This window comes from Brienomyrus brachyistius, unplaced genomic scaffold (assembly GCF_023856365.1).
Source record: "Brienomyrus brachyistius isolate T26 unplaced genomic scaffold, BBRACH_0.4 scaffold39, whole genome shotgun sequence".
NCBI classification, from domain to species: Eukaryota; Metazoa; Chordata; class Actinopteri; order Osteoglossiformes; family Mormyridae; genus Brienomyrus; species Brienomyrus brachyistius.
In genome coordinates, this window is record NW_026042314.1 from 2,253,383 (window position 1) to 2,324,177 (window position 70,795).

The 70,795-nt window shown below is 44.0% G+C and overlaps 1 protein-coding gene, 2 long non-coding RNA genes and 1 other non-coding gene across 4 annotated transcripts; 3 read left to right on the forward strand and 1 right to left on the reverse strand.

The window, feature by feature from the left end:
- The first annotated feature begins 3,208 nt into the window (after positions 1 to 3,208).
- Positions 3,209 to 4,102, forward strand: LOC125722532 (uncharacterized). The gene is made up of 3 exons (XR_007386442.1): positions 3,209 to 3,503; positions 3,698 to 3,741; positions 4,074 to 4,102. It is a non-coding gene; the product is annotated as an uncharacterized LOC125722532 (long non-coding RNA).
- A 413-nt stretch (positions 4,103 to 4,515) lies between these two features.
- On the forward strand, positions 4,516 to 6,598 carry LOC125722540 (uncharacterized). Its single transcript, XR_007386452.1, has 3 exons — positions 4,516 to 4,627; positions 5,673 to 5,825; positions 6,162 to 6,598. It is a non-coding gene; the product is annotated as an uncharacterized LOC125722540 (long non-coding RNA).
- A 13,030-nt stretch (positions 6,599 to 19,628) lies between these two features.
- Positions 19,629 to 23,052, forward strand: LOC125722502 (uncharacterized). The gene is made up of 2 exons (XM_048998691.1): positions 19,629 to 19,649; positions 21,183 to 23,052. The coding sequence occupies exons 1-2, from the start codon at positions 19,642 to 19,644 to the stop codon at positions 21,946 to 21,948; spliced, it is 774 nt and encodes a 257-aa protein (XP_048854648.1). The 5' UTR covers positions 19,629 to 19,641; the 3' UTR covers positions 21,949 to 23,052.
- A 23,324-nt stretch (positions 23,053 to 46,376) lies between these two features.
- On the reverse strand, positions 46,377 to 46,459 carry trnal-uaa (transfer RNA leucine (anticodon UAA)). The gene has a single exon. It is a non-coding gene; the product is annotated as a tRNA-Leu (tRNA).
- Positions 46,460 to 70,795: the final 24,336 nt, after the last annotated feature.

The window sequence follows — 70,795 nt, forward strand, 5'->3', positions numbered from 1 at the left end:
AAATCCTCAAGCATCTCCATCCTGCAGTTCCTGGGAAAACCCTCCTGCCACTCATCCTTGGAGCAGCGGCCCAATCTCAGGATCTCATACGTCAACATTCATTCTTATACGTCACAGCAGCTGTGGACATCTGGAGAAAAGGAGAGACCCTGATGTGCAGCCTACATTTTGTAAACTCGCACAATAAATTATCTTATTACCAGTTTATTGATTGAAGTTTCATTATTTGTAATTACATTTAGTATGGATTAGGGCAATTCCAGAATCAATAATGGTGTGTTGTTAGCTGCGATTCCATGTCTTTAAACTGTAAATTATGGGGGGGGGGGGGGGGGGGATATATCAAAACCGGCTAATACAACCCGCCCCAATAATAATTTTTCTCCTGTAATGGGTGGAGACCTCAACACCTCTAATGTTCCAGCCAAAGTTATGCCCTAATCCTACGTTATTTTATCTTTACAGTTTTGCTCGACTGGTTACACACAATTCTCGGAAAACTGCACAATTTAGCAGAACTATAAACAAAACCCAAAATCAAAAATTGACAATGAAAAAACTTACACACAGATATAAAAAATGTATATTCTCATCAAAATACACATGCATAGCAAGAATGTGGGCAGTAATTGTATACTGGTTTGCAAAAAAAAAGAACCTTTTGGTTAAACAAAAAAAAAATAGAGAAGAAATTCAGGATTTTCTCACCGTGCTTACAAGCGAGCCTTGGCAGGGACAGCTGCACCCCTTGGCTGGTCCAAACTGGGGTCACCAGCCATGCCCGCGTATCACCCCTTACGGCCCACAAAGAGGAAACCATGGTTAATATTAGCATGCATGGTCTGATTGCCCCCTGGTGGTTGATGGCGAGTTTGCAGCCAGCTATCGCATCACGCAATAGACAAAGTGGGAAGAAGTAGACACAGTTCAAACCGAAAGAGACAGAAGGAGCTGCCAGGAGGTTATGCTGCTTGTGAGGATGGACCTGCTTGCCAGAACTGCAGGTAACATCCAGGCCTCCCTCAGACAGCTAAGGGAGTAAAGGTGCTGATGGGCCTTATTCATAGCAGCTGCAGCATTCTGTGCCCACTTAACACTGACCTCAGTGATGAGCTGGAGAGTGTGCTGAAGGCAGACACTTATATACATGGCAAAGACCCAGACCGTATGAAGGCTCAGGTTAGGCTCAGCTGATGTGCGGCAGTGTGCAGTAGCTCTTTGTTTTATGATACTGCAGGCCCAAGTACACTTTTTACACAAAAAATTTGTACCTTTGCTTCTCACTGAGGCCAAACCCTCAAGGGTCTTCCAATTGTACTCCTAGTTGTAGTTAATTGGACTGGATTGATGGTATATTAATGCTGTTTGTCTCTTCGGGATGTTCCTCAAAGTCCATTTATGTACCTTCAAAGTACACTTACTATACTGATATCACTTCCCGAAGCTCTTGACTGGTAAAGAAACCTTTTTTTTCTCAAATTTTAACTTTTAATCTTATATATCTGTCATTTGTTGTATACATTCTTATTGTGGTGGACGTATGGTGTACGTTTTAGTAAAGAAATTCTGTAAAATCACTACAACAAACTTAAAATATAATACATAGTAATGTTTTGAAGTCAAACTAAGCTGCTCCTTTTGGATTTAATGGTTTTCCGTTTGAGGAATTTGCATAAAACTGTAGTGCATTATGGGTAGGATCTAAAGGCTCCCTAACGTCCTCATCCGTCTGACGACATACATCAAGACTAGGAAGGTGCATAATGTCACGAGTGTCTGGCTGCAGAAGGGGCCTGACAGCGCGTGTCCCCTGTCAAGCCCCTTCCTCTCTCAAGCCCCTACGTCATTTCCGTTAAAACGACAGATTATCCGGAAATTCCGAGGTGACGATCTCCCATTCAAACATGGCTGCCTCCATGAACACGCTGTTGTGTGTTGTTGCTTTATATTTCAGCAGATTTGGAGAGAGATTATTTTTTCCAAGAGACAAACAAACAATCCGTCCTGTGGACAAATCCGTCTTGACAAACCCCAATACGTAATTTCTGTTTAAACGAGGGAATCCGTCTCAAACCTGAACAATATAGTTGTACATATGTGTGTGTAAATAAATGTAGTGCTACTGTATGTGTTATTATTGTGAGACATCAGACTATAGCTAATATGTACTTTTAATCATTTTCTTGTGCCATATTTATGCCGTCAAATATTGTACTTTAATAATGTCAGCATTTAAATGTTTATACGGAAACTTTTAAGTCATAATCTAATAAACATGTTTTGTGCGTTATTGGTTATTGACAAAACGTATTTGTTTTACCCAAGATATGTGCGACGTAATAACATCATTTTAATAACGATGTCTAGAGTCCAGTGTTCCAACATAGATGTAGAGTCTAGTGTGCCTAAATAGCTAATTAGAACTTTCTTACCGTGTATTACACTATATATCACATATTAGAACATACCTTAATATTATGTAAACATATGACGAAGTCAGTCATTTTTTAATAAAAAAAAACAAATAAATTTTTTTTTAATTATATTGTGAAGACAATAATATAACGTGAAGTTGAAACAGTTGCATAATTGCCTAATTTAAATAAACGATTGCCAGTAAAAAGTTGTGCTTTGGTACTGGCCATAATACAATATTTTTACTATGTAAATTTTTTTCTAAGGAACCGATGAGAATTAAATTTCTACAAGAAAAACTACTATTCTAGTTATATACAAACTATGTTGTTTTTAATAATAATAAAAAAAATCCTCACAAAACAGCAAAAGGTTTATTTTTCAAACCAAACAGGATGTCAACAGAATACAGTATAAAACACTTAAATATACGAACTACTTTATAAAATGACAACAAATACTATATACAAATAACAGATCTTTGAAAATATACAATAATTTACAGTACTGCTGTCACGCGCGTGCGGTGCGGGTGAGGCGCAAGGACGGGGCGACGAGCAAAGAGGCAGGCGAGCCGGCAAGATCAGGGCAAACGGGAATTTATTAAACTGACGAGGACTAGGGAACATCGCACGAATACGCTCACAGGGTAATAACCACAATGACAGACAATGGACTCAGGCAAGACACGGACTGAAATACACAGGACTGAGCAAATTAACTAGACACAGCTGGGTACAATCGGGAGAAAACACGTGGGTAATCAGGGGGCGTGGCACACAGGAGGAGCGGACGAGCCGGGCATGACAACTGCAATCAGTGATTAAGGATTTTTCACTAAAAACAGATGCATATATATGACTAATATATAAAATAACTGACATCGGGTGCGGAGAAGCAGGCGAAGGGAGCCGTGAATGCGAATAAACGGGGTTTAATCAGGGTAAAAAGGGAATCACAGGGAACAAGGCACGTAGCAACAACAACGACAGATCTGGAGAATGAAATAGAACACACTGAAATACACAAGACAAACAAGATCAAACAGGAAAGCTGGTAACAAGCTGGATTCACACGAGATAAATGAGGTGGGCGTGGTCCACGAGGTCTGAACGATCGGTTGTGACAATAACAATGTAATGTACAGTGAACCTACTACGCTAAACCACAAAACACGATTAAGCTCTTGTCGGCTGTGTTTTCTAAAAACAAATGCATGTCTTTGAAACATTTGAAAACTGAAATAAAAAGGGATAGACAATGGTATCTTTCTCTTCTTCAGTGTAATATTCAGTTATGAAGTCCATCTTGCCACTCCTGATAACGGTAAGTCACGTCGGAGTCACGTCGTCTTGTCTCTCTATATATTTGTATATACAGTAGCTGAGATTACTATAAAGTTTACTTTGTCTTTGGCTGACTTTTTTATGTGACCGAGCACTACTCTTAGGACTTTTTTAAGGTAAACATGAGTTGCCTGTACTAAGGCGATGAGTTCAACACACGCGTATTTCGATGTGATAATTAATTTTTAAATAGTTAAGTCATACATTCCACGACTTCAGAATTATCCGCACGACAAGATGGATTGTCTTTCGAACGGAAATGACGTAGGGGCTTGAGAATGGAATGGGGCCTGACAGGACACGCGCTCTCAGGTCCCTTCTGCAGCCAGACCCTTCTCCATAATGTTCATGCCCGGTTGCGTTTGTTGGTCCAGAAAGTAATTAAATTTCGCCATGTAGGCTAGGTTTTTAAAAACTGCTTTTTTGTTGGATATACCCCGATTATATGTTTTTTGCAATTTCGCCAGGTAAGCTACTTTCTTTAAACGGCGTTTTGTTAGACTACATATTTCTCCTAGGTGAAGTTGGAGTTGCTCCTAACCGTGCGTAGTGGAGTTGAACAATCACAACTTCCCAGAATATTACAGTAACAGGAGGACAGTAAACAACTCTTATTCATTCTATGTTATGTGGGCGACGTATTAGTCCGCGAGTTCGTCTTCATACACAGGACATTCAAGCCATTACAGAATAGAAACCCACAAATGCAGCTCCCTCCACCAGCAACGCCGACCATCTTAAGCGCTTCTGTGCTCAGTTTGATATGGACAATAAAGAAACTGCCACAAAATCCATGCCCCCTGATGACCAGCCCCTTATAATTCCACCACCGTTGTGGGAACTGTACTAAAAAGAGTCAACGCAAGGTAAGCTGCAAAGTGCAACCCACCCTACATAGTGCACTACGTTTACTTTGTTTGTACTACGAGTTCTGTCTTTGCACCATATCTGTTTGGCACTATATGTCGGTCATTCCTGTTATTGCGTTTTTCTCAAACATGAGTCACATATCTACAGCAAATAGCTTATATATTTAGGTCTTTATCACGTAAACAGATATAATACGTATTGAAGTACCATTTTGTATATACACACCATTTTCTTGATATATGCATTAAGGCTTCCGTGACGTAGTCCATGACATGTCTTTCTTCAATATCACTATGTAATTACTGGAGTAGTTATTCTCTATAGCCCTGCAGTGACATACAGTTTGTTGTTGTCAAAATTAAACTTAAATTACATGCTCAATGTGATTTTCTGCAGGAAAATTAATTGCTTAGATTGATCGACCAATCATTAAAATAACTGATAGATTAATCAGTAGAAACATAAAGTGCTCTAGCTACTTATTTGTGCATGAATCTCCTTGCGTCAGAGGAAGCTGGAAGGGGGATGTGACCTTTATGGAGTAGAATGAGACAGAAGAGCTGTAAAATAAATGGTTATGCTAACTGCAGTGAGGCCTCTTTCACGCAGCCCTGCTCAGTCTGTCTAGTCATACCATGAGAGTCAGTTAATCAAGGAGGTTTGGATTGTCTGCTGGGAACCTGTACAGCCGGTGCTTTGTACTGCTGATGGCCTCTTCTTCACACGTGCTTTGCTTCCACCTGCTGGTCAAAGATTAAAATTGGTTTATTCATTAGTGAAAGTAAAAATCTTATTGCATTGCTTATTAATTCTTAAAAATTCTATATTTCTCATTATTTTGATTTATTGAAATATTCTGATCGAATTTATATTTTACAAATATTTCAAAATTAAATGTAAATGGTTGTGGTTTTCAGATCACAGCTCCCCCTCAAAGCCCACCAATCAGTGACCATCTTGATGAAAGACATGAAATCAGGACAGCCCACTTTTTTCTCAGCCTGTAACGTCTCTCCTTTATGCCCTGTTGCTGTACCACAGTTCCTCCTGTCATCGGAAGCAGCACCAGCACCTGCCTGCCATCACCTGCCCACTTTGAGACTCAAATCTTAAAATACAGACAGTGTGATTTGGGATCTTGCCGTTTTGCTCATATCACTTCCTGTTCCGGCACTTGGAGGATGGGCTTCCCCTGTGAGTCTGGTTCCTCCCAAGGTTTCTTCCTTCTAGGGAGTTTTTCCTTGCCACTGGCTTGCTCTCTCGGGGCTTTGGGCAGGGATGAGGTAAAGTGCTTTGAGACAATATAATGTGAAAATGCGCGACAGAAGTAATATTGAATTGAATTGAAATGAATCACACCAGCTTGTCTCAGCTGACAGCAGCTCTTACTTATCTGATAAGGGGTAAGGGGAGAAAGATATCACATACATTCTGGTCAACATCAAAAGAGATTTACATATAAAATAATGTACTGGAAACTGGTATAACACTCACTAAATGTGACCTATTATGCTTTTCCATTTCTATTAGTGTGTTATATGGCTTCAGGTGCATGTAAACAGTCTGCAAAGTCTTAAGACGCAAAGTACATAGCAAAGGGAGTAACTCTCACCACAGAAACCACTCTTCTCTCATCTGCCTAAAACACCTCATTGGAATTCCAGCCCTTACTTTCACAACATGATGAGGTCTCTTCATAACACAGTCCTTATTGGCTGTCTACCTGCAAGGATCCATCTGCCGACTGCAAGACGGGGATGAATGGTAAGCTGAACAATCAAACCACACTGGACTCATTGGGGGTGGGATTAGACAGAGGGTGAATAGAGATGTGCATTAATGAGAAATGATATGTGATTTTGGAACACTGAATCATGCAAACTCTATTCTAGTAGAGCCTAAAAATACAATTTTAAACTGAAAGTGAGCATAATAATGCACCTTTAAGCAACAGTAGGTTGCTGTCCATGGTTCTGAAAACCCAGATTGGCAAATTTTACACAAAATTCCTTTATCTAATTTAACTATAACCCTCTTATTTTGTTGGCAGTGATGCTGTGTGATGTCTACAGAGGTTGGTATTGAAAGGATTACAGTGGGTAATGGGTGATTTAGATGAACCTAGATGAAATTTGACATCCAAAAGGGTTTGGACACTCAGTTCAATTTTGGACAACAAATCTTCCCAGAAGTTTCTCTCTGTCTCTCTTGCCAGTTATTTTCTGTTTCACCTGAATCAAGGAGGAATCAAATGCGCAAGCACACTGTAGGATATATGAGATGCAAATCCATTAAAAAGCTTTTTGTTTAAACATTATAAAACAGATTTACATACATTAATTAAGTAGTTTGAAACTTCATTTAGAAAAAGGAGGCAATGACCAGCCCAACCAGTAGTTCTATCTCTGATTTTTCAGAATCTCTTGTCCCTTGGATAACTCTTGAAGTCATGATTTAACAAATTTTTAGCTCTGTCTTCAACTTCATCAGTTAGATGATCATTGTGGAGGGAAATGCAGTGAAGCCATGAAACATGCTGTCAGGGTTGGTCGCGATTGCTGGGTGAAGCGGGCGGCCGTTCGGGCAGGCGAGCAGGCAAGAAGCAGGCAGGCAAGCGGAAGACGGGGAAACGGGGATTTATTGGATGAACTAGGTGCGGGAAACATCAGACGCCAACTAACATCAATGACAGACAATGAACTCGGGCCAGACATGGACTGAAATAGACAGGACTGATCAAAATAACTAAAAAACAGAAAAACCATCAGCTTCCAACGAGTTCACTGCTTAGGAGGGAAGAGACCCGACGGACGCAGACCCAGACCAATAGTGGCCAAATTGTAGCACTTTAAACAAATAAGAACTGGATAAAAGCCGCGGCCGGGAACTAAAAGGAACGAACCTTAGTATCAACGACCAGTTTCCCAAGGATATCCTGGAAAGAAGGAAGATCCTGTTCCCTATACGGAAAACATTCATCGACGGAGGCTCCCTTGCTGTCATTGCGGTCGACAAACTGTAAGTCAGCGGACGGCTCTGTTGCCACCAGAATTCCACCCCCTGGCTGTTCTGAATCTGCAACAGGTGAACTGTATCCACACTAACAATCTTGATGTAATAATCCATAGATTATCTAAGAGATCTAGATGTAATAATAATTGCCGGTCTAATGAGCTTAAGGCATTGTCATCGTCTCCCTTCTTTTATTATTATGATTATAATTATTATTATTATTATTATTATCCTTTTCTTCTCTCTTTCTTTTTGTCCCTTGTTTTTCCCCTGTTGATTGCTGTTGTCACTTTGCGATGTTGCTTTGGCTCCTGCACTGTTTTAGTTCACTTAAGGCTCCTCCCACGTTTTCTCACTACTTTTTCTCTGCATCACATTTCTGTTACCTTCCCATTTTCTCCATGTTGCCATATGCTCAATGCACAGCATAAATAATGACACAAAGTGTACACAACGCCAAGCAAAGTGTACACAAGCATACACAAGTGGTGCTGGCAGTGCCCTGGGGTGTGGTTGCCGGGGGCCCCGGGTCCGCTCCTTCCCGCTCGGCGGTGGGGGGCTGGGGTGCCTACTGAGCCAGCTGGTTAGCTGACTCTCTTTTGCCAGGGGGTGAGCAATCTGCCCCCTGGCCTTATGAATCCCAGCCCCTCTCCCCCCTCATTCACAATATGCCACGCACACATGTAGGGCCTCGGGGGGGTGTATGCCGTGCATTCTACGGTGGGGAGGGCCATTTACGTGGCCTTACTCACTGTGCTGTGCGGCCTTCTGCCTCCCCCTGTTTTAATTGCACTTTAGTCATCACATGCCAGTATACACACAGGGCCTTGGGGGCCGGGGGCACTACTCAGAGGCTGGTGGTATCACTCGCCTCTGTGCTGCTGCCGCCCCCCAATTTTACTCAGACCATATACATTCAGGGTCTTGATGGGGGAGTGATGTGGAGGAGAGCTGTTCACAAGCAGCGCCCGTCAATTTTAAATTCATCTTAGTTTCTCAACAGTCATACTCACCCCAACACTACATACAGTCTCATACATCTCCACACGCATCCAACATTCTACCTCTGAGTGAGTGGGCACGCACGCTAGCCTGCATCTCGCCTACACAATTGAGCACACATGTACATATACTTGCATGCACCCATCCAAGCACACACTAAGATTTTATATGCTTGTATAGTTGTGTTACTTTCTGCACGCTATAATTTTGTTTATTCCTTTCTGAATCTATCACTCCTTTTTTTTCTTTTTCCTGTCTTTTTTTTCTCCTTTTCCTTCTTTTTTCCCCTCCTAATATGTCCCTCCTCTACGGCCAGCTCACCCACTGCAATGTTTTTACATGATGAAACTGAAATAAATAAATTAAATTAACATAAAAAGAAATAGATCAACATGAGGGGTCTATACAGAGTTTATAGAGCCCCTCATGGTAAAGCAAGCATGTTTGGCACAGCAGTGCATTCAGACCATGATTCTGCTAAAGCTGCCAGACAGGACAAGGGGAAAAAAGAGAACATTTCTAGAGCCTATTTATTGAGATCCGCATGAAAGCTACAAGGTGGTCACCTGGCAGCCTATTGCGGATGTTTGGCTCGAGCTGAAAATATATTAACTGTTAGGCTTTAAAAACGATAGCTGATAGCATAAAATGGTGATAGTTTAAAGCAGAAAATTCCATTGTGAAACGTCTTTATCACCCTGGGAGCGTTTAAAAAACGCAGATATTTTTCTCTGCTTTTCAGGTGGCTGACGCTACATATTTTCTGACGCGCGCTCTCTGTCCGCTGGTGGGAGTGTGCTCACCTGTGTGTGCGCGCACGTGTCTGTGAGCGCGCATCGGGACGGAACTCCGCCAAAGTGTAGAGCAGGGGTGTCCACACTTTTTCAGCTTGCGAGCTACTTATAAATGACCAAGTCAAAATGATCTACTATAAAAATGCAAAACATATTGTTATTTATATATTTATAGATATTCGTTATTATTTATTGTTGTTATTATTATTGTTATTATTTAATATTGTTTATCATTATTATTAATTTCCCTTTGGCATAAATGAAGCATTTTTGAATTGAACTGGGATTTTAGTTCCTTCACCTTTCTCTTTCTAGCTCGCTTTTCGGAGGGAAGTTAATGCCGTAGTTTTTATGAGCAGTCCGAAAATGCCGCTCCACATTTCCCTTCTTTGGAATAGCAATGGTAGACTGACAGATGAAACAGACACACTTCGAATATGACCTTGTGGGGAAAAAATACTCCTCCTTTCATTCCATATGGAAGTGGTAGGTTATTGGCTTCGTACTTGGTCCTGCTCCCCCATTCAGTTTTATACCCTCTTAAGTTTAGTAGAAATAAATTGGAGGCGACTCGGTTGCTTACTGGAGTTTTGCAGCAGCTGGCGCGGTTGATCGCGTCATCCTTCCTCTATTTTTTATCTCATGCGATCTACTCACTCTTTGCGATCGACCAGTAGATCGCGATCGATGTATTGGGCACCTCTGGTATAGAGAGAAAAATGACAAGCTGTTGTGCAAATAAGATAAATAACAAAAGGCTATTTAATCTGTTTATTAAAAGGACAATGTATAGAGCTCTTCTATAGTAAAAGTAACCTTACAGTAAATGACTTCTGCTGTGATCTGACGCTATATAGAAAATTTAATTAAATAAGAAGAACTTGACCTTCTGCGGGGGGGCACCCTAATATAATGATAGGGGAAACACTGCTGTCTGTCTGCCATAAAATAAATAAAAGGGGGAATTGGAATTGCATATGCCTATGGAGAGAATGGTTGGCTATGGTGAAAAAGGTTTGGAATTTTTTACTAATTCACATAAGGGACAGCATAAAGGGTTGTTTAATTCAGCATTGGAGGAATTCATATATTTGTGTGATTATGATAATCACACTATTATAACCTGATTGTACATCTCTTGAATTGAACTAATTACAGTGTCATGTATAACACTACACTTTTTAATACATTGTTTGGCAGAACAGACTGCAAAACTGTAGTCCAGGGGCGATTCTAGGTTCAGAGCTTTGGGGGTGCTGAGCACCCAGAGAGCTGCCCAGCAAGGCAAGATACACTTTACTCGTCACAATGAGACTTTTTCCCTGCCTCTTTCAGTCCCCGCATCCTTAAATGTCTCCAGTTGTCCCGAGTTCTATCTGACTGTCTCCTTTGTGCATTTAAACCCCTGTTCCTCCCTGTCCTTTTCGTCTGTTGTCTTCGTCTCCGTCATCAGTCATCATTTTACCATCTCTGTGCAAGTCTGCAAATTTCTTTATTAAATCCTAAGAGTTTCTCTATGCCTGGGTCCTTGTCAAAAAACATGACATGACTGTTTTGTACATTTTACCAATTTAATTCCAACATTTGTGTAAGAAAAGCAAAACACTTTTTGGAAAAGTCTTTAACAAGACCATCAAATTTGATAAAGTTTTTTTTTTAAATGCTGCAAAAGACCACAACTGCAAAAGATGAATGGGTTGAAATAAAAAAATACATATCCTAACCTTAATTACTGGAGGAGAGTAATGAATGATGCTAATAGTGAGTAAAAAGTAAATGGAGTGCATTTTTGGACAGGGATTCACTTTTAATGTGTATGTATAATATAATACAGATACATAAAGAATACCCTCAAAAAATAGAACAGTGTGAAATACACAAATGTACAAAATATTAATAAAAAAAATTATAAAGATGGAGGCAACTTTGCTTATGGTACAATGTATGCAATGTATGAAAATATCTTTACTGCAGATACTACTATGACTCTGCAGATTTGTTTTTTTATTTTAACCTATGTCGCCTCACCTTGTGGCTGGCAAATCTGTCTGTCACTTTTTGGTGGTCAACTCTCTCAAGCATCTCCTTCTCAACTGACATCACAGCCAGGTGCTGGAGTCTGCTTTGACCCATGGTCCTTCTCAGCCAGGTATGGAGCCGACGCAAGACACTGAAAGATCTCTCACAGCTACAGCTGCTAACTGGGATTGTTAGGGCAACCTGAATAACAGTTTTCAGTGTGGGGAAGATCTTATCCAGAAGTTTGTATAATGTTAACATATCTGGAATGGCACCAGCCTCACTCTGGAGCTTCAAAAAGTTTTTGGCAACTGCAACTTCCTCTAACTGAAGTTCAATATGCTAATGCAGTGCCAGGGCTGACAAATGAGGCTCAGACAAGAATTGGTTTGAGGTTGGACTACACGCCTGAATCCCATTAAGCAATTCCTGACTAACACCAGAAAAACGCTTCTCAAGTTCAGAGATCATTCTGTCCAGACAAGGAAACAACAATTTCCTTTTAAGCTCTTCTGACACAGAAGAGCCACAGACTTCACTGCCTGCCCCACAGGTTGACTCAACAGCAAATCCATCCATTTTCTTTCGTTTCTGCCTCTGTCCAGAAGACTGCTCCAAAACAGCTACCTGGTTTGCCTCACACAAAGCCTTTGTCCTTGCATGAATATCAGTAGCAGTGGCATCACTGCGCTTCTGCTTCAGAGTCTCAACCACCGCATCTTTGTATGTCTGTGCCTGGGCAATATCTATGGTCTCCTCTTGTAGGTATCTGTGTAAACATGCGGTTACAGACAGTAGATCCTTGAAAACAATCAGCAAATACACTGAGGAGAATTTACTGAGTTTTGCCTTTAATCCCACCGCAATAGGTGTGTTGATAGTGGAGAGGCACTCAATTATGGCATGGAAGTTGTTAAGCACAGCCGTTACTGAACGAACCTGGCATGCCCAGCGTGTGTTTGAGAGTTGCACAAGCCAACTGTTCTGTCTTTCCATCTCTGGCCTCATCAGCCATAATGGCATACATCTGTGATTCCGTCATCTCATGAACAATAGCTGCAGTTACCTCTTGTGAACAACATTCAATCATCTCATTCTGACTACTACAAGAGATGTATGTTGTGTTTGATGGGGGTGTGTACCTCTGCAAGAATCGATCAAACTTTTCCAAAAGTTTTATACACTCACGGAAATTCCCTTTATTGTCACTCTCTTCTGTTTCATCATGACCTCTAAATGATATTCCTTGCTTCCCCAAAAAGCAGGTCACTGCCACAATACGTTCTAGGTACTCCCTTCTTTCACTTACTTCTGCGGCACTTGCTGCCTCTATCTGTTCCACAATATTGCCTTGTGACAGACTTGCTTTGTAGCTGTTCCAACAAACTACACTGTCCTTGTGTGACTGAGTGGATTCATGTTTTTGAAACTTGCTCAGTGCCTTTTGCCAATTACTGACTCCATCGTTCACTAATGTGTCATACCTAAGACTTTTGCCAAAGACTCGACAAGCGTAGCAGAAAGCAGCATTTTTTTTGGATAAAGAATATTCTAACCATTTAAAGCTTTTGAACCAGTTTTATTGGAAGGATCTTTTTTGTGTGCCAAACTGAGTGAGAGGGTACTGGGACAGTTTTAACTGTTTAGGACCAGTAGTCTCATCCCCCAAATCAAGAGCCATATCTTGAACATCTTTGGACTGCTGACTGGAACTCTGCCCTGTCTGTCTCTCCTCATCTCTTTCCCTGTTTGGTTCTTTCTGCCTCTCCTCATATTGTTCCCTGGTCTGCTTTCTCAGAGTCTCTCCCTGTTCTTCGCCTCCTTGTGTAATGAGATTAACCAAACAGTAAATCATATCGATAAATAGGAAAATGTAATGAAGGTGTCCTGTTTACATTTCAGAATGAAGTCTAATGATATAAAATCATGGTTCTCAAACTGTGGTACCTGGCACGTGAGCTCCCCATTGTGGTACTTGGAGGAAAGTTATAAGCATCTTTTGAAAATAAAAATACTTCAAACATGTACAATTCAATCAAAAAAGTACAAAACTTTGAATTAAAATACCTAAAGTATACTAAATTCATATTTCGAATATACTAAGCATTGTCTTCCCTTTTCTTCTTGTTTCAGTGTCAGCCTGCTAAATTTTCACGTTTTTAGGATGCTCATTCTGACTTAATGCAAATGTGGGGGGCACGTACTGCGGTAGTCATACAGACTAGATGGTCCAAAAGTTGACCTACCTACTATTGGCTGAGGTTTTGTAGATTTGTGGTTGAACCACAGAAAAATATATCATTAATTTTATTCTGCCCAATTAATGATAATAATGTTATGTTGGAATATTGTTAAAGAGGCAAAAACTGCTTCAACACAGTTTGTTTTGCAGATTCTGTATAGCAGCTTTAATATAGAGAGAACACAACTTCCAGATTGTATGAGTAAAATTAGGATCTTTTTCTGTCAGTTTAACAGTTTCTGTTTTGCCTGTCACTGACTATTCCCTGTTTGTTTTCTTACCTGGTTCTTCCTGACCTTCTACTTTCTCCTCACTGTCTGCTCTTTCCTCTCTCCCTCTTTGAACTGACAATCATACACAAATAGATTGTATTCAATTAGATAAAGAAATTACATTAATATAAAAAAATGCTATTGACATTGCTAATAAAAAAACTCTTCTCTCAGTGTACTTTCAATCAAAAGGCAAATAACCAAACCACGTGTACATTTAATAAAATATATGACTATTTAAACACTGATCCAACATTATTCTTGATTGACAGATCATGATCTTCTACTTTTATCTGAATGCCCGTCCTTTTTTTGAAAAAACTTCCTTATATCCATTATGAACCTGGCTGTCTTTCTGTGCAAAATACACTCACACACACACACACACACACACACCAGAAGTTATAAAGTTAATGGGCATCCAGTCAGTTAGCTACCTTAGGTTTAATATTCGGAACATGAAAAAATAACCAGCTTCTCTCGTTCCATTTCAAAGAGGACGGGTAAAACGGTTGGCAATTTAAGTTTTAAGATTTAGGCTATATAAATTTCAGTGGGAGCAACAGGACGGTCAAAATGTTGCTGATTTTCCTACAGAGTAGGGCGGATTGTAGGGTAGCAAACATCGTCAGAAAACGTGTTTTTAACACTGCAGTTTACCTGTGAAGGTAATGTTTTTCAGCTAATAAGAGAAATGGTCAGACTCCTACTACCTAACTATATAAAGAAAGAGTTACTGAAGGTTAAATGCAGCTAACATGTCCTGTTTTAAGCCAAGTACTCACACCACTGCTGCAATGCGTCTCAGCCACCATTGCTCTGGCAGGAGCGCTGGAGCCAGTCAGAGTAGCGGAGAGTGAAGCTGGAACGAACCATTTTTCGGGGCTGGGGGGGGGGGTATCTATACTAGTTATTAAAATATTACATCTGAATGATTTTTCATATTTTAATACTGTCTCACATAAACAGCATGAACTGTCAAAAAAGTTAGAAATCTTTAGAAATCTTTGGGGGTGCTTTTATTCATTTTGGGGGTACTGAAGCAGCCCCAAAAATGGGCTAAAATCGCCCCTGGGCAGGACCCTGTTAACCCTAATCCTGGCAAAGTTACAGGGTCCTCTCTGTTTCTCTTCATAGGGGTCTTTGCAGACATCCAGACATGAGCTTGTTTTGCTCAGTGAGTAACACCATGGCCCCACAATTACGGAGCTGTGAGTTCAGTTCTGACCCTGACAAAAAATCAGTATAATGTTGCAAGTTTTCTGTGTTCACTAGTTTCCATCAACAGACTGTGTGAACTGTGACTGTGTGTATACTACTCTGGGTACCTTGGGTCCTGTTGTTAGCTCCCAGCACAGCAGTTCCCTGTACTGGAGAAGCAGTAATGGAATATGAATGGGAATCTACAGTAGATGTACTGTTTACAGTGAAATGTAGTTCAGAAAAAGAGAGAATGTCAACCTTGAGAGGATCACTTACCTCAGCAGTGACATTCATGTCTCTCGTGCCTCTTCCTATCATGTCAGTAGATGGATTGGGAGAGCATGGGGATCATGTAGTCGCTGGAATGGGGTCTGTGGCACTCCTGATATTTTTGTAAGACGGTGAAGGTCTGTAGACTCCTGGTGCTCCTTATTTTGCTGTGTGGCTGCTAGACATGGACGTTATCCAGTGACCAGAGATGAAGACTGGACTCCTTTGGTACTGTGTCTCTTCGGAGAATCCTTGGGTACCAGTGGTTTGACTTCGTGTCAAATGAGTGGTTGCTCAGGGAGTCCCGCGTGAGTCAGGTTACCTGCATTGTAAGTGTCAGGTACAGCACTATGACCATGTGGCATGATTCCCTGAGGGTGATCCAGCTCTCAAGGTCCCTACTACCCTATTCCAGTGCAATCTCCCCAACCTGACCTGACCTGATCTGAAATTAAGGTAGTGGTCCAAGCTGTAGGTTTACTGACAGACCACTGTAGGTCCTTATCAATGAAGTGTACCATTCTATCAAGACTGAGGATAATAAGTAATATAATTCAAGTGCTATAATAGTACCCTCAAACAGTGATCCTCCTTTATTGGTCTGTAACATACAATATTGCCTGCCCAAGAGCCCACTGGAGCAGGCTCTCAGGAAATATGAAAGAGCTTTGTGGGTGGAGATGTGATCTTTCCACATGATTTCAAGTGAAAACATGAAAAGGCATCTTTAAAATGAAGGCTTTCGCTATTGCAAATGTCACACTATTTAAGGTCTCAGGAAGTCCAGGGGAAACACAAATATATAGTGCATATAGCTGTGTCTCACATAAAAAGGTTGTGCATACTCTGCTCATATTGTTCAAAATGGAGTAACACTTTGCCATGAATTTTTAATTTTAGTATGAGCCCATATAGTTAAGTCTTGACTGTTTACACGTAAACACTTAAAAAAGATATAGCTGAGGTCCTGGATTCAGTCTCCTGCATTTTCTCTCTAACCCCCTCAAAGAATTTCTTGCAGGGATTAATTCAGTATGTTTTAACAACAAATAAAAAGACCAGATGAGTTAGGAGCAACACTTTACTTGAGGGGGCACAAATAATGTAGTAATACATCCATCCATCTATTTTCCAAACCGCTTATCCTACTGGGTCGCGGGGGGTCCGGAGCCTATCCCGGAAGCAATGTGCACAAGGCAGGGAACAACCCAGGATGAGGGGCCAACCCGTCGCAGGGCACACTCACACACCAGTCACTCTCACACACACACCTACGGGCAATTTAGCAACTCCAGTTAGCCTCAGCATGTATTTGGACTGTGGGGGGAAACCCCACGACGACATGGGGAGAACATGCAAACTCCACACACATGTGACCCAGGCGGAGACTCGAACCCGGGTCCCAGAGGTGTGAGGCAACAGTGCTAACCAGTGCACCTGTCAGAGTTCGCTGGTTAAAGCGGGTAGTGCGCACAGTCTGACAAGCGGGCAGGAAGCAGGCAAGCAGGCGGAGTACGGGGAAAAGGGGGATTTATTCGGGATCGGGACGGAGCAGACAGCACTAAGACTAACTAACATCGATGACGGACCAGAAACTAAGGCAAGACATGGACTGAAATAGACGAGACTGGCCGAAAATAAGTGGACACAGCTGGGCAAGATCAGGGAAGCACACGTGGGTAATCAGGGGGCGTGGCACACACGAGGATCGTACGAGCCGGGCATGAGAGCACCACCATGCCGCCCCTGAAGTAATACACTCTTACTTAATTTATTAATTAACCAGAAAGTATTAGTTATATACTGATCCCACGTTCGTTCATTCTTAATCATAACAGTTACTGTATTTGTTCATCATTTGTACTTGAGTAGTTACTGAGTTATTACTGAGTAATGTATATTTGAACAATATAAAATATAATAATATATGTGCTATAAATCAACAAACCATTGTCCTTTCCTTTTATCCACTGCAGGGCTGCAGGAAGCAGCATACAGAGGAAATGCCTTGGGTGGGATGGTAGCCCGGATCAGGGCTCACATACTGGCTCACATGTGGGCAATGAAGAAGTAGCACTTCACGTGTACGGGAGAAAAACAGCAGCCAGAGGAATCCTATGCAATCTCAGTGAGAATAAACTCCCCAGACCCAGGACTGGGGCAGGAATTGCAGGATTCTCCTCTAGCATTTATTTTGGCATACTGTATTTATTGCTATTATCCTTGGTACATGTTTATATTTGCCAATAATTGAAATTGAAATAAACATGATTATTATTCATCCATCCTCGTACCGCATATCCTGGAGACGAGGGCCTGGAGCTTATCCCAGGTAGCATAGGACACAATGGTATACTTTTGGATGGGATGCCAGTCCATTGCAGGGAATGCACTCACTCACACACTGTGGGCAATTTAGAGATGACAGTCTATTATTATTAGGATACCTATAGTTTTTAGTAGTTTTCACTATTATTATGCTTTTTGCCATGGGAGTCTATGGCAGCCCATAGAGCTGATTGGCAACTTTTTTGAAATTTGGCACATCGATAGAGGTCAGTTCCAACTATTCATACTAAATTTGGGTTCAATCCATCCATCACTCTAGCGCCACCCACAGGCCAAATTTCAAGAAATGTTTTTGTCTTATTCTGTTTCTTATCATTGTATGATTATGCTATTTACTTTTAAGTATTAGCATTACCTGTCTTGGTGACATCCCATAATACAGCTCTGATGACCTGATCACATATAAAACACTTCCCATGCAGCACATTATGCTTTATTATCTATTTATTATTCAAACATCAAACTTTGATGACGTCGATGTATATCCCTGACATAAATCACTGACGTGAAGCTATGGACATCATACTTAACTAGCTGACGTTTTAGTATTTTATATAGCATGATGGGTGCAGATCTAACTTAGTGTATAACTTAGTTTCGGCAGTGGTTTTGCTATATAGAGTCCATCGTCATGATCCCATAGTTAGCGGAAGCGAAAATAGTGTAATTAGTACAAGTACTAAAGGAATGTAATGTAATGTAATACCGAACAGCTTTCAAAAATGCGGTACCGCAATACCTTTTTGGCACCGGTATCCCGCGCAGCATCAGTCTGCCTGAGATATTTGATAAAGTGTGGATCTTCCTATACGTGCAGCACGAATAAATAAAAACCTCTGCTTTGTATACTTGATAAATCTGTGTGTGTCATCATACTCAAAACCGCCCCAAATAAGCCACGAAATTAACCATGAATTCTACCCTACTGTGGTACACAGCTTTGCTTCTTATGTTTCTTTCACACAAAAAGTTGCAGGTTGATGACAAAACGTGCTCGCGTCCGGACCAGTAAGTGCAACAGGGGGGCAGAACTGGGGAGGGGGGCAGGATGCGATCGTGCTCGGTTGCCGTATAAGGCAGCCGGGCCCAGTGTGGTACGCGCTTAGTCTAATTACAGGTTCTTGTGGGAAGCTTGTGTGATGTATAACCTTGTTCGTGTCAGGTTTTCGGCTGGTTGCGAGCGCGATCGCACGGGCAGGAAACAGGCAGGCAGAACACGGGGAAACTGGGATTTATTAGCACTAAAACGGGACGAAGCACGATCATCGACTAACTAACATCAATGACGGACCAGGAACGAAAGCAAGACATGGACTGAAATAGACAGGACTGGGCGAAAATAATCCGACACAGCTGAGTACAAGGGGGAAGCACACGTGGATAATCAGGGGGGCATGGCACACATGAGGATCGTACGAGCTGGGCGTGACAGTTCGACATACTGATCGCTATGTATCGCGATACAACAGTTTGCAATGTTACCAAAGTGTCATTTTATAATTCCCATATTAAACAAGTTACCGTGCATAGTGCTTTGGGGAGAGACAGACTCCAAGAGTGCAGTTCATTTCACGTGTCTTTAAGTCATTGTCTGATATTATCCAGAGCTGAATGTGTGATTCATGCTTACTACTATATTCTTGCTTTGCACTTCTTACACAATTTTTTTTCTTATTTACTTCTAAAAGTAAATAAAAAAACTTATAAAACTGTCATTATTATATAACAACTATACGTATTATGATGTTATTATTTAGTTATGTTGTTGCTTGGTTACATTTGATGCCTCCGCACGTGGGAAGCTACCGGTTTGAAAGACGCGGCTTCACTTGCTTTTCTGCACCAAGATGGCAAGGTACGTTGCATTTCTGCTCCCATTTTATCGCATAAATTATCTTATTATTTAGTATCTGTCTTTGTATGTACAGTGGTACCTCGACCCACGAACAGTCCTGATCATGAATAAATCGGGTTACGAACCAGATATTCCAAAATGTTTTGTACTGGTTGTCGAACCGTGTTTCGGGCCGCGAACACACAAACGTCCCGAAAAGGGTCCAATGAAAGCTCCCCAAAGAACCACCCGAAACGCGAAGAAATGTCCAGTATAATAATAAAAAAAATCATATTTTCGAAATTACTGCATTTGACTGTTACTCAGTCTTTTAATGTTGATTGTTTAGTGTTTTGGGGGGATGTTTTGTGGTTCTTTTCCGTGTTTTGGCGTCTTTCGAGCGACCAGCGTATGCTCAGTTTTAATGTTTTATTTAATTTAGCATTTGTTAGCATGTAAATGTAAATGTATGCTCTCAGTTATATGTGCACAGTCTGTCATAATTTGATTGTACGGTAGCGGGTGTTGAGTTGTACTGCGCGTGCTCGAAGTGTATATATGTATGTATAGAGTGACCTAAAGAGAAAGACGGCGATATGTCCTAGTTCATGGTGAATAACGTGTTGTGTGAACTTATTTTTCCATTTATAAATCCTCTATTATTGTTAGTCTTCTCCCGATTTTCTTACCGCTGCACCGACAGTTTGACGTGCCAACAGCATTATTTGTTACAAGTAAGGTTATTTTAATTTAAGTCTATATTCTTGGTCGCGTTCTCCCCATGTCGTCGTGGGGTTTCCTCCGGGTACTTGCTAAATTGCCCGTAGGAGTGCATGTGTGAGTGAATGGTGTGTGAGTGTGCCCTGCAATGGGCTGGCCCCCCCATCCTCGATTTTTCCCTGCCTCGTGCCCATTGCTTCCGGGATAGGCAACCCAGTAGGATAAGCGGTTTGGAAAATGGATGGATGGATTCTTGGTCACAGAAAAATATTTAAAATTGAAGAAAATGCAGCGTTTCTGAGGTTTAAACATATTGAACATAATACATATTTACATTATTTGAAATGGGAGAAATTGATTGAGGTCACACACTTTTCAGGTCAGGAACTAAGTTCGTGAGCCGAGGAATGACTGTATATTGAAATATGTTTGTGTAAAATTCAGTATATTGTTTGGATTATATTTAAATTGTATGTGCAGGTTAGTTAGTGTCATATGCAGGGTTGCCAACCCTCACTCAAGATGTCTTGTAGTCAATCTGTTTTGTTCCATTATAAACCTAAAATTAGCTCCATCAAAAGTGTTGGGGTAGTCTGCAAACCCTCCAGACTATTTACAAGGTAGTAAGACTGTTACACATATGGAGATGAATGTGCAGACTTGTCTGGAATTGAGAATCTCACGCCAGCCAGCTGACCAAAGATAGCAGCTCTGCCTGTGCAGTAATGCGGTTGTTGATTGGGAAGGTGTGGGTCAGTGCAGAAGTGTAGTCCACATGTCAGGAGTGACTGACAGCTCCATTGCATTGCCTGTATGTTGTTTTTCCTCATTCAGCATCAGACGAATGGAGAAAGCTGTTTGCTGGAGCGACGACAGATACTGGGCAACTTGGGACAAGTGGGGAGAGGTGATTGACTGGGGAGATGAGAAAGAGCTGTGCTCCCCAGCAGAATCACCTTCTGACCAGGCTGACAGTTCCACTGAGTCACATTCCCGAAGGCGAATTGCCAAGGCAGTTAGCTGGACGGATGATGCTTATTGGGCAGCCTGGGACAAGTGGGAAGAGATCATCTGCTGGGGTGATGAAGAGGAGTGCTCCCAAGTAACTCCACCCACTAGCCAGCTTGGGAGGGATAAGGGGATAGATGTACATGGGTTGGAGGCTTTTGTGATAAATAACAGGACAATCTCCATAAAGCCTGTAGACAACCATCAAGACAGTCTGGAGATAGGAGCTGTGCTGGTAGACCTCTGCCAGTTTGATCTCGAATATTTAGATCAAAGTAAATTTAATTGTGAAATTGTGCAAGTACAAATTGGAGAAGTTGAAGTGGAGGAGACTAGAGAAAAGGCTTTTGAAAAAGCATTTGAATTGGAAATTGTGGATGTGGCAGTAGAAGTTATAAAGAGTGAAATCCAGCTGAATGCTATAAATTTGGATATTGTTGAAACTAAGGTGGACAAATTATTATTGGAAGAACTGATCGTTGGCGATTTAGAAGCAGGCAATGTGAAGGTGTCAGTGTCAAATGGCAATGTGGTGAAGGTACCCTTAAGGTACCCTTCACCACAGAGGAACAGAAGAACCAGGCAACCTTAGACCATACTCTCTGGTGGTTGACTCGTGGCAACTGGACTTGTCTCTGAAAGTTAGAAACGTTTCGCTGCTTATCTAAGCAGCTTCTTCAGCCTGAGGGAGGTAGTAAGTGTCCACATATTTATCCTCCTGGGTAAGTAGTCTAAGGGGGCTCATTGAGTGAAACAAAGTGGCGTGGGGGGAGTTGCGGGTAGATGTAACCAGTCCCTCCTACTCCAATAGAGTGGGTCGTTAAGGGTGGTCCACCTGGTGGAGGTGTGAATTGGGTCTGTTTTTTTCCTGGGAATTATTTTTGTTTTGGCAAATGATGAGAGGGCCGCAGGTTAAATTGGAGACAGGTTGTGCCTAATGCCTCTACCTCTGTTGAGTGAGGGGTTGTGCATTTGCACATGCAAAGTTGCTTGGACGAGCGGTGAAACGTTTCTAACTTTCAGAGAGGTACAATGTCTTTGGATATCTTTAGTCTTGTGCAGTCTGGGAGTTGACTGAATGCTGGGGCGGGGGTAGCTTTTCCTTTGTAGTGGGGCCCGGTGGGGCGCCTTGGGCTCTGTGGGGCCCGGTGGTGCTGCTGCTTTGGGCCCCGGTCTGGATGGGCCTGGGCCCCCCTCCCTGGATGGATTTCGGGGAACGGGGAGTGCCTATGGGGGTCAGCGGGGGAGCTGGCTCCGGGGGGGGAGGTATTTTGCCCCCCCCCCATTCCTTTCCTCCCCATCCCTAAATGCTTCCCTCCTCCCGCTCCATCACACCACCACACATGTAGGGCTTTGAGGTGTAGGTGCGTTGCTGGGATGCAGGGTAGGTATTCCTCCTCTGTCCCCTCGCGACCACCTGTACCTCATTCATACACTACAACGTAGACACTCTCATTACTGACTCTCTCATGACACATACATTTAGGGCGTTGGGGATGGGCACACAGAATGGCATCCAGAGGGCGGTCTGTTCATTCAGCCTTACCTCTGGTGCCAGGGCCCACATCTCAATTTTAATCACACACAGACATTGAGGGCTCTGGGGAGAGGCGGAGCTAACACCAGCTGTTGGTCGGCAGGGGGTGGTTAGTGCCATGCCCTTCACCTGTTTTAAAAGCACTTTAGAACAACACACACCAACACCACATTTGAGCGGGCAAAGGGGGGCATGGGGTCTTTTCACACCCCCGTTCCCTGTTCGCCATTTGGGGCTGAGAGGAAGAGCTGGCCGTCTGGTCGGGGTCTGGGCTGGTGGGCTTCTCGGCTACTGCGGGGTCCGGGGTGATCTTCTGGTCTCCTCGCCAGAGGAAAAATAGGGGTCCACATAGAGTATATATGGGGAGTGAGAGTATGTGTACAGCGTTCATTTCTGTGTGTCTAAATGTTGGGTGAATGTGTAAATATTTGTTTATGTCTGCATGAGGGTGGGAACGTATGCTTGTATATGTGTGTGCCTGTTTGTCTATACACACGTGTCAGGTTGGGTCCTAGACTCCACCTGAAATAACATCTCGGGCACAATAAAGTGGTCCTCCGCAGAGGGGGGGGTGGTGGAGGGAAAAAAAAAAAAAAGCTTGTGACCCACCGACCGATTTCTTATTTGATTACTGTTGTTCCTTGTCTTGTTTTTGACCCCTCGTGGTCTGCTTTTGTTTTTATTAGTGTCTCTAGTGTTTATCCCCTTTCCTCCTTTGAATCCCTGAGTGAGTCGTCCACTCTCTGTTTCTGCTTGCTCTATGACACGCTGTCGCTCTCAATCCGCCCTGGACCTGTGACAGTATTTCTGTTTTTGCTTTTGTTTGGACGTACTGAGTTTAGGATATCTAGCTTAGAAGGAATAGTTTAGCCTGTCATGTGTAAAATTGTTGTTAAATGCGCTGATATCAGTGTTATGTCACAGTACCAGAAACTGAAAATGGTACATTTTGTTTTCTTTTTGTTTTCTTGCAATTACTACATACAAATGTTTAATGTTTTGCTGACATCTAATTAGAAAATAAATGCAGTTATGCTTTAAATGATCTTTTTGTTGTCTTCAATCATTTCAACAGGTGAAAATGACCTGAAATCAATGAGTTTGAACACTGGACACTACATTCCGTGTTTGTGTATAAAGTCATGTTTAGCGTACATGCGAGTTCATTCATATCATTTTCCCCAAAGACAAAAAGTAGGCTAGGCTAATGGGAAAAAAACACACAAATATATAGACCTAATGTCAGTGTATTATTCATGAGGTTTTGTAATATCTGAGACCAAATTAAACTTAATCTGTGTATTTAATGGATTTATGTGCTATTGCTACTGGTTTAATTGGTAAATAGGCCTTTTTCCAAGCAATTGAATATTTAAATGGGAATGTTTTACGTTATTGATTTAGCTTTAATCATGAAGCACCAAGCCTGATATCAATCCATGTCTAATGTGACATATTCAGGACATGCAAAGTCTATACACATAGGCACAGACTCTGGCTGGGATTCATGTGGCCTACCCTGCAGATGGGAGGCCAACACTGCATGGTATATATTCTTTAAATTTATTTAATATTAGTTACATAATTACTCATATAGACCATGTTAATACTTAATATTGCATATTATATATAGTGAAAATTATACTCTCATATACTATACTGTGTGAAGTGCATGTAAGTATGGAATATCCATCCATTGGCTGTAGCACTTATCCTATTCAAGGTCAAAGCCAGAAGCTATGGATGCAAGACTGGGACAACAGGAGCTGACCCTGACAGGAAGCTCATCTCATAATGATATTCCCCACACCGTGCTACTTCTTGCAGAGCTTTGCTGGGGTAGGTGGTGTGGCTATCATACCAGCCGGCGATGCATCCAGTTAGGATGCTCTTGATGACACAGTTATAAAGTGTCCTGAGGATAAGGGGACTTGTGCCACACCTTTTAGCTCGTCGGAGGTAGAAGGGCCGCTGCTATGCATTTAAATTTTTCCCAATATGATAAAAGTAGCGTGGAAAAAGTAACCATATCAGTTTACATGGGCTTCTACAGGGGGTTAAGTATCCATCCATCCATTTTCTGAAGCCACTTAATTCCAACTGGGGTTGCCTGGGGACTGGAACCTATCCCAAGAACACTGGGCACAAGTGGGAACCAACACTGGGGAATCACCAACACACCACAGGGTGCACACACAACTACAGGACCAATTTAGACTCACCATTCAACCCCTCTTGAATGCTTTTGGACCGTGGGAGGAAACTACAGCGCCTGGTGAAAACTCAGACAAACAGAGGGAGAGCGTGCAAACTCCACGCAGAAAGGACTTGGGATTGAACACAGGACCTTTTTGCTGTAAGGCAGCAGGGCAAACCACTGCGCCACCATGCTGCCCCCGTGTTAAGTATGATAAGTAATATGACAAATGTCTTAGCTTAGCTATAGATATGCATAAAATGTACGGAAAGACGATATAAACATCTTGTTACTGGTTCATAATCATAGTGAGAATATCTTATTGTTATGCAAACGTTAGTGCTTCCTTTGTTTCTGATTTGTGTCTTCAGGATCTCCAGGGCAGCTTGTGGACAAACAGGAGGTGACGCCTATGAAAGGAGACACTGTCAGTATTCAGTGTCACTATACTGACATTTACATTGACATGATGTGGTGTAGGATGGGCAGGGGCTCCTGTGTAGAGAATTCTGGGAGTTTGGATGGGAGGCCTGTGGAGCTCAGTGATGAAAGAGTTTATAAAGTGCTCAGCGTCACAATGAGGCGACTGGAGAGGAAGGACACGGGCTGGTACTTGTGTGTGGCAGAAAACCTGCAGACACTCCTTCCTATTAAAGTCAATGCACAACCACACACAGCACTGAATGTAAGTAATTAATTAAAATATGTGAGTCGTTTATACTCTATTAGAAATAAATAAAGGCTAAATGGATCCCAAATCTTTCCCTCGTGAAGGAAGTTGGCGCATTTTTTTGGGAAGAATCTGTTTGGGGGAGGGGGCGTGCACTGTACTCACTGGGGTATTACCAACAAGCACCAGGGTGAACAAAATACTCAGCTAAAGTCAGAGCAAAGCTAAAAAGAATGAAATTAAGCAGTTTTAGCTGACTTTAGCGGACATTCTTATAATAAACTCATTTCTTACGGGTATTATACTTGATATATGAAGTATGTTAACACCCCTTGGCCTAGATTTGTGATCTTTCATTCCTCTGAATCCTTTGCTCATCCCCATTCAAATTCATCCATTGCCGTTAATTTCCTTATTGGATTTTCTGTCATTCTGAATTTTTCAGAAAACCTACTTATTTTGCACAGGCCAAAAATTTTGTCCAGTCTTTTGCTTTGTAATTTGGCACCCTGACAGAGGCCCATCCAAAATACTGGCTCACCAGATTTGGGTTTAATCCATTCATTCCTGTAGCTGTCACGGGTCGTGGGCAGCGATCGCGAGCAGAGCGGCGATCGTGCGGATAAGGAGTGGAAGGAGCAGGCAGACAAGCGGGATACGGGGAAAACGGGGTTTTAATAAAGGAACGGGGAGCAGGAGACATGGAACGCCGACTAACATCAATGACAGACACGGGTTAGTACAAATCAGGAACTTAAATACATGAAACAAGGCAGCAGGAAACAAGACACGACTGGGCACGATCAGGAAATCACACGTGGGTAATTAAGGGGCGTGGCACACACGAGGAGCGGACGGAGCGGGCGTCACAGTAGCAACACCATCAGGTCAAATTTCAAGATATGTTTCTGCATGTAAATTCTGAATTCTTAAGCCTGGGATTATGATCTTTGGTGTGTTTAAAGCCATGGCTTGTCTAACTTCGATTGCACTCATTAATTAAGTCTGTCATATTGTCATTTTGAATTTTTCTGAAAAAAAAGTTTTTTGGAAACCTAGGTTGTTGATCAAATCATCATCAAATTTGGGGTGCATCATCTAGAAGGGATTGTGACCAAAAGTTACTAAAAGTCAGATGCTATGGCGACTATCATCCAATGAATTTGATGACAAAGCCACTGAACAGGATGTGTGGCCATATCTCAACAAAACTTTGATTGGATAAAATTGATTTGGTGACTGGACTTGGGGCCCAATTTTGAGGAATAAGAACAAAAATAGTGTCATTCCACCACTAGGTGGTGTTGCAATAAGTAAACATGCCTTGTGGCTAATAACTGTTGAATGGATTGACCTAGGGGGGCGGCATGGTGGTGCAGTGGTCAGCAATGTTGCCTCACACCTCTGGGACCCGGGTTCGAGTCTCCACCTGGGTTACGTGTGTGTGGAGTTTGCATGTTCTCCCCATGTCGTCGTGGGGTTTCCTCCAGGTACTCCGGTTTCCTCCCACAGTCCAAATACATGCTGAGCCTAATTGGACTTGCTAAATTGCCCGTAGGTGTGTGTGTGAGCGTGAATGGTGTGTGAGTGTGCCCTGCTATGGGCTGGCCCCCCATCCTGGGTTGTTCCCTGCCTCGTGCCCATTGCTTCCAGGATAGGCCCTGGACCCCTCGCGACCCAGTGGGATAAGCGGTTAAGAAAATGAATGGATGGATTGTCTTAGTACCCAGCCTCATAAGTGAAACCTGAGGAACTTTTGACTTGCAAAGCGATTTGTCCATCACATTCAAATGATTTTAATGGTGATGCCGCCAATCACTGTGTGTTAACATATCTCAGTAATTCTTTGGTCGTTTGAGGCCAAACTTGGTATTTTTACTTGGGGCCACACCTTTGGGGAGTGCATCAAATTCTGTGTCATTTAACCACTGGGGTGGGACACGTTTCATTGACCTACAATATTTTTTCTAATACATTTTGATGCATTGGCCTTTCAAAAGTGGTTGCTATGACTGGGGATTGTCAGAATTTGTCAGTGTTTTTTGTAGCCTTTGATCACCTTCATATCTATTCATAGACATCGTTTTTAAATGTGCAACAACATGGATTATTTGTGACTGTGAAAGTCATGACAGCCAGCTAATCGGCAGATTTATTTGCAAAGCCTTCACTACATAATGTTCATACCTCAATTCTTTTCATCTAACCCTGTCATAAGCAAAATCTGTACCTCATAAAATTGTCTAAAATCAATATTTCTAATCAAATAGTTTAATTTCTCTATTTTATTTTTTTACCACATGAAGCACAATGAGTGCTTAAAATTTCAATTCACAAGGTAAAACGTCAAATAAAGTGTTTTAACAGAATATTTAATGTAATTTTAAGGTCACAGCAGAGTTGCCCTGCAGCCTCGTCGGCAAAGAGCAGGAAATTCGGGAAAAAGCCTTAAAAATGCTCCGAAACAGGAGGGAGGACCTCCGAAGGTCAGGAAAGGTAATACATACAGTACATAGGGAACCTGCAAGCAAGTTAAAATTATTCAATCCCTTACAATCAAATTAAATCATGAATGTAATGTCCGGAATACAGACCTAGTCAGCCAAGGCTGAATAATGTTCCTGTTCATGTTCTGCTTCACTTTTCTGGCTTCTCATGTCGTGGCAAAACTTCATTTCTACTGATTCCATTGTCTAGAAGAGAGAAGGACTTCAGCTTCACTCCAACGGTATGTAGCTTTTCTGTATTTATACCATATCATTGTGTAATATATATAGTCATACATTTCATAATTTAGCTTCTAAAATATTGTTCAATCACCAGCCCAATTGATAATTTTGCCATCTGAATCCTCTCAGGATCAGTACAGTATATGTGCAAACATATTTTATGTGTTTACAGACGTGTAAGACTACTGAAAAAAGATGGGAGAACAGTGGCCCTTGGAGGTAAAATGTGTTTTTACATTTTCCCAGTGCTGCTGCATGATTCACTGTACTGCAGTGTGAGGTTTCCCATTGCTCAGCACACCTAATTTGGCTAAAGAACTTGATGATGTTACGATGATCAGTGTGTTGGCCAGTGAAACTGACAATGTGCTGAATTTTGGGAAATTTTGAAATGTATTATAAACACAGTATATTAATCTGCAAAATTAATTAATAATAATTAATAATTAATAGCAAAACAGTCTGAAACGTAACTGAGATACAGAGGTTATACACTGATCAGCCATAACATGTGAAGTGAATAACATTGATTATTTGGTTACAGGGGCATCTGGCTGTGGGGGGGGTTATATTAGGCAGCAGGTGGATGCTTTGTCCTTGAAGCTGATGTGTTGGAAGCAGAAACAATGTGCAAGTGTAAGGATGGGAGTGACTTTGACATGGGCCATTTGGTGATGGCTAGAGAGCTGGATCATAGCGTCTCCAAACCCCCAGCTCTTGTGAGATGGTCCTGCAGTGGTCAACAGGTTCATGGTGGGGCCAAGGCTCACCTTTGCCGCCAAAATAGCCTTGACTCATCAGGGCGGGGATTCCACTAGACCTCTGAAGGTTTGCTGTACTATCTGCCATGTAATGAGCCTCTGTCACCCGTTCACATATTTTCCTTCAGTTTTGGAGATGATATGAGTTATCTAGCGATCACAACTTGGCCCTTGTCACTCAAATCTTTAGGCTTGTCCACTTTTCTGCATCCCAGTATATCCTACACATTGTGTCTTTGCTGCCTAATAGGTCCCACCCACTACCAGGTGCCACTATAATCAGGTAATCAATGTTATTCACCTGTCAGTGGGCGCAGTGTTTGACAAATATAGTTTAAAATATCAGTCATTTAACCTAATTCCGAAACATTAAATGTAGAAGGGAAATAATGGAAGCTATTGCTTGTGTGGAGTGAATTGAACTTAATTTTGAACAATGTTTCAAATTGCTACATACCTGAAATGTTTGTGGTTTCTTGTAGAAATAACAGAAGCACTTAAGATTTGCCTCCAGGACATCACACCTCCTATTAAGCGCCTTTACAAAGTAAGTAATTTCCTTGAAATATCATCAAAATATTTTTTTTTTCTGGACAGCTCTAAGACTGGGTTTCCGTGGGACATTAGTCAAGTCAAGTCAAGTAGGTTTTATTGTCATTTCAACAATAAACATCCACAACGCTCCAACCGGAAGCCCTGGATAACTACGGGGGTGCGCATGCTCAATAGTTTTGTGTTCCCTCACAATACTTTTCCTAATAATAATAACTGTACTCTGTCCATTTAAAGTACAAAAGTTAGAATTAATGGATTAATAAGTATAAACCAAAACAATACAGACATGTCCAGTTAAGTGTACTTTACTGTTTACAGTAACTGGCAGTCATTGGACATAGTGCAATTATTATTATCATTATTATTCATTATTAATATTATTATCATCATCATTATTTGTTATTATTATTATTATTATCCATCCATTTTCCAAACCGCATATCCTACTGGGTCGCGAGGGGTCTGGAGCCTATCCCGGAAGCAATGGGCACGAGGCAGGGAACAACCCAGGATAGGGGGCCAGCCCATCGCAGGGCACACTCACACACCATGCATTCACACATGCACACCTACAGGCAATTTAGCAACTCCAATTTGCCTCAGCATGTTTTTGGACTGTGGGGGGAAACCGGAGTACCCGGAGGCAACCCCACGATGACGGGGAGAACATGCAAACTCCACACACACGTGTTACCCAGGCGGAGACTAGAACCTGGGTCCCAGAGGTGAGGCAACAGTGCTAACCACTGCACCACCATGCCACCCCCTAAATAATCCCTTAATTAATAAAAATTAATGGGTGAAATAAAGAATTTTAAGGGTTTACGGACCCTTATAATAATATTAAACTCCCTTTATTAGAATTGCAGGCAAATGTAAGTAATTTTAAATAGTAAAGGAACCTTACAATACTCTTAAACTGCCCCTTAATTAATCAGAATTAAAGGGCAATGTTATGTAATTACAGAGCGTCAAACAATCTTAAATTGCCCCTTAATTCATAAAAAAAATTAAGGGGTTAAATAAGGATTTTTTGAGTGTTAATTTAAGAGGCAATTTTGAAAAATTAAGGGGGGAAATTCAGTAGTTTTACTAACACACACCTTGTTTATACCTGTATACCACTGTGAGTCCAAGTCCTCGCCCAGCATTTACTGACACAGGTTAATGTAAAGAAACATCAGCACATTTTAACATGGCCACAATTCCATCTTTGGTAAATACCTTATATATAGAACATAATATGGATTTGCAGACACCCTCAAAAACCCTGTAATAACAAGAATAAGGCTATATAAACTTTTTCACTGGCTGGTTCTTTTTTTATCTCATACATCTTACTGACTGATCCGAATGTCAATACATTTTGATGTACAAGTTGTAGTAACTGCATGTTTGAAGAAGCTCCATCCTCCTAATATTTTTTCTTCTTTACCATTATAGGCAAGAGAAAGAGTGAAATGGAGGAAAAAATACATAGATGGGTCAAGTAAGCAGCAGGAGCAAAGAGCAGAAGAGGAAATAGGAAAGAAGAAGGGAGAGGAAAAGAGAGAGAGAGAGGAGAGAAGACAGATGAGGAGGGAAAAGCAGTGGAAGAAGGAAGCAACAAACATAAACTTATAGCCCAGCGAAGGCTTTCCAAGCGCAAGGGGGAAAGCGGCCGGTAAAAGGAAGGAAGCAACAAACGTAAAGGAGGAAGAGGCTATGAAGACGGAGCTTATAGCCCAGCGAAGGCTTTCCAAGCCCAAGGGGGCAAGCGGCCGGTAAAAGGAAGGAAGCAACAAACGTAAAGGAGGAAGAGGCTATGAAGACGGAGCTTATAGCCCAGCGAAGGCTTTCCAAGCGCAAGGGGACAAGCGGCCGGTAAAAGGAAGGAAGCTTTTCTCATTGTAATTCATTCATGCATGATAATAAAACAATACGTTTGTCATATTGGTTTGTGATTTATTATGCTTTATTTTTACATAAACATTTGAGCACACAATTAAAATTAAGTGGTGATATAAGGATATTTTAAGTGCTTAAGAACTTAAAACAGTCTTAAATAATCTATCTATCCATTTTCAAAACCGCTTATCCTACTGGGTCGCGGGGGGTCCAGAGCCTATCCTGGAAGCAATGGGCACGAGTCAGGGAACAACCCAGGATGGGGGGCCAGCCCATCGCAGGGCACACACACACCATTCACTCACACATGCATTCCTATGGGCAATTTAGCAACTCCAACTAGCCTCAGCATGTTTTTGGACTGTGGGGGGAATCTGAAGTACCCAGAGGGAACCCCATGACGACATGGGGAGAACATGCAAACTCCACACACATGTAACCCAAGCGGAAACTCGAACCCGGGTCCCAGAGGTGTGAGGCAACAGTGCTAACCACTGCACCACCATGCTGCCCCCTAAATAATCCCTGAATTAATAAAAATTAATTGGTGAAATTGTAAGGACATAAAACTTATAGGTCCTGCAGGCCCCAACTCTGATCAGCCTGTATCAGTCTATTTCAGAACTCCAAGAAAAGGATCCACTGGCCCAGGCAAGATTGGACTCCACGCATCAAACCATCCCTTTTAAGGAAGGCAAAGGCCTGCCGGCTCCTGAGAGACTGGATAGAAATAACTGGAGCAATACAGGAAAAGCAAGACCTTTCACCCCCGGAGTGACCGGAGTTCCATAGTCAATTCACAGCAACAACAGCTGTCAGTCTCCACACACTGACACCTTTTCCACTATAAACAGGATAACTCACCACACATAGATGTTAGGGACAAATACACACATGTTTGGTCTCGTTTGAATAGGCATGAGACGAGGAGTATTACACTCTCAGATTTAAGGCAGTATAACTTTCCCTAAGAGAAATATAGAAACTTCGGCTAAACCTACCAAACTGAGAGAGCCTCTCACAGGGTATAACAAGGGAATTACAACCGCCCCCTAAAGTAATCTGATTGGCTGGGGACTTGAGAACCAAGGTCAGCAATGGCCCTAAAATTAACCATTGACCGAAATTGGTCAGTCTTCAGAGACATGCCATCACCTGAGTTGGATACTTAAGGAAGGGCCTCAGAAGAAGTCAGGGAGTCACTCTGTAATCAGAGCTCCCACAGAGAACTGGGCGAAAGTCCATCTGTAGTCAGATACATTCCGCAGAACTTTGTGCACTCTCAGCTGAGGAATGTGATTGTTTAATATTGTATTTGTCCAAATGTATTTACAAGTATGTGGCCACATGTCAATGATTGGATATTGTAATATGTTTAATAAATGTTGTCTTGATTACTTCATGACTGTCTGATTTGCTAACCTTTTATAAACTTTCCAGATTGGACTTCTATCCTGATTAGGACTAAAGTGGTAAATACTATCTTGCAGCCTCTGGGTTAAATCCCCTTTATCCGGGTCCCAAACTCGACTGCCCAAGTTAAGTTAGGTGGATACCAAAACTGCACCTCTGGAGTTCGCACACGCTCAGTTACGGGCCGACTTAACCTCTGAGGTCAACACATGCTGATGAAAGGTACCGGTCTACCCTCTGAGGGGCGTACACACTATGTTCCTAGGCACCGGGCATAGTCCCTGAGACGCTCACATGGTAAGACAATGGGCGGCATCGGCGGAGTCCCTGAGACGAGCCCAAAGTAAAACCTCGTACAAACTACCGCAACAAAAGGTGCGCCGTCACAGCCTCTGAGGTTGACACACGTTATGATATGGGCTGCCCCCGGCTGAGCCTCTGAGGTGAACGTACGTGTGGTTCGGGTAAACATCGGCTTAATCTCCGAGGCACCCACATGCTCAGTAATTGGCAGACACTGAGCCTTTGGGGAATTATATAGGTCGAGGGACCCGAATAATCAGAGGCTGACATTGTCTTAAATGGTGGCGGTTTCCGTACCTCTAAGACAAACCCTGTGGAACAAGCCCACGGATCGCCCTGTCGGCCGAGGCGAATCTGGCGGACTCCTTCGTCAGGGGTAAACTAGAGTTGGTAATCTAAAGGAGAGTCCCGAAGTAATCCGAACAACATAAACGTCATGACTACAATATACTGAAATAAGGTCATTAATAAAATGGAGTCAGATGTGAGAGAGAGAGAGGATGCCGCTTCCATCAAATTGACAGGTCGGGTCAAAAGGTCACTTGTGGGCGGGGCTTGTGTAGGCGGGGCTGTGGTGGTACGATGTGACGTCACGGGAGTTATATTTATTTATTATTTATTTCATTATTTATTATTTATTTTATTATTATTATTTTAAATTATTATTTATTATTATTATAAATTATTTTTAATGATTTATTTAATTATTATTTTATTTTAAAATTATATTGAGGAGAGTGTTATATTGAGGAGAGTGCTTATGAGTGTGTGTGTTATTTTAATAAGTTATTATTTTGTCGGGCACAGCCGGGGCCGAGCGGGGGTGGGTTACCTGATGGAGCGTGAGAGTACGGCGTGTCTGGTGTTACGGTACCGCGGTAAGGTCCCGGGCTTTGGAGAATCAGCAAAGGCCTTAGAACCCTGTGTCTGGTGCGGTACTGCGCTAAGGTCCCCGCGGGCTCGGATAATCCTCGGAGAGAGCGATGCCGGAGAGCTGAGAGCCGTGCCGCGGCGCGAGTCTGATGCCGGAGAGCTGAGAGCCGTGCCGCTGCGCGAGTCTGAGAGAAACTCTGAGAGACTGAGACTCTGGGAGAAAATTATAAAGTTGGAGCAAAGAATGAGAGGAGGAGGTGGAGGGTCTGTCGTCCAATAAAAACGCTTGGCGGTAGTTTTGACAATGTATGCGTGTTTCTTCCTCACGCAGGCGTTTGTATTACATCAGCGTATGGTGCCACACTTTTGAAGGCCGTCTCTAACGACTTGGGCCATACATGCACCCCCAGTAAAATCAGCTTTGTTTCCCGTATATGACCTCGCACAAGTACAGATATGAGTGCACCTGGTTAATTGCAATTAAATAATCTAGTAAAGACATGCAACCGTATTACATCAGCGTATGGGGCCATACTTTTGAAGGTCGTCTCTAATGACTCGGGCCATACATCAAGTTGGATACCTTGTCTCCCAGTAAATCCTGTTTTTCATACATGACAGTACAGATATGGGTTAACAGAGAAACGATATGACTGCACCCGGTTGATATTGCGGCGAGCGGGGGGGCCTATTCCTCCTAGGGCAGAGGCACAAGTATCTTTGAGGTCTTACCCTTCCTGCCAGCCAAAGAGCCACAAGTTTCATCCAGGCCTTACCCGGTGAGTATATTATTTCTTTTATTAGCGTGATAAAAATGCTAATTAATTAAATCAAATTAAATTAACAATCTAATAATAGGTATTCTCTGTTTATTCTATGTACAAGAGAGAGACTGCGCTGACCGGTCAAGAGAAAATCTACAAGAGACCTGAATCAACAGGTATGGACGGAGCATCACCACCACCGGCTATACCCGAAGCCTTATTAAATGAAATAGACATTATCAACAATGCTAATAATGAAAATGATGAGGATTACTCTGCTCAACACGACTCGCCACCCGCGGCGGCCGATGAAACAGTGGCCCAAGAGCCCTGTTTTCTGCCATCCCTAGAGACATTAAGAAGCATGTTAAATGAAAGGGGCTCTGAAGCAGAAGGGGGGCTCCCCCCCAGCGACGAGGTCGCATGGTCCCCCGCAGATGCTGAATTGTGGGAGGCCTTGTCAGACGCAGAATTTCTTCTCGATGCTGAGGAGATTGAAAATGAATTGGGGCTGGGACAATTTGAAAATGTTGAACAGGAAGGTGGCGGTGACGTGGATCCCCAGCCTGACGGGGTCATTCATCGGCGCAGATTCAATAACGTACAGATTAGACGGATTCTAAATATCCCCCATCCTAGAAACGAAGGCAATTTCCGCGAGTACTATGAAAATGTAATCGAGGGGTTTCAAAATATTGTGAATGAGGCGATACCTTACGCCGCATGGGGAGCTTATATACAGGTCACCCTGCGCGCTGACTTTTTAAACGACGAGCTGTCGCAAATTGTACGGTATGGGGAGGGGGAGCTGACAGACTTGCAGCAACTGCTGGATCGCCTGGTGCAGTCTAATCAAGAGATTTTAAACGATTCCAACCTAGAAGTAATCGTAGACGTAATAAATATCCCACGCGGCGGCGGGAACAAACGTAAACTACAGACCATGTTAGCTTCAGAAATAATTTCTAAAAAAGCCAGACACATGTTTATCATTAATAACAACACCAACGCGTGTTTCGCCATAAACTTGGCGCATCTGCTGCACGAAAACTTCACTGACGCCGAGGCTGAAAAGCTCGGCCTGGAGTTACAGGAGAAAGCGGGATTCAGCACCGACCACACAGTCGCGTTGAATGACATTATCAATTTCGAGAAAATCATTGATTGCAAAGCAGTGGTGTATTATCAACAACCTTATTCAAACAATCTCCAAATTTACCAGACACCCACACCTACCGACGGTAGACGGGTGGTGTATTTCTTTTTACACAATCAGCATTTTTACGGCATTAAAAGCGTAAAGGGGTTCTTAGGGGTGAGCTACGTTTGCACGAGCTGTTTCAAAGGGTTCGACTCGCCTCACAGTCATCGGTGCGAAAAGTTCTGCAACGTCTGTCAGACTAATTGCAAAGAAGGTGAAAGCACACCGGCGATACTGTGTGAGCGGTGTAATTTCAGAGGCTTAAATGACACATGCTTTGAGCGTCACCGTACGCCGCGGGTCTGCCCAGTTAGGGGGGAGCTTGCTAGCCCCTGTGACAAGTTCAGAAGATGCAAAGCTTGCGGGCTCAGATACTACCAAAGTCCCGAGAACCCAAAACCGCACTCGTGTAAAGCAGTAAAATGTAATATCTGCGACGCTAAACTCCACACACCAGAATCAGACATATCCACCCCACATCTCTGCTATCTAAATCCTCCCGAGAAGCCTAACAGAGGGGAACGGGCCGAAAGGGGTGAGGGGAGTAAAAAGGCCACCGAAAGGGGTGAGGGGAGTAAAAAGGCCCCCGAATATGTGTTTTTTGATTTTGAAACATCTCAGAGGTCGGGTACCCATATCCCGGTTTACGTGTGCGCCATCTCCGATCAGAACGAGACAATGACCGCCGAGGGGCCCGACTGCGCGCTACAGTTTCTCAGACATTTCAGGGCGCCCTTCTATAGAGGCGTCTGTTTCATTAGTCACTACGGAAAGGCATTCGATAATTACATCGTACTGAACGCGATGGTGAAGGAAGGCGTGGAACCGCGTGTGGTGTCACAGGGGAATAAAATCATCCTCATCCTGGACAGCGTGTTTGAGCAAAGGTACATCGACAGTCACTCCTTTCTAAGCATGCCTTTGAGAAAAATCCCCGATGCGATGGGATGCTCGACTCAAAGAAACGCGACAAGTTTTATCAATGGTACGACAGTGTAAAGCACCAGACCTTTAATTTTCACAAAGAGATGATCGCTTACTGTAAAAACGACGTGGAGATTCTGAGAGAGGGCTGCTTGCGCTTCCTGCGGGAGTTTAAAACGCTCACGGGATGCGATCCCTTCTCAGCGGCCACCATCGCTTCGGCCGCGTTGTTGGTTTACAGGACAAATTTCCTCCCCAGAGATACGATCGCGATCCCGGATGTATGGGATTACAGGAGGCAATACAAAAGTTATTCGAGCGTGTCCATCCAGTGGCTGGAATTCATAGGGCGCACGCGCGGCATCGAAATTCGACACGCGCTGCGCGGGGGTGAAGTGCGTGTGGGGCGCTTTCACCTAGACGGATACGCCGAGATAGAGGGGGAGAAATGGGCTTTCGAGTTTCTAGGTTGTCAGTTTCACGGCTGTCCTACCTGCAACAACGAACACGATATCTGCCCCCTGACCCGCGAGAGCTTCGGTGCCCTGTACGTTAAAACAAGGGAAAAACTCGAGGCGTTGCGCCAAGAGTTTAATATGAACGTGGAATCTATCTGGGAACACGAATGGGCTCACGCTAAAACTCACGACCCACAGGTACAGCGTTTCCTGTCAGACTTCGAGCCCCCTGAGCCCCTAAGGCCGCGAGAAGCGCTGTTTGGGGGTCGGACGTCGGCGATTCGCCTGCGTTACGACGCCACGGGGCAAGAGCGCGTCCACTACGTGGATTTCACGTCGCTGTACCCGTACACTCTGGCTAAATGTGAATTCCCCGTGGGGCACCCTGAAATCATTCATTCGAATTTTAAGCCTCTGAATGAATACTTTGGCCTGATCAAAGCCACGGTCAACACCCCCCGCGAACTGTTTTTCCCCGTCCTACCCAGCAGACTGCCAAATGGGAAACTAGTGTTTACCCTCTGCAGGACATGCGCGATCGAGAACAGACAGGAGGGGGCCTGCGGGCATTCCGACGCAGAGCGGGAGCTGACAGGTGTCTGGGTTTCAGCGGAGGTAAATCTGGCTTTAGAGAGGGGGTATTCGGTCGTGAAGGTGCACGAAGTGTGGCATTTTCCCCAGACCAGCGGGGAGCTGTTTAGAGATTACATTAAAACCTTTCTCAAAGTGAAGCAGCAGGCTTCGGGCTACCCCGACGACGCGACCGATGACGAGGGTCGCAGGGGGTACATAAAAAACTATCTCGAGCGTGAGGGGATCGAATTGGAGCCCGATAAGATAGTGTCTAACGAGGGGAAGAGGCAGGTGTCCAAACTTCTGCTTAACTCCCTGTGGGGTAAACTGGCGCAGAGGAGCAACATGCTCCAGACATGCTTAGTGTCTGACCCGGGGGAGTTTTTTAATTTTTTCTGCTCGGACCTGTATGAGATTTCCAGCTTCGCGTTTGTCAACGACGAGGTCGCCCTCATCCGCTGGCGTTACAAGTCTTCCTACAAAGTGCCGCCGGGAAAGACTAACATATTCATAGCCTGTCAAACTACCGCGTGGGGCCGGTTGACGCTTTACAAAGAACTGGAAAAATTGGGGCGGAGGGTGCTGTATCACGACACCGACAGCATCGTGTACATAAGCAGGCCTGGTGAATATGAGCCGACCTTAGGCAATTACCTGGGCGAGCTGACGTCCGAATTAGCCCCAGACGAATACATTGCTTCGTGGGGTGCGCTGGGACCAAAAAGTTACTGTTACCGACTCAACAACGGGAAAACACAAATGAAATGTAAGGGTATAACTCTAAATTACGAAACCTGTCAAAAGGTAAACTTTGACAGTATGATCGGATTGATTGAAAACTACATCGGAGGCTGTAGGAATAACCCCACTATAATGACGCACTACAACAAAATCGAACGCGACATGAAAAGTTTTCGCCTGTTTAATAGGCCTCTAGATAAAAAGGTCAGGGTCGTCTACGACAAACGCAGATTGCTGACTAGCGGGGAAACTCTGCCTTTTGGTTACTGAAATGTAAAACTAGCAGCATGGTCTTTAAAAACCTGTTAAAGTTTTTTCAAACATGTTCATTTGTTTTAAACTGAAAAGTTTTTCCAAAGATGTTTTTTAAAAATCAAAGATGTACAACTGTTTTAAAATGTTCATAGTAAGATGTTTTTTAAAAATCAAAGATGTACAAATGTTTTAAACTGAAAAGTTTTTCCAAAGATGTGTAAATGTTTTACACTGAAAAGTTTTTCCAAAGATGTGCAAATGTTTTAAACTGAAAAGTTTTTCTAAAGATGTTTTTTTAATCAAAGATGTACAAATGTTTTAAACTGAAAAGTTTTTCCAAAGATGTGCAAATGTTTTAAACTGAAAAGTTTTTCTAAAGATGTTTTTTTTAATCAAAGATGTACAAATGTTTTAAACTGAAAAGTTTTTCCAAAGATGTGCAAATGTTTTAAACTGAAAAGTTTTTCTAAAGATGTTTTTAAAATGTAACTTGTGTATGTTTTTATTTTCAAACTTGTGTACTGAAATGTGTTGTACATTTATCACAAGAGTTTCTATTAAAACTTTCACCCACGCACTCTGTGTCTGTGAAAGCTGACACCCCTGCAGCACCAGTTTGCACGTGTGTGTGTGTGTGTGTGTGTGTGTGTGTGTGTGTGTGTGTGTGTGTGTGTGTGTGTGTGTCTGCGCGCGGAAAGATTTAAAAGATTAGGGCAGTATTTCCCGTTTCATCAGTGTTTTTTTGCAAGATGATGGGTAGCGGCGTGAGAGAGGTGGACTTTGATCACCGTTTAGAATTGCCGTTTACGGCTATAATCGCAGGGGCGAGTTCTTCGGGGAAAACCTATTTCACTAAAGAAATGCTTTTAAATCAGAGTCACTGTTTCATAGGGGCCCCCGTTAAAAAAATTGTGTGGTGTTTCGCTTCCCATCAGCCGCTGTATGATGAACTGCGCGATCGGATCACCGAAATTGAATTTATACAAGGGCTTCCTAAAAGCTGGGAGGACGAGGAACGCTTCCCCTCAGGCTCCTTGATAATCATCGATGATTTGATGGACAGCGCGTCCGAAAACAAACTCGTGGCAGAAGCTTTCACGAGGTTCAGACACCACCGACAAATCTCGGTCATCTACCTGGTGCAGAACGTATTTCACCAGGGCAAGTACAGCAGGACTATAGCCCTAAATACTACTTATTATTGTCTGTTTAAGAATGTGCGAGACAGAATGCAAATCAAAGTTTTAGCTCAGCAAATGTTTCCTTGGCAGAAAAAGTTTTTTCTAGATTCTTATCAAGAGGCGACAGGGCCACCCCACGGTTATTTATTGGTCGATTTGAGAGCCACGTGCCCAGAAGAGTTCCGACTCAGGACCGGATTATTACCGGGGTCGCTACCCGTCGTCTTTCTACCGGCGAGCCATTGATTTATCACTACTAAGCTATGTCCGATCATCTCAGGAAACACCTGCCGACCCTTAAAGTTTTACAGAGGACGAGGGGGGTGAAACGTAAAAAGATTCTTACGGCTGACCCATCTAATGACATAATTTTGGCTCTCTCCGAAATCTGTCTCAATCTCATAAGAGGCCGTATACCTTTAACCGTAGCTCAATTTAACAAGCTGAAGAAACAGAAAAGACTGATTAAACTTTTCGCCTGTAAGAAAAACAGCGTTGCTAGGAAACGCAAGGCAGTGCTTCAAAGAGGAGGATTCTTACTACCGCTCTTATCAGTGGCTCTGCCATTCGTCACAAGCCTGTTTGCCGGTAAGACGGCTAATTAGCTTTTTACCAACATGAGCGAAGTGAAAAAAATGTTCATGCTGACCCCCCAACAACTCCGTACGCTGACCCAGAGGGGGACCCCGCATACCATCGGCGAATCGGCCCAGGGCGAACTTGAAAACCAGATGCACGGTTTAATAAATCAGCCGGGTATGAATTTGCATGAAAAAGTAAAAAGATACAATCAATTGCTACAGAGGTATCTGAATCTAGTCCGAAAAGAGGAACATCAGGGGCGAGAAATTGTCCTTACTGAGCGGAAAGAAAAAACGGAGGAGGAGGAGGAGGAGGAGGGGAGACAGCCTGACAGCGGCAACGCGACTAGGGACAAATCTGTACAGGAAGTTGTCCAGCAAGTGGCTCCCAGGGCTAGAAAGAACGTGGGGTACATCATGCAGAAACTGCTCGATTCCGACGGGGCGGTACGTTGGACCCAGTCGGGTGAACTCATCATCAGAGATAGACCCATTAAAGATTCCCATATTTTAGATTTGATGAAAACTTTATCACAGCCTAAATCCCACACCGTCGAATATCCTAAAGGCTGGGATCCCTTTTTAAACGTGATATCCGAATTAAACATCCCCCTCACGAGCGTGGGTAACATCCAAGCCAGGAAAGCCCTAAGCCATCTTAAAGATTACGGCGGAAGGGGTCTCCCGCCACCCTCCTCCCCTCCTGTGAAACAGAAGCTCGGGAGACGTAGAAAACGTATTGCGGACGACTCGCCACCCCCGCTCGCGGGAACCCCTCACACGCAGCGCGATTCCTCCCCTGAATATCGTTTATGGCCTATAAAGGGTACTCCTTATGCTCCGTGGATAGATTACAGCGATTAAGTGTTTTATATACGTGTGGAAAAAAATTAAAATGCCTGTAACGCAGCTGTTAATAAAATGTTAAATTTATTGAATAAAAGGTGTCACGTTTTTATTTTTTCCCCCGACATTAACCTAACAACCCTAACAATTTTTTTTTTTTTTACCCCAACATTAATATAACAACCATAACAATTTTTTTATTTTTTCCCCCATCATTAATCTAACAACCATAACAATCTTTAAATAGTTTTAAGGAACATACATTTTGCAGCTTTGAAAGTTTATCAGCATTAACACGGCTAATACACTTGTGATATTTCTTGATAAACTTGGATACTAGAGCGTCGTTTTTCCTCAAGTCGTCAGAGTACAACATCATAGTCTCTTGAAATGAAAGGCCCTTGAAGCGGTGGTAGAGGAAAAAGGCGACGTGGGCCCCGCACGTGGAAGAAAAGTCGGGTTGAACTTGACGCGTATTATACCTTATTTCGGTAGCGTGCATCCCCAAGAAGCGCATAAAACTCTTTGGGTAGTAAGGGGAATCGGGGGGATAACCGTAAGAATCAAAGAAGGAGGCTTTGCCCTCTTGGGGCTCCAAAATTATCCCGATCCAGTGTTCACCCTCTCTATTCTGGTCATGCGTGTTTGCGACCAGAAAAGCGGGCCTGGTCTCTATGCGGGCGGGTAATAAATCGCTAGGCCACACGCCTCCAAAAGCATCCCCTAGCAGGGGGCGTAAAAGGCATTCCAGCTGGTGAGTGTTCATGATGATGATTAAAAGTCCACCAAAACCTGTCTCTTGGCGTTTATTTCAATCACGCTGTCGAAGCAGGCGTAGACGATGAGACTCATGGTTCGAGGTAGCGGGGCTCTGAACCTTAAATCCAGACGGCACGTGCCGCTGATGGCGGGTGACAGGGTACCGCCGTCCAGCTCGTCGTCTCGGGAGAGATTGAGAGCAAATAGCGAGTATCCGTTTTCAAAATCCTCACGGTTAATGCATAACGGCGAATCCCTTAAATGCCTGTTTGTAGCCAGGAAAAGGTTGTAAAACTCTCTGACCGACTGCCTCGCGTTAAAATCGGGCTGGAACGGTTTGCTGGGTATGTGTCGGCCGTTGACGGAGAGGCTCAGAAATTCCAGGTCACAATGTTGAAACCTGAACGGGTTTCGGTTTCGCGTACCCACGAACGCCGCGTGGTCCACGATCCCCAAAACGATGTAGCGCGGTAAGTTGCCCAGGAAGAGGTTGTCCTGCGGGCAGACCCGCGATTGCGCGGGCAGCATATAATTTTTAACGACTACCCTGCTTATAGGGTACAGGGCGTTTGCTTTCAGGAGAGCGGCCGCGTGACCCAGTGACACCGCCGGGGAGACCTCCACTTTTTTCACAAACAGGCTGGCCCTCAGTATTTTCAGCTCGTAATCGGTGTCATTTCTACACATGAGGCTAAAGTCGCTTTTAGCCTTTACAAACTTTAAGCGTATATCCACGTTGTTTAACAGCATCCGTTCACTGAAAAAAATATCTGCGTGTATAGGGCCCATTACAGAAAATTCCCTAGAGTTTCTACAGAAGGCGGCTCGCTTCTGCAACCCCACATTAGGGCCCTGCGCGGAGACGTCCACGCTATCCAAATCGGCTCCGACGTCTTTGTACCAGAGCCCTGCCGAAAACTGACTCTCTAGCGTATCTGTAGAAAAATTGAGCAGGGTCTCTATGAATGACCTATAGGGGTGCGTGGCCGACGAAGAACTGATCAGGACGTCGTTCAGACTCACATCCAGCTGGGAGAATATGCTGTTTAGCGGGTACTGTATAATACCACAGGGGTCGGCGTCAACCAGGGGGGCTCCATCGGCCCTAACGATCCTGAGCCTTAGATATAGCAGTGTAGAGTTGAGGTCCAGATAGAAATTGCCCGACCCCGGTATTAGGAAATCCAAAACATCCTGATCGGTAATGGAATTTAATGGGTTGATTTCTACATAATTGGTCTGATCTATGGATAATTGCGTCATAGGGGCCGCAAATAGATCTAGCTCAGATTTGGTGCATTCTGCTGAGAGGCGGTGAGCTAGAGCCATTCTTGATTACTTGGGGCCTGGGCTCTCGTTCTACTCCCCCTCCTCCTCCGAGAGAGGAACAGCAGACCCGACCCTTCCTGCTTGGGGTCAGCTGTGTTTGTAAAACGGCCGCTGACTACAGAGCTGGCGAGATCCGATCCTATTCCTTTGACCGCCGATTTCAAATGAGGTTTCGCTATATCGACCCCACGCTTAAGAAAGGGTAAAACAAATCTAAAAGCCCTACTGAGCATGGAGCCCAAGCCACGCCCGTACATCACTGGGCCCCCCGCAAAACCGGGGAGCCCATGTCCCGCCTGACTGGTATAATACGAAATAAATCTCTGAGGATTGTGGTACGCCATGCTCCCCCCACCACCACCACCACGTGCGCTTTCTCTTGTTTTGTTTTTAAACGGGGCGAAAGTGTAGCTTGACGATCGTTTTTCCGTAGGAGAAATTAATCAGAGTATTCTGATCGTTCTTTATCTCAATATGCAAATTCTGCAGGCTCTGCTTGTTCACCGGTACGTAGTGCAGCTTGTGGAACGGCAAAGTGACTACGTCGCCGAACGCACCGTCTATTTTAACGGTTCTGAGGAGCGGGACTACAAATTCCCCCACGTGCTGCGGTTCCACGATGTTACAGTAGACGTACATATTGTAGAATCCTGCGTGAATGTCGGCAGGGTAGGGTAAGGTCGACCCGCTACCTCCTCCTCCTAGGTTATACCAGTGACCCGGCTCAAAGCCCAGCATGTAGGCCAGAGTAGGTTTAAATTGGATCTTGTACTTCTGGTTTCCCGTTATATTAACCCTTCGCGTAATCTCGTTGTATGAGAAGGAAACTTCACTACCTAATTTTTTTAACGTAGCGTCCATCTCTGTCACAATCTGTTTCAGAGATTCATAATAGCCGACTTTAATTTTCCGAGAAAAAAGGAAAGGCCGATCCACTAAAGGATCGGCCTCTCTCTTTGCCTCCGCCTCCGTATCCCGCAATTCAAAACTATTTTCCGGGTATGTGATATTTCGCCACGTGTAACAATACATGATTTCAGCCAGCGCTACCTCGTAAGGCCCCCGTAGCTCTATAGGTCGCGATAACATCACAGTGTAATCCGAACTCTTGTTATCGGGGAAGATGGAGAGACAAGAGTTTGACGGCAGCGTGAGGTAAAAAGAGGGGCGATCCTCCATTTTTCCCCCTCTTTTCTATTAAAAAATTAAACCTGTATCAAGTCCGACCGCGGTATCCACGAATCGAACCTTGAGGGCCAACCCTGCCAATGTACTAAAATCCACTTTTTCCCCTTTCTGTCGGTCTTTGAGCCTATAACCTTCTCGACCTTGAACGTGCGTCTCGGAGATATTTTGATTTTCTGCAGCTCCGCTTCATAGAATGTCCCCTCTAGTATTTCGCCGCGCACGTCCCTCAATTTATATACCGGTGGGGATCTGGGCACACGGTCGCATATGACAAAGTACTCATCGGTGAATGTCTGCTCGTACTTTTTGTCAAATATCTGACTGTGCTTGGAGACTCTCACGGTGTCCCCTATGTTAAACTTAAAATGTGGCCGTGTGCTTTTTTTCTTCAGAGGGCCGTATAGATTATCAAATACTAGATGAGCATTATCGAGCGTGACCTCGGAAGGTTTCATTTTAATAGCGCTGTGAAATGACTGGTTGTACCCTTTTAATAGATCGTCCAACACGTCCACATATCTCCGAGTGTTTTTAGCCGTAAAGTACCTGTACATCCTTTCTTTTAACGTTCGATTAAATCTCTCTACGACGGAAGCTTTAAGTTCACTAGCCGTAGTGAAATGGGTGATTTTATGAGTTTTTAAAAGTTTCTGAAAAGTCCCATTTAAAAACTCCTTACCGGCATCCGTCTGTAGCTTGAGGGGGACGCCCCCTCGGTTAAAATAGAATCAAAGGCCTCCTTTACAGCTTCCCCAGTCTTGTTTCTTATAGCACGCGCGTAGGCTTTTTTAGAAAAAACATCAATCACCGTAAGGAGGTATTTTAACCCGTCGTTGTATTTGGCCAGCCCTTGCATGTCGCATAAATCGGCCTGCCACTGATACATGGCTCTCGGTACAAACACTCTGTTCCTAGGGAAATTCTTTTTAACCGGTTTATGTAAAGTATAACTGTCTTGCATAGACAGCCAGTCTCTGATGTCATCACTACTCACTTTTCCACCCACCCCTCTCTTCAGTCTGGAGAAACCCCCGTATGACCCCGGCTGGCTGGGGTCATAGTACGAACGGCTCAAGACGCGAGCTGTAGTCTTGGCAACAGACATGCTTCACACACAGTGAGTGGGAGAGAGCGGCGAAGTGCCGTTTTATAGCTGTCTGTGGAGGGGGGGGATGTTAACAGACTGAGTGAACATCAGTGAAATTCTGTTTTTTTTTTTTCTGTATTTAACCCATATTGTGTAGAGTTTGTGTATTATTTAATATTGTGTATTATTATTATTTTACAAAAGAGTTTAGCTGGGGTGGGGATCGAACCCACGCGGACATATGTCCATTGGATCTTAAGTCCAACGCCTTAACCACTCGGCCACCCTGCTCAACATATTTGTCTATTATTTACAAAGACACTGGTATTCAAGTTTTAATTTTTTTTTTTTATTATTATTATTATAATTTTAATTTTTTTTTTTTATTAGTATATAATTAGTGAAAGATATATATATTTAAAAAATGTTAGTATACAATTTGTGAAAGTTACATTTTAAAAATGCAGGTATACAATTTGTGAAAGATACATTTAAAAAATGCTGGTATACAATTTGTGAAAGATACATTTAAAAAAATGCTGGTATACAATTTGTGAAAGTTACATTTTTTAAGATATATTTAAAAAATACTGGTATACAATTAGTGAAAGATATATATATATTTTAAAAATGCAGGTATACAATTAGTTACACCCGTGACAGTTGTTGAGGAAGATTAGCGATGTCACATGCATTAAGGTGGATATAGTGGCTTTTTCAACGATACATGTATGCAGAGTAGAAAGCAACTGATTAACATCGATAGGCTGGTTATCATGAAATTTATAGGCAACTACATCTACTATTAAAGCGTAAAATACAAAAATGTGATTACAGTCAAATTCATTGTCGGGGATACAAGATAGACAGGCGCGTATGAGACTTTCGGGGGGTTGTCTTTCTCCCTCTGCCATCAGCTGAGTAAGTAAATCCATCCCCCGCTGATAATTTTCTCCGACTTGAGCAATCTCAAATAACACTCTATGAAAGCAGCAACAAGCATGATCATCCCCACAATCGCTTTTCTTGTTTTTATCAATAGCATGCATCAACAGCGGACTAACTTTTTCTAAAAAAACATTTAACATAAACCGTCGTAAGAGTCTCCCGATACCGTTCCCCATCACAAGATGCTTTTGTTTTACTCTCAGGCCTCCCAACGAGTCAGAAATTCTTCTTCCAGGAGCTGCTTAAGGGAGGGGTTCTGTTCAAACAGATCTTGTTCCAGTCGACTGATTTCCAGCATGCCGTCGCGGGCCTCATGCAGATCGTACAGGATAGCTTCCATTGCCCCCTCCAACCTGCCGACGGCCGCTCCGATGCCCAGGGTCGACAGAACGTGGGTCAAGGCGGGTGTCAGCCGGTCGGTCCAGAGGTCACGCAACACAGAGTCAAAGTGTATGTAAAAGTAATTTCTACCTGGGGGAAACAAACAAGGGTGTTGTCTCTGACTGGGGTGCCGCACTTCACAACCGTAGCAGTTTCTCTCTTGATGTTTCCTGATGACTGAGGCTAAAAGGCCCACTATCATAGCCTTAATACAAGTCAGCATCCCACGGCAGAGAGCCGGTCTGGAGAGAAGCGTGCAGATCTCAGGCGCCGGAGAGTCCTCTCCAGGATCAGAGGCCGGTGTTGATGGAGGGGACGGAGAGAGCTCCCCGGCGTCAGAGGCTGGTGTTGGTGGGAGTTCCCCAGGATCAGAGGCCTGTGTTGCAGTTGTAGCCTCATTGTCCCCGCTTTCGTCGTCGGAGAACACACTGTTGCTATAATTTGCTGATGCTGCCATGATGTTGTTGATGTTTGTGAAAGGGGTTGTAACGGAGTCCACTTTATATAGCGACGGTGGGTGAGGGGGAGAGGGGGTGGGGGTGATCCTTACGGCGTAGGTTTTTTCATCTCTTGCATCTCCTTACGCCCCCGACTCTCCTTAAACATCGCTTGGAAGTAACCAGACTTTTCTTTAATCACCCGCATCCAAATCACAAACGGTATCAGCAGCCCAAAACAGTCGCATTTAGGCCGCTGCCATATATTCAGCATTCTCTTGTCCAGCTCCCCGGTCGCGTCCCACTTCATAAAGGTGCTACGTTGTTTACGAGCATCTCTATAGTACATCTCCATTCTTCCCTTGTCCACCTGAATGTCGGGGTCGGGGGTCTCCTCCATCAACGGAGCAACGACAGTCTTCAAGTTTCCCCATTCCGTTTCAGAAAAAAACACCTGATAAGGGTCGTCTTTCGTGGGGTCTGGGCCGTCTCCGATGACCTGAAAGACGCGCAGATCCTCCGCAGCGTTGTCAAAGAGGCAGACCAGTTTATCCCCGTTGGGCAGCTCCCAGGTAGCTCTCGGGTCTTCCGACGGGCACATCATAGGTACCCGTCTACTTGCCGTATCAATCATCCTAGGAGCCCCCGGAGGCTGCATAACGGTCTCCTGCTCCTGCTGAGTCTTAGAAGGTGAGGCTGAATCTTTCATTTCGGTAGTGCTGGACATGTCTGTATTTTTTTAAGAATTAGTGTTCCCCGTACATCGCAAAGCTCCATATATTCCCCGCTGGTGGGGGCGTGGTACGGGTGATAAGGCCTGGCGCCTCTACCCTAGGAGGAAAAGGCCCCCCTCCCCGCTTGCCGAGGGTCTCCCCAGGTGCAGTCATATCGTTTCTCTATTAAGCACTGGGAGTCGAGGTGTCCAACTTGATGTATGGCCCGAGTCGTTAGAGACGACCTTCAAAAGTATGGCCCCATACGCTGATGTAATACGCTTGCGTGTCTTTACTAGATTATTTAATTGCAATTAACCAGGTGCACTCATATCTGTACTTGTGCGAGGTCATATACGGAAAACAAAGCTTCAAACTGATTTTACTGGGGGTGTATGTATGGCCCAAGTCGTTAGAGACGGCCTTCAAAAGTGTGGCACCATACGCTGATGTAATACAAACGCCTGCGTGAGGAAGAAACACGCATACATTGTCAAAACTAGCGCCAAGCGTTTTTATTGGACGACAGACCCTCCACCTCCTCCTCCTCTCATTCTTTGTTCCAACTTTATCATTTTCTCCCAGAGTCTCAGTCTCTCAGAGTTTGTCACAGACTCGCGCAGCGGCACGGCTCTCAGCTCTCCGGCATCAGACTCGCGCCGCGGCACGGCTCTCAGCTCTCCGGCATCGCTCTCTCCGAGGATTATCCGAGCCCGCGGGGACCTTAGCGCAGTACCGCACCAGACACAGGGTTCTAAGGCCTTTGCTGATTCTCCAAAGCCCGGGACCTTACCGCGGTACCGTAACACCAGACACGCCGTACGCTCACGCTCCATCAGGTAACCCACCCCCGCTCGGCCCCGGCTGTGCCCGACAAAATAATAACTTATTAAAATAACACACACACTCATAAGCACTCTCCTCAATATAGCACTCTCCTCAATATAATTTAAAAATAAAATTATAATTAAATAAATAATTTAAAATAATAATAAATAATAATTAAAAATAAGAATTTAAAATAAATAATAAATCATTTAATACATAAATAATTTAATAAATAAATAATAAATACAACTCCCGTGACGTCACATCGTACCACCACAACCAAACCCCGCCTACACAAGCCCCGCCCACAAGTGACCTTTTGACCCGACCTGTCAATTTGATGGAACCGGCATTCCATCCCTCTCTAAGTAGTTATGAGAATTTCATTTCTGATCTGAGAAATGTACCAAAGCGACCGAGAAAACCTTGTTCTGCTGTACACTAGAGTAAATGCATGGGCTGGACTATTCACAGTCCCATAGAAGAAGCAAAATCACATTTCCTCAAGTGGAATTACATCAAATAAAATACTCTGTTATTTTATAAATCTGCTGCATGGCCACAATTCTGTGTCACATCAGCCGTCTGTCAGCTATGAGAGATGAATCTCTCCTATAATCAGCTCTCACTGTACTGTACAGATCTGTGTGGACCACAGGCTTTAAAATGTTCATGTGCTAAGGGCTCTCAAACAGAATTTCAGAAAATACTGTTCCATCCATAAAGTTTTTTGCAATTAACTTCTTTATCTTTATAATTTGCATAATTTAAAGCCTGACAGGCCAGCAGTAGTTGCTGGGGATGTTCACATCTCCTTCTTTCAGAGTTAATAGTCAGGGATGGTGTCAACCGAGCTCTCGCAGGGAAGCACAGACCCAGAGGTGCAGAACCAATTGATCTTTATTAGATCACTCAGGCAACGGACTTTCAAGGGGCGAGATGGCTGGGATGGTCGTGGTCGGAAAAGGAGGTCAGCAGCCGGGGTGGTCAGTCCTACAGGCAGGCACGGGACACGAAGACACAGGGAAGGCGAGACGAGAGATTCTGGGACTGGTAGGGAAGGCAGGGCAGGAGGTTCAGGGTCGAGGGCTGGATTGGGGAAGGAAGGTAAACAGGGTAAGGTACACACAATGGGCAGACGGAAGCAGTAGGAAACGAGGGAAAGACAACGGACAAGAAATCGCTCTGTACTGCTATAGAACATAGGCAAATACTTCGCAACCCAAATTGCGTGTGTCACGCTTATGTAGTCTCCCGTTTTGGACTCTAATTGGACCTCTCCGTCAGTCTACACCCGGGAGGTGTGACAGATGGCTTTCCCAAAGGCGATCAGTCTTAGCTGAAGGGCTGTTTGCTCTGGTGGGTCCAGGCCAGTCACTGGCAACGTCAGCACTGGTGTTTTGACAGGTCGCTGCTGCCTGTATTTTGTCTGAAATTTTGTGGTTTCCTTTCTATAGGCTGTCAGGCTGTAGAGTCACAGAGAGGCTGTTCTTCTCTGACTTCAGCTGTGAAGTCAAACCTCAGAAAGCTGGATCTGAGCTGCAATCCCCCAGGAGACTCAGGAGTGAAGCTGCTCTCTGCTGTACCGGAGGATCCCAGCTGTAAACTGGAGAAGCTGAAGTGAGTAGAGAATGAATATTTTATGTCGGTTTAAGTCAAGTTTATTTATATAGCACATCTTTCATACAAGAAGGTCATTCAAAGTGCTTTCCAGAAAAGATAAGAAATAAAATGCTTAATGCACAAAGTAAAATCGTAGGACTAAATATGACAATAAAAAATTAAAAGAACATGAAACGTTTAAGGAGAGATATTAGAAGTGACAAACTGCCAGTCCCATCAGACGGCCATCGGCCATCGACCTGCGGCCCAGGGTGCTCCGGTCACAGGAGCACTTATGTTCCACCATGCTGTTCGTTATGGACACACTGTGGGCAGCACAGGGATTCAGATCAGCCAGGCCGTTCCTCCCAATCACACCCTTCCAGGTTTCACTGTCGCTACGCACATCAGCGTTAATGTCTCCCAGCAGGACAATGCAGTCCCCACGGGGGGCACCTCCCAGCCCCCCCTCCCAGGTCTCCAAGCAGTTCAGGTACTCTGAGCTGGTGTTCGGTGCATACGCATAAACAGTCAGACCCCCTCCCCCAACTCGAAGGGGAAGGGAGGTAACCCTCTCGCTCACTGGTGTGAACTCCAACGTTCTGGCACTGAATTGGGGGGCTATTACCTTATTTCGCAGAGGTCACCATTTTCAAAATGAAAACGAGGCTGAGGTGGGATGAATTCCACAAAATTCGTTGATGCTACTCTGGCATATTCTTGTGAACCAGGATGTACATCTTATCAAAGACGAGAATGTGATCAATGTTTGTCTTTCCCTTGATTTCCTTGTAATCGGGACACTTAGAAGCTAAGTTCAAATTTAGAAAACACACTTTTGCAGAATCATGGATTTACAGTAGTGAGGATGTTTCATATAACCAAGCTGCCTCCTGCTATAATTCCTCACAGTGGGGCTGAAGATTTTTATTTTCTATGTGAAAACCCATGATCCATTGGAGGTGAAGTACCTGACTCTGCTTGGACCTAAAATGTATTCATACCCTATTGATTAACTCTGTAATGTACCATATATGTTTAGTAATATGTATCCAGCATTTTCAGCCTCACAGGTTAATGCTTCTGCTTGTTGCCTCCTCTGCCTCGCTTTCCATTCAAAATGGCGGCCGTGTGAAATCAGCACATAAGTAGACCCACACCTGCCCAGCACCTCTCACCAGGGGCAAGTCAAGAGTGGAATAAAGGGGAGTCCAGCCCCTCTCACCAGGGGCAAGTCAAGAGTGGAATAGAGGGGAGTCCAGCCCCTCTCAAGCCCAACCTGTGCATATATTTAGTTGGTATCTCTCTACCTCCCCAGCTCAGGTTCCTTTCCCACCAGAGAGGTTACATTCCATGTTCCTAGAACCAGAACTGGTAGCTGATGATCGGTCCGCCTAGGCCCCTGCATACACTGCCACCTGATCCACATTGCACCCAACCCCCACGGCTCGCCCTGCAGATGGTGGATACACAGGAGGGGGGGCCCATGTAAATTAGGCGCTCACCTGCTCCAGGGAAGGGTCCCGGTCTCCCCAATCTGGGCAGGGTCACATGATCCTTAGTGTTAGTGACTCACACTTTGTCTGGCCGCTCACCCAGGAACAATCTGCCTTGGGAGACCCAAAGAGGGGCAGCTCCCCCGACAACATAGCTGCTAACCTCACAGAGCGACACAAACCCTTCCAGCACAATAGTGTCAATACATGGAAGGGCCCAAACGTCACCCCCGATCTACCAACATACTGTCCTGGCTGACCTCCCTCAAGAGTTACCCACTGATCTAATACCATACTGACATAGATAACCTCCCTCAAGCGTTACCCACTGGTCTAATACCATACTGTCATAGATAAACTCCATCGAGCGTTACCTACTGATCTAATACCATACTGACATGGATAACCTCACTCAAATGTTACCCACTGATCCAATACCACACTATCAAGGATAACCTCCCTCAAGTATTACCCACTGATCTAATACCATACTGTCATGGATAACCTCACTCAGGCGTTACCCACTGATCTAATACCAAACTGTCATAAATAACCTCCCACAAGCATTACCCACTGATCTAATACCATATTGTCATGGATAACCTCCCACAAGCATTACCCACTGATCCAATACCATACTGACATGGATAACCTCACTCAGGCGTTACCCACTGATCTAATACTATACTGTCATGGATAACCTCACTCAGGCGTTACCTGCTGATCTATTACCATACTGTCATGGGTAACCTCACTCAGGCATTACCCACTGATTCAATACCATACTGTCATGGATAACCTCACTCAGGCGTTACCCACTGATCTAATACCATACTGTCATGGATAACCTCCCAGAAGCATTACCCACTGATCTAATACCATACTGACATGGATAACCTCACTCAGGCATTACCCACTGATCTAATACTATACTGTCATGGATAACCTCCCAGAAGCATTACCCACTGATCCAATAACATACTGTCATGGATGACCTCCCAGAAGCATTACCCACTGAACTAATACCATACTGACATGGATGACCTCCCAGAAGCATTACCCACTGATCTAATACCATACTGACATGGATAACCTAACTCAGGCATTATCCACTGATCTAATACCATACTGTCATGGATAACCTCCCACAAGCATTACCTACTGATCTAATACCATACTGTCATGGATAACCTAACTCAGGCATTACCCACTGATCTAATACCATACTGCCATGCATAACCTGCCAGAAGCATTACCCATTGATATAATACCATACTGACATGGATAACCTCCCACAAGCATTACCCACTGATCTGATACCATACTGTCATGGATAACCTCCCACAAGCATTACCCACTGATCTAATACCATACTGTCATGGATAACATCCCAGAAGCATTACCCACTGATCTAATACCATACTGACATGGATAACCTCAATCAGGCGTTACCCACTGATTCAATACCATACTATCATGGATAACCTCCCAGAAGCATTACCCACTGATCTAATACCATACTGACATGGATATCCTCCCACAAGCGTTACCTACTGATCTAATACCATACTGTTATGGATAACCTCCCAGAAGCATTACCCACTGATCTAATACCATACTGACATGGATAACCTCACTCAGGCGTTACCCACTGATTCAATATCATACTATCATGGATAACCTCCCAGAAGCATTACCCACTGATCCAATACCATACTGACATGGATATCCTCCCACAAGCATTACCAACTGATGTAATACCATATTGACATGGATAACCTCACTGAGGCGTTACCCACTGATCTAATACCATACTGTCATGGATAAACTCACACAAATATTATCTACTGATCCAATACAATACTGTCATGGATAAATTCACACAAATTTTACCCACTGATCCAATACCATACTGTCATGGATTAACTCCCACAAGCATTACCCACTGATCCAATACCATACTGACATGGATATCCTCCCACAAGCATTACCCACTGATGTAATACCATACTATCATGCATACCCTCCCAGAAGCATTACCCACTGATCTAATACCATACTGACATCGATAACCTCACTCAGACGTTACCCACTGATCCAATACCATACTGTCATGGATAAATTCACACAAATTTTACCCACTGATCCAATACCATACTGTCATGGATTAACTCCCACAAGCATTACCCACTGATCTAATACCATACTGTCATGGATTAACTCCCACAAGCATTACCCACTGATCTAATACCATACTGACATGGATAACCTAACTCAGGCATTACCCACTGATCCAATACCATATTGTCATGGGTAACCTCGCACAAGCATTACCCACTGATCTAAAACCATGCTGTCCTGGATAACCTCCCTTAAGCGTTACCCACTGATCCAATAACATACTGTCATGGATAACCTCCCACAAGCATTACCCACTGATCTAATACCAAACTGTGATGGATAACCTTCCACAAGCATTACCCACTGATCTAATACCATAATGTCATGGGCAACCTCCCACAAGCATTACCCACTGATCTAATACTATACTGTCATGGATAACCTCCCAGAAGCATTACCCACTGATCCAATAACATACTGTCATGGATGACCTCCCAGAAGCATTACCCACTGATCTAATACCATACTGACATGGATAACCTAACTCAGGCATTACCCACTGATCTAATACCATACTGTCATGGATAACCTAACTCAGGCATTACCCACTGATCTAATACCATAATGTCATGCATAACCTCCCAGAAGCATTACCCATTGATATAATACCATACTGACATGGATAACCTCCCACAAGCATTACCCACTGATCTGATACCATACTGTCATGGATAACCTCCCACAAGCATTACCCACTAATCTAATACCATACTGACATGGATAACCTCACTCAGGCGTTACCCACTGATTCAATACCATACTATCATGGATAACCTCCCAGAAGCATTACCCACTGATGTAATACCATATTGACATGGATAACCTCACTGAGGCGTTACCCACTGATCTAATACCATACTGTCATGGATAAACTCGCACAAATATTATCTACTGATCCAATACAATACTGTCATGAATAACTTAACACAAGCATTACCCACTAATCTAATACCATACTGTCATGGATAACCTCCCATAAGCATTACCCACTGATCTAATACTATACTGTCATGGATAAACTCCCACAAGCATTACCCACTGATCTAATACCATACTGACATTGGTAACCTCCCACAAGCATTATCCACTGATCCAATACCATACTATCATGCATACCCTCCCAGAAGCATTACCTACTGATCTAATACCATACTGACATCGATAACCTCACTCAGACGTTACCCACTGATCCAATACCATACTGTCATGGATAAATTCACACAAATTTTACCCACTGATCCAATACCATACTGTCATGGATTAACTCCCACAAGCATTACCCACTGATCTAATACCATACTGACATGGATAACCTAACTCAGGCATTACCCACTGATCCAATACCATATTGTCATGGGTAACCTCGCACAAGCATTACCCACTGATCTAAAACCATGCTGTCCTGGATAACCTCCCTTAAGCGTTACCCACTGATCCAATAACATACTGTCATGGATAACCTCCCACAAGCATTACCCACTGATCTAATACCATACTGTCATGGATAACCTCCCACAAGCATTACCCACTGAGCTAATACCATACTGTCATGGATAACCTCCCAGAAGCGTTACCCACTGATCCAATACTATACTGTCATGGATAACCTCCCACAAGCGTTCCCCGCTGATCTTTCACCAAACTGTCATGGTTACCACTGTGTTGGTTAGCAGCTAATAGACAAAGAAAAGTGATGGTTGTGTTGCAATTTTAAATTTAAATATGCTGAGCTTAAAATATAATGTTCCAGTCAAAACTGAAGTGAGTGTTAATGTGCTGTTTAAAAGAATCTCTTTTGTGATGAATGTAACGGCTCACTGTGATGTAATATACAGTGCACCAATGAAAAAAGTGGTTTTAAAATTTAATTATTAAATTATTCTAATGTTGCACAGTCAAAAGAGCGGTTCAGGATACATTTCACTTCATGTCGTACCTATATAAATATGCATGTGACAAATAAAGAATCTTGAATCTTAAAAGTCTTTCATTGTCCTAAAGGTGAACCGGTGTGAACTCACAGAGGAATGCTGTGAGGCGCTGGCTTCAGCTCTCAGATCAAACCACTCACATCTGAGAGAGCTAGACCTGAGTGACAATGACCTACAGGATTCAGGAGTGAAGCTGCTCTCTGCTGCACTGGGTATTCCACACTGTAAACTGGAGATGCTGAGGTCAGTATTACGGCTTTTTCCACACTGTAAATAGGGGATACTGAGGTCAGTATTACTGGGTATTCCTTCCACACAGTAAACTGTATTTACTGAAAGGAAACACATTGTCAATAGGAAAGTAGTTACATTTACTATAATAATACTTGTATTGGTGAGGTGATCTTATTTATCAGTGTTTTTGTCCGTCTCTCTGCAGGCTGTAGAGTCACAGAAGAAGGCTGTTCTTCCCTGGCTTCAGCTCTGAGGTCAAACCCCTCACACCTGAGAGAGCTGAATCTGAGCTACAATCACCCAGGCCACTCAGGAGTGAAGCTGCTCTTATGGAATATTATTTAGCACTATATAACATAGAATACAAGTATTATGATATTATTAAAAAGTATGCCAAATATCCATGATATAATCATTACAATGTAAACATTATAATGTAATGTTTCCCCCACTACAGTGGTTGGATCCGGCTCTTCAAACCAACATGGACTCAGATTTTGGTGCAACACCCGTTCTTCTCCATTAGCAGAAGATCTCACCACATACACTGGCAATTGCACATTAGGTTGTGACAACAACATAGGCTTTATCCTCCCAGCTATTCCTCAATTTCCCTGGTCCCCGGGCCCGCCTGTTCAACACCAGTACTCTGTCCCGGTACCAAAGGTTCTGCTTTTACCTTTCGGTCAAAACCCCTTTTCTGCATTGCACTTGATTTTTGAATCTGATGTTGAGCATGTGTATAAGCAGCCACTAACCCCTTATGGTGCTGATACACCCAGCTGTTCACCGTCCCTGAAAAACCGTCTCCACCACCTACCAACATGTCAGAAGGTAATTTAGCATGACGTCCAAACATTAAGAAATAGGGGCTGTAGCCTGTAGAGGAATGAGGTTGTTATTATAAGCCTGCACCATCTTGGGCACATACTTATCCCATTCCTCTTTTTGGGCTTCTGCAAGTGTCCCCAACATGTCCAATAATGTCCGATTAAACCGCTCACATTGTCCATTCCCTGAGGGGTGATATGGGGTCGTGTGCGTCTTCTTAATTCCATACAACTCACAGAGTTCTCGAATAACCGCTACTTCAAAATTTGGACCCTGGTCGGAGTGCAATTGATCAAACCCCCCAAATGGCTGAATAAAATGGGTCCATAAGGCCTGTGCCGTTATCACCGCCGTCTGGTCCAGAGTGGCCACTGCGACCGCATACCGTGTAAAATGGTCCACTATGACCAGCACATTCCACTTCTTGATGCCTCCAGGCTCAGAAAGTCCACCGACACCATCTGAAGGGGATACATTGATTTAATTGGGACCAACGGGGCACATACTTTAGTGGTTGGCGTCTTCCTTAAGCCACACCGTTCGCACTTTTGGCAATACTCCTTCAATTGCTTGTATATCCCTGGCCAAAAAAATCGTCTCCATGCGACTCCACCCACCTTCTCCACAGCCAAATGGCCCGCTCGATCATGCACCCACTCCATCACACCCACCTTCTCCACAGCCAAATGGCCCGCTCCATCATGCACCCACTCCATCACACCCACCTTCTCCACAGCCAAATGGCCCGCTCCATCATGCACCCACTCCATCACACCCACCTTCTCCGCAGCCAAATGGCCCGCTCCATCATGCACCCACTCCATCACACCCACCTTCTCCACAGCCAAATGACCCGCTCCATCATGCACCCACTCCATCACTCACTTCCGCAAAGAGGAGGGCACCAAAATCTGTTTGACCTCCTCCCTTGTCTTGGGGTCCACCACCTCCCTACAAAGCAGTCCTTGGTGAACACAAAGTCGACCCCACTGACATAGTAGTGTGCGGACCTGTCCATCTTCAGACACCCTTTCTCTTGGGGTAGGTTCTTTTCCTCTGTCCACATATAGCCACACTCGTGCCATTGCTGTATCCCCTCTTTGGGCTGCCATCCACTCCTCCACCATCCCTGCTCCCAGTACCTCCCTGTCTCCTTCTGGGCATTAACACTTACCCTCACTGGTAACTGGCTGTCTGGTGGGGCTGTAACAAATGCTTGCAAACATGCCTGCACTACTGCGGGAGCCACTCTACTTCCACCACCTTCCGGTAGGATACCTTCCTCTTCATCTTCCCCCTCTCTCGACACCACTCCCATCGGCCATCGGGAGAGGGCATCCGCATTCCCATTAATCCCACCTGGCCGATAACAGACTTCAAACTGGAATCCAGCCAGCTGTGCCGCCCAGCGCTGTTCCACGGCTCCCAGCGTTGCTGTACCTATATGAGCCAGGGGATTGTTGTCTGTAAATACCACAAATGGAGAGGCAGTTAAGTACTCCCTAAACTTTTCAACAATAGCCCATTTTAATGCCAGCAACTCCAACTTGAATGAACTGTAATTCCTATCGTTCCTCTCCGCTGGTCGCAGACTCCGGCTGGCATAGGCGATCACACGCTCCTTCCCTTCTTGCACTTGAGCCAACACTGCACCCAATGCAGCCAAACTGGCATCTGTATAAACCCTAAAGGGTCCTGAGAATCAGCATAAGCCAACACTGCACCCAATGCAGCCACACTGGCATCTGTATAAACCCTAAAGGGGACTGAGAATCAGCATAAGCCAACACTGCACCCAATGCAGCCACACTGGCATCTGTATAAACCCTAAAGGGGACTGAGAATCAGCATAAGCCAACACTGCACCCAATGCAGCCACACTGGCATCTGTATAAACCCTAAAGGGGACTGAGAATCAGCATAAGCCAACACTGCACCCAATGCAGCCAAACTGGCATCTGTATAAACCCTAAAGGGTACTGAGAATCAGCATAAGCCAACACTGCACCCAATGCAGCCAAACTGGCATCTGTATAAACCCTAAAGGGGACTGAGAATCAGCATAAGCCAACACTGCACCCAGTCCAGCCAAACTGGCATCTGTATAAACCCTAAAGGGGACTGAGAATCAGCATAAGCCAGTACTGGTGCTGGCAGCAGGCACTTCAGCCTCTGAAAGGCCATTTCCTGTGCTTCCCCCTCGTCCACGACTGTAGATTACCTGATGTCTGACGAGAATATTTCTTCGATGTTCCCCTGAAAAGTTCATTCAAGGGAGCAGCAATCTTTGCAGAGTCCTTAATAAACCGTCGATAATACCCAGTAAAGCCCAAAAATGCTGGAAGCTGGAGGCTATTGATTGGGGCTCGTCATGCTTCCACCGCCAGCAACTTCTCTGGGTCTGGAGAGACTCCTCCTTCAGAAACCACGTGTCCCAGATATCTAACTCCATCCTGAAATAAAGAGAACTTTGCTGGTTTCACTTTAAGTCCATAACCCGCCAAGCGAGTAAATACCAAGTCCAGATGAGCAAGATGTGCATTAAATGTTGGAGAAAATACTATGATGTCGTCCAAATACAACAGCAACATCTCAAAATTTAGATCTCCCAAACAACTCTCCACTAACCTCTGTAACGTCCCGGGTGAGTTACACAGCCCCATCGGCATCCGATTAAACTGGAATAAACCCATAGGGGTAATAAAAGCAGTTCTCTTATCAGCTGGGTGAACACCAACCTGCCAATACCCATGCGCAAGATCCATCCATCCATCCATCCATCCATCCATCCATCCATCCATCATCTCCCGCTTAATCCGGAGTCGGGTCGCGGGGGCAGCAGCCTCAGCAGGGAGACCCAGACTTCCCTCTCCCCGGCCACTTCGTCCAGCTCCTCTGGGGGGATCCCGAGGCGTTCCCAGGCCAGCCGAGAGACATAGTCTCTCCAGCGTGTCCTGGGTCTTCCCCGGGGTCTCCTCCCAGTGGGACATGCCCGGAATACCTCCCCAGGGAGGCGTCCCGGAGGCATCCTTATCAGATGCCCGAGCACATATGCACATATGGACACCCTTATGCTTGAACATGGTGTTCATTATGGACAGTCCGTGACGAGCACAGAAGTCCAATAACAAAACACCGCTCGGGTTCAGATCGGGGGGGCCGTTCCTCCCAATCACGCCCCTCCAGGTCTCACTGTCGCTGCCCACGTGAGCATTGAAGTCCCCCAGCAGAACAAGGGAGTCCCCAGGAGGAGCGCTCTCCAACACCCCTTCCAAGGACTCCAAAAAGGGTGGGTATTCCGAACTGCTGTTTGGCACATAAGCGCAAACAACAGTCAGGACCCGTCCCCCCACCCGAAGGCGGAGGGAGGCTACCCTCTCGTCCACTGCGGTAAACCCCAATGTACAGGCACCCAGCCTGGGGGCAATAAGTATGCCCACGCCCGCTCGGCGCCTCTCCCCGCGGGCAACCAGAGTGGAAAAGGGTCCAACCCCCCTCAAGGAGACTGGTTCCAGAGCCCAAGCCGTGCGTCGAGGTGAGTCCGACTATATCTAGCCGGAACTTCACAACCTCGCGCACCAGCTCAGGCTCTTTCCCCATCAGAGAGGTGACATTCCATGTCCCTAGAGCTAGCTTCTGCAGCCGAGGATCGGACCGCCAGGGTCCCCGTCTTTGGCTGCCGCCCAGATCACTTCGCACCCGACCCCTATGGCCCCTCCCATGGGTGGTGAGCCCATTGGAGGGGGGACCCACGTGCCTTGTTCGGGCTGCGCCCGACCAGGCCCCATGGGTGTAGGCCTGGCCACCAGGCGCTCGCCATCGAGCCCCACCCCCAGGCCTGGCTCCAGGGGGGGGCCCCAGTGACCCGCGTCTGGGCAAGGGAAAACGTGGTTCCAAAATTTTCTTCATCATAAGGGGTTTTTGAGCCGCGCTTCGTCTGGTTCCTCACCCAGGACCTGTTTGCCTTGGGTGTCCCTACCAGGGGCATAAAGCCCCAGACAACATAGCTCCTGGGATCATTGTAACACGCAAACCCCTCCACCACGATAAGGTGTCGGCTCCAGGAGGGGATGCGCAAGATCCAATGTTGAGAACTGCGGACTTTTTCAATGAGGCCAGGGATTCTTCCACCCTCGGAAGTGGGTATGCATCTTTATGAGTGACCATATTAAGCTTCCTATAATCCACACAAAAATCAAAGTGTACCATCCTTTTTCTTTAACAACATGATTGGCGCTGCCCAGGGACTACAGCTTTCACTTATTACTCCCCCCTCCAATAACTTTTTCAAAAGACTTCACTTCCTGGTATAGCTTAGGAGGAATCCGCCTATATCGCTCCCTAATAGGAGCTGTTGTACCTGTTGGGATCACATGCAATACTTTATCTGTATACCCATAATCCTCTTCATGCTGTGAAAACACCCCATAATGTTTAACCAACAGGTCCTTAATCTTTCCCTGCTGCTCTACTGAAAATGACCTGGATCAAGGGGCCTCCCCCAGGCACGCAGTCCCTTCTCTCTCTTCCCCTTCAACTGTACATTGTCTAACACCCACCTCTACAGTCGCCTCATCCACTGGCCGCACTTCCAACTCTCCTTGTCCCCTTTTTTGACAAACTTCCACCTCATGAATCACTCCCAATCTAACTCGCCCAATTAATTTAACCGACTTTAGAGCCAAATTTACGACTAACCTTTAAACGTTCCCTTTACCACCGTACTTAAGGAACGGGCCAATAACAACTGTCCCGGCAACCCCATTCCTGCAGCTGGTTCAACTAACCCCACAGAATCCTTCCCATCAGGCAGTGGAGAAGTACAAGCCTCCAAAACCACTTCGGACATGGCCGGCACGTTAATGCACCCGCCCTTTGGCCAATAAACTGCTCCTAAAATCCCAGTTTCCCTTGAAAATTCTCAGATTATCACATATAACAAAGGTTTGTTGCCAGACTCTTGCTTCTGGGGCCTCACTAACTCCCTCTACATACTTCCACCCAAATTTGGTAACAAATCATGACACTGTTCTATAACATTCATACCAATTAGCCCTGGACGGGACTGAAACCCTGTACCTTTCACCATCAAAACTCCTTTATTAGGTATGACTTGGCCACAGATAGAAAGATTTACCTCAATATATCCTATATAGAGGATCCTTAATCCATTAGCTGCAATTAAATTAAGCTTTTGAATGGGCTGCTGCACCTGTGGGCCTCCTACCTCAAAATGTTCTTTAAAATAACTCTGTCAATGTCGTAACTCGTGACCCCGTATCAAACACTGCGTTTTAATACCATTTATTAACACTTCGGCCACTGGACATTGACCCACTATATCATTGCTATGAATCTCCTGGCCACCAACCCCATTCCCCACTGTTTGGGCCTTAACAGAGGGCGGTTCTAGTTTAAAGGCTCCTCCATGGATCCTACTGCCCGGCATCTTCTCTCAATATGTCCCACCCTTTTACACCGGCGACAGATTGGTCTCCCCGAGTCATCAAGCACATTTACCCTTTGTCTACCACTCTCTCTCACTCTTGTAACGCTTATGGAACCTTCACACTGTCCTCCCGCTACTTGCAAACCCTCTCTAATTTCCTGTATTAATCCAGATACCATATCTTTCATTTCCCCTCTCACCTGAATAAGTACATCCTGTTTAATCTCTTCCTGTAATTTAGCGAAATCCCACGCAGGCTTTACATTACTTACTTGGACTGCTGCTACTCCAGCCTGTGCAGAACCTTCCTGCTTTTCAGCCCGTATAACCGCTTCATGCTTTATTTCCACAAAAGAGACATTTGGTTCCAATCTTACCCTTCCTCTAAGATCCCTATGCAGACCTGAATCCAGCAACCCTCCAATAAACTGACCTCGCAACACATGTCCCATATTAGTGGAATCTTCTCTCCTTGACAGGCGATTGCCCAGCTCCCGTAGTGCCAAAGCAAACTGCCTCCTGGTTTCTGCTTACGAGAGAAAACCTCAGAGCGCATTACAGCAACAGACACACTGTCCCCATACACACCTTCCAAAAAGGTTAAAATCTGCCCTGCTGTTTCGCGTTCCCCACTTTCTAAAGCCAATACCTCACATTTTGCCTCCCCTTCTAAGTTACTTATAATAACAGCCACTTTCTGATTTTCAGATAGGGGTTGCATATCCAACATTTTTTGATTTCTCACCCACTCCTGAAAGCCTATCCCCTGGTTTGCAGGTTCTCCTTCAAATTTTGGGCTCCATGGTGCCCCCAGCATGAAAGGAAATATAACCACATTAGGATTTGACATCTGTCTGTCCTCTGAACTAGAGACTGAAGGCTGTTCTTGAGACATTTCCTAAACCTGTGCCCAGAAGCCAAGACTGCCGAAACTACGCCAAGTTGTAAGAGAGGAACACTTCTCCCCAATGATGCAGGTTTGTGACTCGACTATACTGGGCACCAGGTATAAGAAACAGCTCACAACAGAGATATAGCAATAAGCCTTTATTACCAGGATTCCACAATTCAGCGTCCCTGACCCAATAAGTAAATGGAGCACCCAGGCAACACAGTAACCCCCCCACACAATGATCTCAGCACAGCAATCTCTAAAACACTTGGGAAAACATTTCACACTCAGCTAAAACACCCGGCTAAAGTTCACACGTGGACAATAAAAAGGCCTGGGCAGCTCACATCAACACAAGGGCCATGAACACCAAAATCACATGTGGTTCCTCCTAAATAACACATAAATACACAAGGAAAAACATCAATTCATATCAAACAATATTATTTAAAGTAACTAGTCGGGGGAAGACAGCCCAATCCCCCAAAAACAAAACCCACAACAGGAACCATAATCCAACTCCTAGAAGGAACCACAAACCTTTCCTGTGGCGCCTGGAATCCACGCCGCTGCCACCAATCACGGACCGGCGTCATTAGCTTCCCAACTCTGCGCACCCCAATAACTCGCCGTATGTCCCCACAATGCAGTAATTTTCCCCCAGTGCACGCGCTTCCACATCTGGCAGCTGCAGCATGGACTCCAAGCACCACCGAGCATATGGGGCCCCCCTTCTTACTCCTTCGCTGACAATTTATGTTGTTCCTCCTTTCCCATCACAGGTGTTTCCTATTAACCCTTATCACCATCACAATCCCCACCTACACACGCACCCATCTAAGCACACACTAAGATTTTATATGCTTGTATAGTTGTGTTACTTTCTGCACGCTATAATTTTGTTTATTCCTTTCTGAATCTATCACTCCTTTTTTTTCTTTTTCCTGTCTTTTTTTTCTCCTTTTTCTCCTTTTTTCCCCTCCTAATGTGTCCCTCCACTACGGCCAGCTCACCCACTGCAATGTTTTTACATGTGTTAAAACTGAAATAAATAAATAAAATTAAAATATTTCTAGAGCCTCTTGATATGGGAAGTCAGAAACGTCAGGCCTATTTATTGAGATCCGCATATAAGCTACAAGATGGTCTCCTGGCAGCCTATTGCGGATGTTTGGCTCGAGGTGAAAATATATGAACTGCTAGGCTTTAAAAACGATAGCTGATAGCATAAAATGGTGATAGTTTAAAGCAGAAAATTCCATTGTGAAACGTCTTTATCACCCTTTAAAAAAACGCAGATATTTTTCTCTGCTTTTCAGGTGGCTGACGCTACATATTTTCTGACGCGCGCTCTGTCCGCTGGTGGGAGTGTGCTCACCTGTGTGTGCGCGCACGTGTCTGTGAGCGCGCATCGGGACGGAACTCCGCCATGCGCGAAAGTGTAGAGCAGGGGTGTCCACACTTTTTCAGCTTGCGAGCTACTTATAAATGACCAAGTCAAAATGATCTACTATAAAAATGCAAAACATATTGTTATTTATAGATTTATAGATATTCGTTATTATTTATTGTTGTTATTATTATTATTATTTAATATTGTTTATCATTGTTATTAATTTCCCTTTGGCATAAATTAAGGATTTTTGCATTGAACTGGTGTTTAGTTCCTTCACCTTTCTCTTTCTCAGCTCGCTTTTCGGAGGGAAGTTAATGCCGTAGTTTTTATGAGCAGTCCGAAAATGCCGCTCCACATTTCCCTTCTTCGGAATAGCAATGGTAGACTGACAGATGAAACAAACGCACTTCGAATATGACCTTGTGGGGAAAAAATACTCCTCCTTTCATTCCGTATGGAAGTAGTAGGTTATTGGCTTCGTACTTGGTCCTGCTCCCCCATTCAGTTTTATACCCTCTCTTAAGTTTAGTAGAAATAAATCGGAGGCGACTCGGTTGCTTACTGGAGTTTTGCAGCAGCTGGCGCGGTTGATCGCGTCATTGTTCCTCTATTTTTTATGTCATGCGATCTACTCAGTCTTTGCGATCGACCAGTAGATCGCAATCGATGTATTGGGCACCTCTGGTATAGAGACAAAAATGACAAGCTGTTGTGCAAATAAGATAAATAACAAAAGGCTATTTAATCTGTTTATTAAAAGGACAATGTATAGAGCTCTTCTATAGTAAAAGTAATCTTACAGTAAATGACTTCTGCTGTGATCTGACGCTATATAGAAAATTTAATTAAATAAGATTAACTTGACCTTCTGCGGGGGGGCACCCTAATATAATGATAGGGGAAACACTGCTGTTTGTCTGCCATAAAATAAATAAAAGGGGGAATTGGAATTGCATATGACTATGGAGAGAATGGTTGGCTATAGTGAAAAAGGTGTGGAAATTTTTACTAATTCACATACGGGACAGCATAAAGGGTTGTTTAATTCAGCATCGGAGGAATTCATATATTTGTGTGATTATAATAATCACACTATTATAACTTGATTGTACATCTCTTGAATTAATTACAGTGTCATGTATAACACTACACTTTTTAATACATTGTTTGGCAGAAGAGACTGCAAAACTGTAGTCCAGGGGCGATTCTAGGTTCAGAGCTTTGGGGGTGCTGAGCACCCAGAGAGCTGCCCAGCAAGGCAAGATACACTTTACTCGTCACAATGAGACTTTTTCCCTGCCTCTTTCAGTCCCCGCATCCTTAAATGTCTCCAGTTGTCCCGAGTTCTATCTGACTGTCTCCTTTGTGCATTTAAATCCCTGTTCCTCCCTGTCCTTTTCGTCTGTTGTCTTCGTCTCCGTCATCAGTCATCATTTTACCATCTCTGTGCAAGTCTGCAAATTTCTTTATTAAATCCTAAGAGTTTCTCTGTGCCTGGGTCCTTGTCAAAAAACATGACATGACTGTTTTGTACATTTTAACAATTTAATTCCAACATTTGTGTAAGAAAAGCAAAACACTTTTTGGAAAAGTCTTTAACAAGACCATCAAATTTGATAAAGGTTTTTTTTTTAAAATGCTGCAAAAGACCACAACTGCAAAAGAAGAATGGATTGGAATAAAAAAATACATATCCTAACCTTAATTACTGGAGGAGAGTAATGAATGATGCTAATAGTGAGTAAAAAGTAAACGGAGTGCATTTTTTGGACAGGGATTCACTCTTAATGTGTATGTATAATATAATACAGATACATAAAAAATACCCTCAAAAATAGAACAGTGTGAAATACACAAATGTACAAAATATTAATTAAAAAAATTATAAAGATGGAGGCAACTTTGCCTATGGTACAATGTATGCAATGTATGAAAAGATCTTTACTGCAGATACTACTATGACTCTGCAGATTTGTTTTTTTATTTTAACCTATGTCGCCTCACCTTGTGGCTGGCAAATCTGTCTATCACTTTTTGGTGGTCAACTCTCTCAAGCATCTCTTTCTCAACTGACATCACAGCCAGGTGCTGGAGTCTGCTTTGACCCATGGTCCTTCTCAGCCAGGTATGGAGCCGACGCAAGACACTGAAAGATCTCTCACAGCTACAGCTGCTAACTGGGATTGTTAGGGCAACCTGAATAACAGTTTTCAGTGTGGGGAAGATCTTCTTATCCAGAAGTTTGTATAATGTTAACATATCTGGAATGGCACCAGCCTCACTCTGGAGCTTCAAAAAGTTTTTGGCAACTGCAACTTCCTCTAACTGAAGTTCAATATGGTAATGCAGTGCCAGGGCTGACAAATGAGGCTCAGACAAGAATTGGTTTGAGGTTGGACTACACGCCTGAATCCCATTAAGCAATTCCTGACTAACACCAGAAAAACGCTTCTCAAGTTCAGAGATCATTCTGTCCAGATAAGGAAACAACAATTTCCTTTTAAGCTCTTCTGACACAGAAGAGCCACAGACTTCACTGTCTGCCCCACAGGTTGACTTAACAACAAATCCATCCATTTTCTTTCGTTTCTGCCTCTGTCCAGAAGACTGCTCCAAAACAGCTACCTGGTTTGCCTCACACAAAGCCTTTGTCCTTGCATGAATATCAGTAGCAGTGGCATCACTGTGCTTCTGCTTCAGAGTCTCAACCACCGCATCTTTGTATGTCTGTGCCTGGGCAATATCTATGGTCTCCTTTTGTAGGTATCTGTGTAAACATGCGGTTACAGACAGTAGATCCTTTAAAACAATCAGCAAATACACTGTTCTGTCTTTCCATCTCTGGCCTCATCAGCCATAATGGCATACATCTGTGATTCCGTCATCTCATGAACAATAGCTGCAGTTACCTCTTGTGAACAACATTCAATCATCTCATTCTGACTACTACAAGAGATGTATGTTGTGTTTGATGGGGGTGTGTACCTCTGCAAGAATCGATCAAACTTTTCCAAAAGTTTTATACACTCACGGAAATTCCCTTTATTGACACTCTCTTCTGTTTCTTCATGACCTCTAAATGATATTCCTTGCTTCCCCAAAAAGCAGGTCACTGCCACAATACGTTCTAGGTACTCCCTTCTTTCACTTACTTCTGCGGCACTTGCTGCCTCTATCTGTTCCACAATATTGCCTTGTGACAGACTTGCTTTGTAGCTGTTCCAACAAACTACACTGTCCTTGTGTGACTGAGTGGATTCATGTTTTTGAAACTTGCTCAGTGCCTTTTGCCAATTACTGACTCCATCGTTCACTAATGTGTCATACCTAAGACAATAATAATAATAATAATAATACATTTTATTTATAATGCCCTTTACATCCCAGGATCTCAAAGGGCTACAAGTTAATATAAAGAGAGACAAAATAAATAGTTTAAAAGTAAACAAATTTAAAACTTCTAAGTGGAGGAACCAAAGGTTTTGTTAAAAAGAAAAGTCTTTAGATGCTTTTTAAAACAGTCAGTGGGTTGTGGTGCCCTCAGGAAGTCAGGGAGGGCATTCCATAGGCTTGGAGCAGCAGCACAGAAAGCCCCATCTCCCATAGTCTTCAGATTGGTTCTTGGTTTGTGGAGGAGGTTTGCGTGCGTAGAACGGAGGGAACGTGTTGCGCGTTGTGGGTTGATAAGTTCTTTGAGGTAGGGGGGGGAGGCATGTCCATGGACGCATTGGTGTGTAAGAAGCAGAACCTTATACTCAATCCTGGCGGAGACGGGAAGCCAATGAAGTGAGTGGAGAATGGGAGTGATGTGCTCATGTTTTCGCACTCTCATCAGGATCCTTGCTGCAGAGTTTTGAATGTATTGGAGCCTCTGAAGGCTCTTGCTAGGTATCCCAAAGAGAAGTGAATTGCAGTAGTCCAGTCTAGAGGAGATAAAGGCATGGACCAGCTTTTCGGCATCAGATAGGGAAAGAATGGGGCGGAGTTTGGAAATGTTCCGGAGATGGTAGAAGGAGGTCTTACAGAGATGGTTGATATGGGATTCAAAGGTGAGTTGGGGATCCATTTTTACGCCAAGATTTGTGACTGTTGATGAGAGAGAGATATTAGAGCCGGAGAAGATGATACTGGTTATGGGTGATGATTTTATCTGGTGAGGGGTGCCGACCAGAATGGCCTCGGTTTTGGAGCTGTTGAGTTGAAGGAAATTGTGATCCATCCAAACCTTTATCTCCTCCAGACAGACGGTGAGTTGAGATGGGGATGATGGGGATGATGAGAGTGGCGTTGCAGCTGTGGCATTTACATAAAGCTGTGTATCGTCGGCGTAGCAGTGAAAGGAAAATCCATGGCGGCTGATGACCTGACCGAGCGGGGAAAGGTAAAGAATGAAGAGCATGGGGCCAAGAACTGACCCCTGGGGAACGCCACAGGAGACTGTGTGTGGCTTTGAGGTGGAGTCACCCATAGCAAGGTACTCTATCCGGTTTGCGAGGTATGATTGAATCCAGCTGAGGGCAATGTCAGTGAGTCCAAAGGTGGAATGGAGTCGATTTAATAAGATGTCATGGTCAACTGTATCAAATGCAGCAGATATGTCCAGGAGAATAAGCAAGGAGGAAGAGCCAGCATCGGATGACATCAGGAGATCATTTGTGACTCTTACGAGTGCAGTTTCTGTACTGTGGTTTGACCGGAAACCAGATTGGAATTTTTCATAGAGGTTGTTGAGTTTCAGGTGGTTATGCAGCTGGATGGCAACTACTTTCTCAATCACTTTGGATATGAATGGGAGATTGGAGATGGGCCTATAATTGGAAAGGACTTCTGGGTCCAGGTTGTGTTTTTTGAGAAGTGGTCTTATAATGGCTTTTTTTAAGACAGAGGGGATATGACCAGTTTGAAGAGAGTTATTTATAACAGAGGTGATAAGGGGACTTAAGATAGTGATATGGGTCTGCACCAGGGAAGTTGGGAAAGGGTCTAAGGCACAGGTGGAGGGTTTCATCTTCCTGATGATGTTTTGCACCTCTTCTGATGAAGCCAGAGAGAAGCAGTTTAGGCGCTGAGAAATAGCACATGTTGAGGAAATGGTTTGGATCTGAGGACCGGAAAGGGCAGAGCGAATATGTGCAATTTTGGATGTGAAATAATCCATGAAATGGTTGCACTGCTCTGCTGTGGTGCCAGTAAGTGGGAGGAGGGGTTGCAGTTCGAGGAGATGGTTAACAGTGGAGAAAAGCTGTTTGGAATTTCCCGCACTATTTCTGATGGCATCAGAAAAAAATTTCGACCTTGCCTCTATGAG